This window comes from Carcharodon carcharias, chromosome 19 (assembly GCF_017639515.1).
Source record: "Carcharodon carcharias isolate sCarCar2 chromosome 19, sCarCar2.pri, whole genome shotgun sequence".
In the NCBI taxonomy this organism is placed as follows: domain Eukaryota; kingdom Metazoa; phylum Chordata; class Chondrichthyes; order Lamniformes; family Lamnidae; genus Carcharodon; species Carcharodon carcharias.
This window is the reverse complement of record NC_054485.1, coordinates 100,902,354-100,973,619: the sequence shown is the minus strand read 5'-3', so window position 1 is coordinate 100,973,619 and position 71,266 is coordinate 100,902,354. Positions and strand designations below refer to the sequence as shown.

Below are 71,266 nucleotides of genomic sequence, written 5' to 3'. Positions count from 1 at the left end.
GACAAGCTCTCTCTCTCTTTCTCTCTCTTTCGCTCTGTCATGTTCATATGCAGAAAGTTTCCATAGCAGCTTTTTGGGCTGACAAAAAGCCTAGGCCCACAGAACAGGCTCTGAAACAAGATATTCATGAAACCTGATAAGGTTGAATCTCATGACCCATCCCCACACACAAGTAAACCAAGTTTCTGAGTAAACAGGCTTTCGGGAGCCATTGATGGACCATGCCTGCCTATCTTGGAAGGTGATGCAGGAGCTAGGAGGTTGTTTGACATGCAGAAACATTGAATTCCATTGGCATTTAAAATATATACGGCAAATGTGAGAATATAGCCTTTAAGAGTGCTGTCGGAATGGAGTGAGGCAAATCCAGGGAGAGATTGTGTTTTTTTATTGGTTCATGGGATGTGGACATCGCTGGCTAGGCCAGCATTTATTGCCCATTCCTAATTGCCCTTGAGAAGGCAGTGGTGAGCTGCCTTCTTGAGCCACTGTGGAATAGGTACACCTACAGTGCTGTTAAGAAGGGAGATCCAGGAGTTTGACCCAGTGACGGTGAAGGAACGGGCGCTGTAGTTCCAGGTCAGGATGCTGAGTGGCTTGGGGGGGCACTTGGCAGGTGGTGGTGCTCCCACTCATTGGCTGCCCTTGTCCTTCTAGATGGTAGAGGTTGCAGGTTTGGAATGTACTGTCAAAGGAGGATTGAAGAGTTGCTGCAGTACATCTTGTACATGGTGCTCACTGCTGCCACTGTGCGTCAGTGATGTAGGCAATGATTGTCTAACGTGGTGGATGGGGTGCCGATCAAGCGGGCTACATTGTCCTGGATGGTGTTGAGCTTTTTGAGTGTTGTTGGAGCTGCACTCATCCTGGCAATTGGAAAGTATTCCATCACACTCCTGACTTGTGCTTTGAAAATGTTGGACAGGCTTTGGGGAGGCGGGAGGCAAGTTATTCGCCACAGAATTCCCAGCCTCCGACCTGCCCTTGTAGCCACAATGTTTATATGGCTGGTCCAGTTAAGTTTCTGGTCAACGGTAGCCCCCAGACATTGATAGTGGGAGTTTCAGCGATGGTAATCCCATTGAATGTCCAGGGGAGATAATTAGATTCTCTCTTGTTGGAGATGGTCACTGTCTGGCACTTGTGTGGCGTGAATGTTACTTGTCACTTATCAGCCCAAGCCTGGATATTGCCCAGGTCTTACAAGAACTGAATGATCATTTATATATTAAAAATATCCCTTCTTGAATGATGGTGTATAAGTTGACTAATTCTTGATCAAATATGTTTGGATCCCTGGTGCAGAGATAACATCTTGTATTTATATAGTGCCTCTAAAGGAGTAAAATGCCTCAAGGTGCTTCGTGGGAGGGAAATCTGACAAAACTTTTAACACTTGAGTGGGTAAGACATATTTGGCTAGATGACCAAAAATTTGGTCAAAAGAGGTACTGTAGCTTTTACGGAGTCGTCTGAGGGAAGAGATGTAGTGAGACGGAGCGTTCTGGGGGAGGAACTTAAGAACATAAGAAATAGGAACAGGAGTAGACCATTTGGCCCCTCGAGCCTGCTCCGCCATTCAATAAGATCATGGCTGATCTTCTTATGTTTCAATTTCCACATTCCCATCTAACCCCGATAACCTTTGATTCCATTGCCTGAAAAGAATCTATCTACCTCTGCCTTAAAAATATTCAGTGACCCCCTCCTCCACCACCTTCTGAGACAGAGTTCCAAAGTTGCACAAGCTTCAGAGAAGAACTTTCTCCTCATCTCTGTCCTAAAAGGGTGACCCCTAATTTTAAAACAGTGCCCCCTAGTTCTGGGCTCACCCACAAGAGGAAACATCCTTTCGACATCCACCTTGTCAAGACCGTCCAGGATCTTATATACTTCAATCATATCACCCCTCACTCTTCTAAACTCCAGTGGAAACAAGCCCAGTCTGTCCAATCTGTCGTCATAAGACAACCCGCTCATTCCATTTAACAATCTAGTAAACCTCCTTTGAACCGCCTCTAATGTATTTACATCCTTCCTGAAATAAGGAGACCAGAACTGCACACAGGATTCAGGGTGCGGTCTCACCAATGCCCTGTGTAACTGAAGCATAACATCCTTATTTTTATGTTCAATCCCTCTCATGATAAAGGCCATTCCGTTAGCCTTCTTAATGACTTGCTGTAACCTGCATACCTGGAAGGTCCACAGCTTATACCTGGCTGGTTGAAAACATGACCACCAGTGGCAGAGCAAAGAAAATTGTGGAATCACAAAAGGCCAGAATTAGAGGAACGCAGGGTTGTGGGACTGGAGATTACAGAGATAGAGGGAGACATGAGGACATGGAGGGATTTGAATACAAGGAGGAGGATCTCAAAATGGAGTCATTCAAGGACCCAGGAGCCACTGGAGGTCAGCGAGCACAGGCGCGAGGGGTGAATGGGACATGGTCCAAGCTTAAGGAAACGGAAGCAAAGTTGTCAAATAGTCTCTCTACCATCGCTTCCTTACTGGATATGTCGCCGGGAGACCGTTTGGAGTTCGTTTAACCGCTATTTTAAAAGGTGTTTACAAGTCTTAATAAGCTTAAGCTATTAATATTTCCAAAGGGAAACATGTGGAAGGTTAAGTGTGACTACATGATAACCCATTCATCGTGGCCCCTTAAAGCAGGAGTTCTCAATCAGTGGGGGTGGAGGTGGCGGGGGGGGGGGGGGGGGTGGGGTGGGGGGGGGTGGGAGTTGTGGTGGGGGGGGAGTTGGGGAGGGGGGGGTGGGAGTTGGGGGGGGGGTGGGAGTTGGGGGGGGGGGGGAAGGGTGGAGCCGTGAGAAGGTCACAAGGGCTCCTCCAAATCGGACTCCGAACAGCAGAGTGGCCGACTGAGTAACTGAAAACCACCCGCGAGGCAAGGTGACTGGCGGCCCTGATCCCTGCGATTTTAACAGCTCCAGCTCGATAGGTTTTGGGGAGTGACACCTGGCTTCCCGGTGGCTAACTGGCTCGGTCTCTGTACCACCGGATGCCACTTTGCCCTGGCTAGACCAAGTGGCACACTCAAGATGGTTGGTCAGGTGCCAGTGGATCCATCAGTCAGAAGAGACTCAAACTAGGAGACACCGGTTAAAAATAAGGGATCTCCCATTTAAGATGGAGATGAGGAGACTTCCTTTTTCCTTGTTTTTAAGCCAGAGGTAGATAGATTCTTGACTAACAAGGGAGTCAAAGGTTACATGGGGAGGCAGGATAGTGGAGTTGGGGCCACGATCAGATCAGCCAAGATCTTATTGAATGTTGGAGTAGGCCCGAGGGGCCGAATGGCCTACTGCTACTCCTAATTCGTATGTTCGTATAAGGCAGTCTGTCCCTTTACACCTGCCACTCTTTATGGCAAAGGCACAGCCACATAGGCTCAATACTGCCCCCCACCCCCTTCAACTCAGCAAACCAGCAATTGCCCCAAAGGAGATCTGATGTTCCAACTCAAAGTGATTGACAGAAAACTAACTTGGCACGCCTGTCCAGGCAGGAGGAGTCGTCGTTTCACCCTCTTCCCTTGCTCGACCGTGACCAGCGCAGCCCAATAGCACACAGAAACGCCAGCACTTCCCAATGTGATGCACCCGGAGGAAATCGGGCTTGTAACTCCAGAACAAAACGCATCCCCTCATGGCTACAGGCATGGAGAGAAATGGGAAACGGGAAATCATGGACCCAAGGTAATTGCAGACCTCCACCCGCAGAGGGCAGCACCTTCTAATCAGGGAAACACTTGGTCATCCACTTGCTCCTGCAGACTGCGGGGAATTAGTTTTGGCTTTTGGTTAACCATTTCCTATTTCGGACCCAGTGTCTGTGGGGAATTATGTCATGCCACTTCTTAATTTTGCAACTGATGCTTTGCCATCTCCCTGCTTTTGGGTTAACCATTTCCCCTTTACGAAATTGGAGCTGTGCATGTAATTTTTTTTTTTAAAAAAAAAAACCTTTTGCTTAAGCGTTAACTCACTATTGTCAGTGACGTCTGCCCCTTTGCAGATTCGTTGCCCAGCACTAACAACGCAGCATTGTGCACTTGAAGCACCGTAACCAACGAGGCTACAGACTAAGAACTGGAAAGTGGGATTAGGCTGGATGACTACTTATCAACTGGAACGCACACGATGAGCCCGAATTACCCGCTTCTGCACTTTAACTTTCTAGGATTCTGCGATTCTTTCTCTAAAATGATTCAACAAGTTTCACAGGCAGTAAGCGAGACAAGAATAGCAGTAGATTGTACTAACTTTTATCCAGAAAAAAAAGTCCTTGTGTTGAGGGGCCAGGGAATGGTTGGGTGGGGGTGGGGGGTGGGGGGTGGGGGGAGGTGTCGGGGATTTGTGGAATTTTTTGACTGTGGGAGGGGGTTAACATGGCGTGGAACCCCCGCCTCTGTAGCACTGAGTCTAAGGGACAAGTACCGACAAGCAGAAGTTATCATGTTGACGGGCAATCCAGTTTCACATTGTGAAGCTTTACAGCAAACATGTTCGTTTGTGCAGGGTGGGAAAACATGACCTACAGCAACACCTTTCACAGCTCGAAGCCCCCCCCCCCAAAGGGGTTGCTAAACAATTTGTTTCGGTGTGAAGACTGTCATCGTGTGCTCGAAGGTGGCCATTGCTTTGTCCCCCAGCGAGGACCCACAGGTGGGATCAGTGACCAGCTCATGTTCTTGAGGTAGGCTAGGACCTTGAGTGAAGCCCTGATGAGCTTCTCTGACTCGTGTCAGAGGATCCTTGACACCCGCCTGAACAGGTAAACGGGGCCAAAGGATGACGATGGCTCCACCAACATGGCGCCATTTGGTTTTTGTCCTGGAGTTGGAAGTTGAACCTTTGATCTTCTAACTTCAAGCTTTGGTTAATGGATTTTTGTTGGGTAAGGGGCATTAAAAGTGAATTTAAAATATGGATCAGCCACAATCGCATTGAACAACAGAACAGGCTCAAGGGGCTAAATGGCCCAGGGCTTATCAAGTGGTACTTGCTCAGCAGTAACGTGCTACTGACCTGTTTAGTTTGGGTTCTGCTAGGGCCACTCAGCTCCTGACCTCATTACAGCCTTGGTCCAAACATGGGCAAAAGAGCTGAACTCCCAAGGTGAAGGGAGAGTGACTGCCAATTAACATCAAAGCTGCATTTGACCAAGTGTGGTATCAAGGAGCCCTAGCAAAACTGGAGTCAATGGGAATGACAGGGAAAACTCTCCGCTGGTTGGAGTCATACCTGGTAGGAAGATGGTTATGATTGTTGAAGGTTGCTGCAGGAGTTCTTCAGGGTAGTGTGCTAGGCCCAACTATCTTCAGCTGCTTTATCAATGATCTTCCCTCCATTGTAAGGTCAGAAGTGGGGATGTTTGCTGATGACTGCACAATGTTCAGCACCATTTGTGAATCCTCAGATACCGAAGCAGTCCTTAGCTGTATTCAACAAGACCTGGACAACATTCAGGCTGGGGCTGCTAAGTGAGGCATGAATTCACAGGAGTTTACTGATGAACATTTAGCATGTTTAATAACCGTTTTAAACATGAACTATATTACACAAGACAAAAAGAGGTTGGCACGATCTCAATACAAGCACCAGAAAATGATTCAAACTCATACTATTCCTTTTATCCCAGCAATTTCCTTACAGACACAAAAGGCCAATGAAGATTTATCACTATCTTAACACCAAGGCTTTTTGCTTGTGCTAGCCCAGTTACAAATGGTTTTCTTCCCACAGATATCTAAGCATTCACTAGATGCTTTTTCCTGAGCTCATATCTCTCTCTGAGAAACCCACAACCACACTCTAAACTCAGTATTACTTCAACCACAGAGCAAACACGAGTTCCCTAAACTCAGTCCCCCAGCAGCCTTGGAGTATTTCTTATCAGAGAGCTTAGAACTCCTGCCTTCCCTCTCTGAAATACACACTCTGAACTTCTTTTTTGTCTTTCCATGTGTCTCACTGGATCCCTGTTGCTAGGCAACAGCACAGTTTTTTCTCCTTTGTGTTTTTCCTTTCCCCCACAATCACTAAACTGCTCACCCTTTTGTAACCCATCTCTTCACTTTAATGGTTGTAAAACCTCATTAAAAATGCAGGTATGCAAACAAATCCAGAAAACCTTACCTTTGTGTTCTGAAGCCCTCCAGACTTCCCGGCATCAAGTTCAGAAAAAAAAACTAAATAAAACTGAAACCATTTTCCACCTTTCTTAACACAAATATAAATATAAATTAAACTGAAAAGCTATACATTATTCCTAACAGTAATTACAGTTGTAATGTGGGAAACATGACAGCCAATTTATGCACAGCAAACTCCCACAAACAGCAATGTGATAATGACCAGATAATCTGTTTTACTGGTGTTAAATTGAAGGATAAATATTGACCCAGGATACTGAGGTTAACTTTTTTTTTGCCCTTTCACAGGATGTGGGTATCGCTGGCAAGGCCAGCATTTATTGCCCATCTCTAATTGTCTTTGAAAAGGTGCTGATGAACTGCCTTCTTGAGCAGCTGCAGTCTATCTGATGTAGGTACACCCACAGTGCTGCTAGGGAAGTTCCAGGATTTTGAACCAGCGACAGTGAAGGAACGGCAATATTGTTCAGGTTGGGGTGTAGCTTGAAAGAGAACTTGTGGATGATGCTGTTCCCATATGTCTGCTACTCTTGTTCTCCTAGGTGGTAGAGGTCGTGCGTTTGGAAGGTGCTGTTGAAGGAGTCTTGACAAGTTGATGCAGTGCATGTTGTAGATGGTACACACTTCTGCCACTGTGCATTGCTGATAGAGGGAGTGAATGTTTAAGGTGGTAGATGGGGTGCCAATCAAGCAGTCTGCATTGTCCTGGATGGTGTCAAGCTTCTCGAGTGTTGTGGACTCATCCAGGCAAGTGGGGAGTATTCCATCGTACTCCTGACCTCTGCCTTGTAGATGGTGAACAGGCTTTGGGGAGTCAGGTAGCACAGACTATGATGAGGTTCTGCCAATGTGGGAGAAATCCAGAAGAAACTGCTGACTGCTGCAGCCAGCGGCAATACAGAACGTGCTTCACAGTGTTGACATTGGAGAGGAGCAGAGAGGGGGAGGGTGGGGATTTGAACCGATAGGGAGCAAGAGTAAGGGGCGAGGGAGGGAAAGGGGATGGAGGTGAGGAACGTTGCTCAACAACAAGCTGGGATGAAAGGTTTTGAGGGGGCTATGAAAATGTGGTCGGGAATGCGGATAATGTCACAAGGTCAAGGGAGTTTCATGTTCAGGGCTCAGACTTAACAGTAGCAATAATGACCACATAGATTGCCAACAATCTACTTAAAAACAATCAGCTTGAAGAATTACTTTCTATATCGTGTTGTTGCCTGCTCAGCATAGTTCACATTTTATTCCAATAGCTAAGGACATCTTTGAAACAAAGAAAATCATTGTGGAATTTGCAAAGGGAGTGACACAATGAAAATTTGGCAATTAAATATACTGATGGTAACAGGTCAACATACCTAATCTTTAAATATTTAACGTCTGAGGGAGCTCATCCGTAAAGCTAGAGTATTAACTCTGGCATAACATGAGCTCTGGCGTCTTCTCAAAGATTTATTTGAGCATACGTGGAGTGTGTTACTTGCACGTATGTATTTTAGACAATTGTATTAACGCAAGAATTGTTAATAAAACGAGTTTAACAGTCTGTATGAAGCTTGCCTGTCTCATGCTTTGCCAAAGACCTGCCTGTGATATTGTAACATTTCTCGATCAATAGATTTTACTTCTCTTAGAATCACACCACGTTTAGGGACTTTAACCTAATAAAATGCCCCAAAGCGCTTCACAGAAGCATTATAAAACAAAATATCAACAGGAGGCGATATTAACACATTTGACCAAAAGCTTGATCAAAGGGGTTGGTGTTAAGAAGTGTCTTAAAGGAGGAAAGTGAGGTGAAGACGTTTAGGGAGGATTTTAAAAAAAATATATTATTCATTAATGGGATGTGGGCTTTGCTGGCTGGGCCAGCATTTGTTATCCATCCCTGGTTGCCTTTGAGAAGGTGGTGGTGAACTGCCTTCTTGAGCTGCTGCAGCCCATGTGGTGTAGGTACACCCACCATGCTGTTAGGGGGTTGATGCAGCAATCCAAATTCCAGAGCTTAAGACAAGGGCACCAGTGGTGGAGCCATTAAAACTAGGAATGCACAAGAGGCCAGGATTAGAGGAGTGCAGGTATCTCAGAGGGGTGTAGGTCTGGATGAAATTACAGACATAGGGAGGGGCGAGGACATGGAGGGGTGGTGGGATTTGAAAACCAGGATGAGAATTTAAAAATCAAATGTTGCTTGACCAGGAGCCTATGCAGGTCAGTGAGAACAGGGGTGATAGGGGGATGGGACATGGTACGAGTCAAGACATGGGCAGCAGCACAGAAGGAAGGCCATTCAACCTATCAAGTCTGTGCTGGCTCTCTGTAGAGAGATTAGGATGTATCACTACTTTTACTCTTTCTCTGTTCAACTTTATGCCCCATTAAAGTCCGTGGTGATTAATATGGGGTGGACGGTAAACCTAGCGTTCCACCTGACCCCTGTGGTCTCGTGCCCAGCAAATTAGATTAAAATTACCCCCTTTTTGAGTCCCACTCCACTGTTTCTGTCTGCCCTCTCCACTGAGGGAGAGCTGCACTGTCCAATGTGCTGTCTTTCAGGTAAGGTGTCTTAAATCAAGGACTCACCTGCCCTCTCAGTTGGAAGTAAACAACCCCACAACACTATTTTGAAGACGAGCAGGGGAGTCCTCCCCAATTTTCCCCAACTAGGTGCTTAACCTAGTAAACCTTCCGGGCGTCTTCCCTAAGCTTTACATGACATGCAGACCAGAATCCTGAACAATTTAACTAGCTAACGTTCCTGGGCGAGCCGGGAGGTGTGGAGGCAGAGGATTGATTCGGCAACTGAACTAGCGAGCAAAGTGTTAACTTTCATTGACGCTCCACTGCCTATCGCTGCAACTTGTAGGAGTTCCCAGCTGATAGGAGAGGTGATCTTGCTGTTGAACTGCAGTCTACAACACTTCAGAAACACATCTTCAGTTCCTCAGTATCCTCTCAGCATGGCCATAGGTCCTGCTCTGACCTGCAGTCTTCTTATCACAATTTATGCTCATGTTGCCTCTCTCCAAGGTAAGTCCTCCACTGTCTCTTTATCCTTTCTCAGAGAAAGGTGGATCTTATTTATTCTGGGGTTCTTAAACTCCTAGGATTAGGGGTTATGTACAGGGATAGGGCTGGGATCAGGGTTACGGGTTAGGAATAGCATTAGATTTATGGTTAGGATTAGACATAGTTTTACGCTATGGTTAAAGTTAGCATTATGGTTAGGGTTATGGCTAGAGTTAAGGATAGGGGTTGGTGCATGAGGGGACCTGTTTTAATAAGTTTTTACTTCATTCCAGTTTTTAAATATCAAACTGATCTCCCTGCGGCAGATTTCTGCACTCTTCCCCGCCCATGTACGAAAGAGCACCGGCCCTGACTCAGGGAATCTCCCCTCCCCTGCCCCCACACCCCCCCTTCCTCCCGCACAGGGAGCGCTCAGCGCTTCCAGGCACACGTCACGCTGAGCAGGCCTTAATTGGCCCGCCCACGTAAAATGGCGGCACGGCCCCCTTCGGGGGCACCAATCGGGTTTGCACCCACCCCCATCGACCCCTGCACAAACCCCTAACAGGTGGGGGGGGGGGGGGGGGGGGGGGGGGGGGGGGTAGGGGCGGGGTGGGATTTTTCCCCAGGTATTGGTTAAGGTTAGAGTTATGGTTGGGCTTAGGGAAAAGGGACAGGGTTAGAGTTAATGTTTGTGTTATGGCTGGTTCAGGACAGGGTTAGAGATAATGTTTGTGTTATGGCTGGTTCAGGACAGGGTTAGAGTTAATGTTTGTGTTATGGCTGGTTCAGGACAGGGTTAGAGTTAATGACCAGGATGTTATGGCCCCACCGCGGCATGAATCCCTCCTGTCCCCCACCCCCCATCCCCCGCCCCCGGTGGATGCAGCGAGACACTTAAACCTCCATTGAGTTCAGCAGGACCAATAATATCCCACCGAGCGGGAGAGGTGGTGAAATCCTGGCCAATGTTTCGGGTTAGGGCTCATGCTGGGTTTGGAGTTGGGATTCAGCTTGTGGTTAGGGTTTGAGTTATGGCTAAAGGTGAAATTAGGAATAGGGTTAGGGTTGAAGCTGTGGTTTAGGAGTCAGATTATGGTCATCGTCAGGGTCATGGTTAGAGATAGGCTCAGAGTTGGGATTAGGGTTTGGCTTTTGGTTATGGCCAGGTTTGGGATTGGGGTTAGGATTTGGGTGGCTTCCTTTTTGAAAACCTGTGAGAACATGTTCCTTACATGCGTAGCCTTGTCAATGCCTGACAGGATTTAAATTTTGATAGCTTGTCTGAAGGGCACAACTTCCAAATGACAAAGTGCCTTTTAATTGATGCATCATCATCTCGTGTGTCCTAAATGGATCTGAAAACGCTTCTAACATTCAGGCCTTTTGTGACCTTCTGATTAGTATCTTCGTTCATGTTCCCCACCCAGCATGTGCACAACCTGGGTTTCAATTTCCCCACACAGAGTGACAGATGACTCACAACTACCCCCTTGTCACACGATCTATGCTCCCAAGCTGTTGGCTGGAGTTGATGAGTGAGCTGGTGTTTTGCACAGAATCTGTAATGCCATCCCCACCCTCACACCCCCACCCACCCCCATTCACCACCCCCCCCCCCCACCCCCCCTCCCCCCCCCCCCCCCCCCCCCCCCCCCCCCCACCCTCCTCCTCCTGGCACCCCCTGTCCACCTTCTGTGACACATCAAGGGGATTTCAACTTTGCCACACAGCGTGAAGAGGCACCACCACCACCACTAAGAGCTGAGGAGACAGAGCTGCATGAGCTGAAAGCTAATCAAATAGCAAGTCAGGAGGAAAGAGGCGGATGACAGGAACAGATGAAAAAAGTCTGTTAGAGTATGACAGGAGGCAGATGAAATCCGCTCAGTGTTCGGTACAGCGCCAGCCATGTTTCAGCGGAGATCACTGGCAACCCTCCAAAGTCAGAAGGTTGTGGTTTCGAGTCCCACTTCAGAGACTGGAGTGCAAGAAGAAGGCTGGCACTCCCTGCGCGACAATGAGGGAGTGCGGCACTGTCAAAGGATCAGTACTGAGGGAGTGCTGCACAGTCAGAGGGTCAGTACTGAGGGAGTGTTGCACTGTTGGAGTGGCAGTACTGAGGGAGTGCTGCACTGTCAGAGGGTCAGTACTGAGGGAGTGCTGCACTGCCAGAGGGTCAGTATTGAGGGAGTGTTGCACTGTTGGAGTGGCAGTACTGAGGGAGTGCTGCACTGTCAGAGGGTCAGTACTGAGGGAGTGCTGCACTGCCAGAGGGTCAGTATTGAGGGAGTGTTGCACTGTTGGAGTGGCAGTACTGAGGAAGAGCAGCACTATCGGAGGGGCCGTGCTGAGTGAGTTCTGCACTATAAGAGGGTCAGTATTGAGGGAATGATGCACTGTCAGAGGGTTAGTACTGAGGGAGTGCTGCACTATTGGAGGATCAGTACTGAGGGAATGCTGCACTATTGGAGAGTCAGTACTGAGGGAATGCTGCACTATCAGAGAGTCAGTACTGAGGGAGTGCTGCAATGTCAGAGGGTCAGTACTGAAGGAGTGTTACACAGTCAGAGGGTCAGTACTGAGGGGAGTGCTGCACTGTCGGAGGAGCAGTGCTGAGGGAGTGCTGCATTGTTAGAGGGTGAGTGCTGAGGGATTGCTGCACTGTCCGCCGGTCAGTACTGAGGCAGTGCTGCACTGTCAGAGGTACCAGTTCTCAGATGAGACCGTGGCACTGTTTGTCTCCAGAGATGAATTATAAGATTCCCATCTCATTATTTTGAGGTAGAGCACGGGAGCTTGGCAATTCTCCCAGGTCTTTTGGCCAATATTTATCTCTCAGCCATCATGGCGGGGGAAGATCAGGTTGTCTAGTCATTAGCACATTGCTGTTTGTGAGAGCTTCCTGGGTGTGAATTGGCTGCTGCATCTCCTGCATTACACTTCATGAAAGCACTTCATCGTGCTCAGTTCTCTGGAGTGAAACCGGAACCCATGACTCCGAACTGAGTGCCTTACCCTCTGAGCTCACAATGTTGGCCTTTATCGGGTTAACAGCAGCCAGGTGTTGGAGAGGAAGGAGCTCTTTTGAGTGTGTTTTTCCCAGATAACCAGTTCCGTTGATAACGATGAGACAGGAATCAGTAGGTGTGCGGTAAACACAACAGCACCCCCTCTGAAGCAGAGCGCTGCAGATGTGGGACGGCGCCTGTCTGGCACTTGTGAGCAACCAAGAGGGGTCAGGGCTGTTATGACTGACCGTGAGTCAGGCACGATCTCCTTTGATCAGCCTGAAAGAGAAATTCGAACAAGCAACGTCTCAGGACAAGGCACAGATTGTGCGGTGATATCTCCCACAGCTGTCCTCCTACACCGCAGAGTGAAACATTTCAGAAACATTCCAGAAAGTTTGCACTACGCCTTTTGTGTCAGTCCTGAAAGACTTACTGGTATCAGTAATCCAATCTGCTGCTTAAGTGCATGTCGGTGCTTCACTGCTTCTCTGACTCACCTCCAGTGCCCTTTCATCCAAATGTTTTTCACTGGGAACTGGGGTAGACTGGGAACAGTTACTTGTGGGGAAATCTACAGAGGAGCAGTGGGGGGCATTCAAAAAGGAAATGGGGAGGGTACAGGCTCAACATGTTCCCTCTAGGGTGATAGGAAGGACTAACAAGCCCAGAGAACCATGGATGACCAGAGATATTCAGGTTACGATGAGAAGGAAAAGAGAGGCTTTTAGCAGATACAAGGAAAGCAAATCAGTGGAGGCATTAGTAGAGTACAGAAAGTGCAGGGTGGAGCTTAAGAAAGCAATTGGGAGAGCAAAGAGGGGATATGAGAAAGCTCTGGCTGGTAAAAGTAAGGAAAATCCCAAGATATTCTATAAGTATATCAATGGGAAGAGGATAACCAGGGAAAGAGTAGGACCCAAAAGGGACCAAGGGGGCAATCTATGGGTGGGGCCAAAGGTCATTGCTAGAGTGTCGAATGAATACTTTACATCCGTCTTCACCCAAGAGAATGAGGATGAAGGTATGGAACTCGGGGAGAAACACTGTGAGGTTCTTAAGAAAATTGATATAGGGAGTGACAAAGTATTGGAGGTGTTGGCAGGCTTAAAAGTGGACAAATCTCCAGGTCCAGACGATTTGTGTCCCAGACTGCTGAGGGAGGCAAGGGAGGAGATCACAGGGGCTCTGGCCCAAATTTTTAATTCCTCTCTGGCCACGGGGGAGGTGCCAGAGGACTGGAGAACAGCTAATGTGGTTCCGCTATTTAAGATGGGTTGTAGAGATAAGCCAGGGAACTACAGACCAGTGAGTCTCATGTCAGTGGTAGGGAAACTATTGGGGAAAGTTCTGAAGGAGAGTATCTATTTCCATTTGGAGAGGCCAGGTTTGATCAGGGATAGTCAGCATGGCTTTGTCAGAGGGAAGTCATGCCTAACAAATTTGAGTGAATTTTTTAAGGAGGTGACCAGGTGTGTAGATGAGGGTAATGCAGTTGATGTAGTTTATATGGATTTCAGCAAAGCCTTTGACAAGGTCCCACTTGGGAGACTTATAAAGAAGGTAAATGCACATGGGATACAGGATAATTTGATAAGGTGGATTCAAAATTGGCTTAGTTGTAGGAGACAGAGGGTGATGACAGAAGGATGGTTTCATGACTGGAAGCCAGTGTCCAGTGGCGTACCACAGGGATCTGTGCTGGGTCCCCTATTATTTGTCATTTATATAAATGACATAGATGACTATGTGGGGGTGGGGGGGGGGGGGGGGGGGGGGGGGGGGGTAGGATTAGTAAGTTTGCGGATGACACAAAGATTGGCCGGGTGGTTAAAAGGGAGGTTGAATGTCTTGGGCTACAGGAAGGTATAGACAGGATGGTCAAATGGGCAGATAAGTGGCAGATGGAATTTAACCCTGAAAAGTGTGAGGTGATACACTTTGGAAGGAGTAATTTAGACAAGGAAGTATTCAATAAATGGCATAACACTAGGATGTTCTGAGGAACAAAGGGACCTTGGCGTGTGTGTCCATAGATCTCTGAAGGTGGAGGGGCATGTTAGTGGGGTGGTGAAAAAGGCATATGGGACACTTGCCTTTATCAATCGAGGCATAGATTACAAAAGTAGAGAGGTCATGTTGGAGTTGTATAGAACCTTGGTGAGGCCACAGCTGGAGAACTGTGTGCAGTTCTGGTCGCCACATTATAGGAAGGATGTGATTGCACTGGAGGGGGTGCAGAGGAGATTCACCAGGATGTTGCCTGGGATGAAACATTTAAGTTATGAAGAGAGGTTGGATAGACTTGCGTTGTTTTCATTGGAGCAGAGAAGACTGAGGGCAACCTGATCGAGGTGCACAAATTCTGAGGGGCATGGACAGGGTGGATGGGGATCAGCTGTTCCCCTTAGTTGAAGGGTCAGTCACAAGGGGACATAAGTTCAAGGTGAGGGGAAGGAGGTTTAGGGGGGATGTAAGGAAAAACTTTTTTACCCAGAGGGTGGTGACAGTCTGGAATGCACTGCCTGGGAGGGTGGTGGAGGCGGGTTGCCTCACATCCTTTAAAAAGTACCTGGATGAGCACTTGGCACATCATAACATTCAAGGCGATGGACCAAGTGTTGGTAAATGGGGTTAGGTAGGTAGGTCAGGTGTTTTTCACGTGTCGGTGCAGACTCGATGGGCCGAAGGGCCTCTTCTGCACTGTGTGATTCTGTGATTCAGTGATTTATCTTTCCTGGGATTTGGGCCAGGCTGGTGAGGAGTAGCATTTACTGTCTGTCCCTTAGTTGCCCTGGGACGGGACAGACAGTCATTTTGGAGGTAAATTAAGAGTCAACTATGTCACAAGAGTGCACGGCAGACAGGGTATGGATGGCAGGTTTCCTTCCTTAATGGACAACAGTAAGCATGTTGGGATTTTACAAGGATACAATAGTTTCATGGTCACCTGTACTTAGCTGTACTGCTGTACCAAATATCTGTCCATATCTCTGTACCAAATATTTGTACGAAATCTCTGTACCACATCTCTGTACCAAATATCTGTACCACATCTCTGTACCATATCTCTGTACCAAATATTTGTACCACATCTCTGTATCATATTTCTGTACCACATCTCTGTACCATATTTCTGTACCACATCTCTGTACCTCATCTCTGTACCACATCTCTGTACCACAATTCTGTACCACAATTCTGTATCATATCTCTGTACCAAATATCTGTACCATATCTCTGTATCATATTTCTATATCATATCTCTGTATCAAATATCTGTACCATATCTCTGTGCCAAATATTTGTACCACATCTCTGTACCATATTTCTGTACCACATCCCTGTATCATATTTCTGTACCACATCTCTGTACCTCATCTCTGTACCACATCTCTGTACCACAATTCTGTATCATATCTCTGTACCAAATATCTGTACCATATCTCTGTATCATATCTCTGTATCATATCTCTGTACCAAATATCTGTATCATATCTCTGTACCACATCTCTGTGCCACATCTTTGTACCATATCTCTGTATTAAATATCTGTACCAAATATCTATATCATATCTCTGTACCACATCTCTGTACCATATCTCTGTATGAAATATCTGCACCACATCTCTGTACCAAATATCTGTACCGTATCTCTGTACCCAAATATCTGTACCGTATCTCTGTACCATATCTCTGTATCATATCTTATCATATCTCTGTACCATATCTATATACTGTATCTCTGTAACATAATTCTGCACTGTATGTCCGCACCGTATCATTACACTGTACCTCTGCACTGTATTGTTACACCATACCTCTTCAATTTAGTTCTGCACATGCCACTATGAAGCATTGGTTATTCCCTCTCAACCTGTGTGTGTTGCCCATGTGCTGACTCCAAATCACAAATGCTGTAAGATGCCAGCCAGAGTGAGTCTTTCCTTTTACCTGCTATGTACTGTATATGGACAGGAGCTGACACTGAGACACACACAGGCCGTACAGTACCAGGCAGGAGTGAAGCATTCCCTTTTTACCTGAGCGTACATCTATAGAAAGTGGCACTAAGAAACACACAAAAAACACTAAACAAAATCTAGAAGGCTTTAAGTCAATGGGCTGTGATTGGAACTCAAACTATTAATTTTTTTAACATGATGTTGTTATCAAACAGGAGATAGTGCACATATATCCCGAACCATCTCTGCCATATATGGGAAGGAACTTCGGCTGCCCTGTCCTGTATCCCATCAAAAGAATGCACAGATCATACGATGGCTTCTGGTAAGTGTCTTTCTAGGTGCTTCTGGCTATTAGCTGTTGGGCACTGATAGTGTTCTGGGGCTAACACAATGACACTCTTTCTTTACTTTAAGCCTTCGCTCAGTCGATTATACACTCTTGCCTCTGAATAAGGTCATGGGTTCAAGTCTCACTCCAGAGACTGCAGCGCAAAATCTAAGCTGATACCCCTGCATAGCGCCGAGGGAGTGCTGCACTGTCAGAGGTGCCATCTTTCGCATGAGACATTGAACAGAGGCCCCATCAGGCCTCTCAGGTGGGCGTGGAAGATCGCATGGCACTATTTCAAAAATGAGCTGCGGAGCCCTCCCTCGTGTGCCAGCCAATATTTACCCCTCAACCGGTAACCCCAGAGACAAATTATTTAGTCACTGTCAATGCTGCTTGCGGGATCTTGCTCTGCAGAAATGCTGTGCTTCCTGTGCTACAGCACTGATTACACTTTCAGAAGCACTGCATCCGCTGTAAGGTGCTTTGGGATGCCCAAAGGTTGCGTAAAGGTTGCTATATCAATGCAAGTCTTTCTTCCAGAACCTGGCTGCAAGCGCTGACTGTAAAACCAGAAATATTCTCGGGACCCACCCTCCAACAGGCTGCCCCACCCCTGTTTCTGGGTTTATGCCAATGGTTTGCTGTATTCCTAGTTGGTGGAGTGGGCAATCTGCTCTCACTGCTGCTCTGCGATTCCTTCTCTAAGCTGGCTCGCCTCTTTCTCCCCCTTTAAGGCACTCCTTAAAGCCTGCCTCTTTGACCTACCCTAATATCCCCTCGTGCGGCTCCGTGTCAAGTTCTGTTTGACAACATCTCCCGCGTAACGTGCCTGTGGAAGGTCTTGCTATGTTAAGGGCGCTATATAAATGCAAGCCGTCGTTGCTTTGTTGCATGGCAGCCCTTCGCATCCCAGGGATGGAAGGACGTTCAGCAGCCTTAACCTCTCCTGGCCTGTGTCTTTTTCTACCAGAAAACCAGCTCGGTGGAGGAGTGGAAGCCGATCGCTGTGGCAAAAAGAGTCAGGGCATCGACAGAGGAGGGTCAGTTTGAGACGCTGCAGAACGGGACGCTGCTGGTCCGATCCATGACCATTGAGGATGAGGGGCTGTTCAAATGCCAAGTAATGAAGAATGGGTTGGAGGGATTCTCTGTGACTGGCGTCTCGGTCTTCAGTGAGTACTGCTCCTCACTCACAATGAGGGAAGGTGGACCCCATTGATTCAGCGTCCAACCTTTGCCACTCTTGGAGTGCTGATCCCATATCCAGGAAGCTCCCTTAATGTAACCCTCTCTCCCCAAAAGCTGTTGCAGCTGAGGGGTAAATTGGAAATGTTGAGACTGAGGTCGATACATTTTCTTTGTCCGAAGGGGGCAATCAAACAGTTACAAAACCAAGGCAAGCGGATGGGCTTAAGGTGCAGATCATTTGTGATCTAATTGAATAGAGGAAGAGGTTCTGTAAGGCTCCTGTTCTATTATCCTACATTGCCCTGTTCCTCTCAAACTACAGGCAGAACGTAAGAACATTTATGTTATGAGAATATGAAAAATAGGAACAGGAGTGGACCATTCGGCTCTTGAGTCAGTCCTTACAATCATAGCTGATCTTCTGCCTCAGCTCCACCTTTCCTGCCCATATCCTTGATTCCTGGAGGGATCAAAGATCAGTCTATCCCAGCCTTAAATATATCCAACGAAGGAGCATCCACAACCTACTGCAGTAGAGAATTCCAAAGATTCACAACCCAATGAGTGAAGAAATTTCTCCTCATCTCAGTCCTAAATGATCGGCCCCTTATCCTGAGACTGTGCTCCCCCTGTTCTAGATACCCCGTCTGATGGGTGTGCGGTGTTGGGGGTGGGAGGCAAACAATCTCTCAGTGCCAACCCTGTCAAACCCCTTCAGAATCTTATATGTTTCAATGAGCTGAGGGGTGAATTTCTCTCTCATCTCCACTCACTATATTCCCTCCACTGCAACTTTCCTGTCTCTCTCTCTGCCTGTTTTATTCATGCAATTATTGTTATTATTCCTCTAAGCTTTGTTCCCTTGTTCCAAACAGGAACATAGGAGATGGGAATTAGAATATAAAAGCAGGCATCTTTTGCTACAGTTGTACAGGGCAGTGGTGAGGCCACATCCAGAGTACTCTGTACAGTTTTGGTCTCCTTATTTAAGAAAGGGCACAATTGCTTTAGAGGAAGTTCAGAGAAGGTCGATAGACAGATTCCTGGGATGAGGGGAGTTGTCCTATGAGGAAAGGTTGGGCAGGTTGGGCCTGTAACCATACGAGTTTAGAAGAATGAGAGGTGATCTTATTGAGACGTCTAAATTCCAGAGGGAACTTGACAGGGTGGATGCTGAAAGGATGTTTTCCCTCATGGGAGAGACTAGAACCAGGGGACACAGTTTAAAAATAAGGGGTCTCTCATTTAAGACAGAGATGAGGACAAATCTTTTCTCTCAGAGGGTCATGAGTCTGTGGAATTCTCTTCCCCAGAGAATGGTGGAGGCGGGGTCATTGAATACTTTTAAGGCAGAGGTAGATAGATTCTTGACTAACAAAGGGGGGGAAGGCAGGAAAGTGGCATTGAGGCCACAATCAAATCAGCAATGGCCTTATTAATGGCACAGCAGGCTCAAGGGGCAGAATGGCCTACTCCTGCTACTAATTTGTATGTCCATAAGAATAGGAGGATGGCATTCAGCCCTTCGAGCCAGTTCTCCACTGGATCAGGACTGCTCAGCTCCACTTGCCTACATTTGATCTATTTCAATTCAAGCTTACCGACATTCCTCCCCACACCAACCCCGCCAAGTGCAGCTCACAGCCTTGCAATCCTCCAATCAGCCGTGATCTCATTGAATGGCGCAACCGGCTCCAGGGGCTGAATGGCCTCCTGCGGTTCCAAAGTTGCTTGCAAGCTTTCCTTTCTGTTCTAAATCTCTCACATTCAATCTTAAATCTAAAGCCCCCTCGCTCTTGCTCCCTGAATCACTGCGAACAGTCTGTTTCTATCTACACTGTCCCATCCTGTCACAATTTGACACACATCTATCAAATCACTCCATGATCTTTGATCCTCCAGCTAACAGTCCCTAATTTTTCAAGCCTTCCTTCGAGTTTGGTATCTCCTTGAATCTGTGCTATTCCCTGTCTCCCCCTTCCTATAAAATGGAGACCTAAACTACACCAAGTAGCCCAAATGTGAATCTTACTCAAGCTTTTACACTGATGAAAAAGCGATCACATCTCCACTTTTATATTCTACAACCCTTGCCTATATTAGATTAGATTTTTCTATATCCTTATCCACTTCAGGAGCAGCTTCTAATGTGCCATGAACCTGAATCTCCAAGTTCCATGCTTTTTCCATGTCACTCACCATTCTGCCATTCAGAGTATAATTACTACTTTTACGTAAATAATGATATATCACTTTACACTTTCTGCACTGAATTCCAGCAACATTTTTGACCATTCTACTAGCTTATCACTGATCCTTTAAGGTTTGCTTTCACCTTCATAGGTACCATGATAGATTTTAGGGTTTGTAAGGGGTAATGTGTGGGACCTCCCATGATGATGATGTAAAAGAACATGTGACTAGGAGGGGCGAGGAGAATGTTCATGGCTTCAGCTGTGTGACACCTAGTCATGGATTGCTGTACATAGTTCAGTTGTATAAAATAAACCAGCTGTTGTTTGAACATACCAGCGTCTCAGTAATCATTCTGAAGCTAGACTAACCAGCATACAACAGATAGATAGCTAGATGGATAAAAGAAACAGAGCATTCAATATAATGATGATTGGATCGATTGATTGATTGATTGATTGATTGATTGATGGAATGAATAGACAGACAGATGGATAACAGATAGATAGATAGATAGACAGATAAACAGATAGATAACTAGACAGACAGAGAAACAGGCAGAGCATTAGATAAAATTATTAATTGATGGATAAGTCGACCAACTGATAGTGTTGGAATGAAAGAAAGATGGATAGGTAGATAGATAGATAGATGGATAGATAGATATAAATAACACCTGCTATAATGTTCTGTTATCTATAACATATAGGAAAGTTGTGGAGGTGCTGTGGGTAACTGTGACAGACCTTGTGCTGCCGAAAGCTGACATGATTATGTTCATTTGCAGAGCCACCTGCCAAACCAGAGTTTATAGAAAGTTACCCGACGTTTACAGCTGGAACACATTCTGAGGTAATGATATTTTCAGACTGGCTGCTTTGGGATTCTGTTTGCCCTGGTGAACCGCAATCTGTTGGGTTTGTGAATTCCTGGCCTAGCGTAGGCCGATGTTTGCAATCAAACCCACCTGTGTTCTGCTGTCATATCAGACGGGTGGGAGCATCTTTCTGGAGGAGGGAAGGAACCTCAGGAGGGTGGAGACAGGCTCCCTGGGGAAAACAGTGCATGAAGTTGGTGTTTCATTCAAAAGTAAATTAGGGAGATCTCTTTCAGGGAAAGTAACATTTTTGGGTATAATGTGTGAGTGGTTTGAGATATGACATATGGTAAGTGTAGCAATGCTTGGGTGCAACAGATGACTTTGGACCAAAGCTCTTCACTACTTGGGTTTTCCTCATCTCCTCTGGGTCTATTGTAGACTAACTGATGAAGATTGACATCCCAGGCATGTTACCTTGGGCCAGAGGCACTGACTGCTCAATGAGTAGTTTGACTACTGTGGCTCCCATAGTGGTGCATGCACCTGCCAACTGAATGCAAATGGCTTGACCTCGCCATGACACAACACGCCAGGGCGGAGGTCAGGAGCCAAGGTCACTGGCGGACAACCCTGGGCGCTTACTGCAGCCAAACATTCCCTCCTATTGCCAGACCCAGGAGGCCTATGGAGGAGGGATACAGTTCAACTTAGTGAGGAGGAAAAGTGGGCAGTAACGGATTGAACACCTGTTGTACTTTCCCTTAAAGTCAAACATCTGCTCCCTCTACCCCGGCGCAGTGTTCGTTACAAACAAAAGGCCCTGTAGCAACTCACCGAGTCTCCTTCAACAGCGCCTTTCAAATCCGTGACCTCGACTACTTACCTCGACAAGGGCAGCAGATGCATGGGAACACCACCACCTGCATGTTCCCCTCCAAGTCACACACCATCCTGACTTGGAAATATACTGTCATTCCTTCACTGTCACTGGGTCAAAATCCTGGAACTCCCTCCCTGGACTGCAGTGGTTCAAGGAAGCAGCTCACCACCACCGTCAAGGGCAATCAGAGATGGACAACAAATCGATCCAACCCCACTGATTTTGCATCCACGCCATGCTGAATGAAAGTTCTCCATTCTCTTTGGCCAACGACCTTCACTTAATGAGCCCAAAGTGAACCCAAAGACCATTCTTTCTCCTTGTTACTGAGGTTGCCTTCAATTTTGTGTCTCTCTTTCTGGCAGATTGGAAAGTGTATCGCGAAGGACGGATATCCCGTTGGTAACATCACCTGGTATAAGAATGGCAAAGTGCTACTTCATAATGGAAATGGTGAGAAACTTGCTGACCCAATGCTACCTTTCACTTTCAAATCCCTTCAAGGCCTCACCCCTCCCTACCTCTGCAACCTTCTCCAGCCCCAAAACCTCCGAGGTATCTGCGCTCCTCCGAATCTGGCGTCTCGAGCACCCCTGATTTTAAACGCTCCGCCATTGGTGACCCCACCACCCCCCCCCACCTCAAGCTCTGGAATTCCCTCTCCACAGCTCTCCACCTCTCTTTCCTCCTCTACTTTGTTGCTTAAACCTGTTCACTTCCAGAATTGTTTTGCCTTAAACTCAATTCCCAAGTTGCCGCGGGTGGGATTTGAGCTCATATTCTTGGTCCGGTAACCCAACCACCGCGTCCTCAAGGTGGTAGCTGAGTTACTGCAATTCCCCTCAAAGCCGGATGAAGGGAATACCAAGAGAGCTTCACAGCGTGGATGCAGAGACCCCCCTGGAGAGTCTTCGAACGATGGATCATAGTCTGACAATGGGGTGTGGGCCATTCAGGGCTAAGATGAGGAGAAATTTCTTCACTCAGAGGATTGTGAATCGTTGCAATTCTCCACCCCTGATGGTTGAGGGATGCTCAGTTGTTGAGGACATTCAAGGCTGAGATTGATAGGTTTTTGGAGGCTAAGGGAGTGAATGAAGTGATATGGGGATTGGGCAGGAAAGTGGAGCTGGAATAAGGATCAGCCATGATCTTATTGGAGGGTGGATTAAGCTTGAGGGGCCGAGTGACCAACTCCTGCTTCTATTTCTTATGCTCTAAGAGGCTGCTAATTGTCATCGAGTGACCACACCCCCCCCCTCCCCCACCAACCCCGCAACCCCCTCACCCACACGGGCCTCTTGATTTCAACCAGGTAGGTGAGGTTGTGATGCTACTCATGGCACAATAGCCTAACGATGTTCACCGGGGCAGATGTTCTTGTGGTGATTGGATGGCTTGGGCACAAGGAGGAGAGGGCACCCAGCAGGGAGGGTTCACACTGCGGCCAACACCAGCCCCCTGGACTTCCTTAGACTTGCGTCGTAAACTCTCCAATACACTTCCGGCCAAGTAATGGCAGTTCAATTGCAGATGGAGATCAAGGTGCTGCAACCACATACTCGGTTTCAATTCCCCAGTAATTATATCTGGTTGCAATGCAAGAGCAGGCCTGTTATCTCTGGAGTGTGTTGTGTGTACCTGCTTCGCACCCACGTAAGAGGAACTCTGCAATGACTCACTATCTGCGTATTTCATATCAATACAAGTGTTATCTTCCTGTACAAGCTTTATCTCTGCATCCTTAATGTTTATAGGTTCCAGTTAAAAGGGAGCACCAGTGTCTGCTTCTGCTTGGCTGGATTTAAGGAATGCACCTTAGACACCGCGACAGGCCAGAGTGTAACAACTTGCATTTATGTAGCACTTTTCATGAGAAATTTGTACAGCACCTTTCATGACCTCAGTAAGTACTCCTAAAGCGCTCTCCAGCCAACTCTTGGAAGTATAGGCACTGCTGCAATTTAGGAAATGTGGCAGCCGATTTGGGCAAAGCAAGCTCCCACAGACAGTGATGGCCAAGGAGGTCTGCTTCACACAAGAGTGTAATCAAACAACGTTTGACAGCGCTGCCAAAGCAAAAAAACTGAGGGTGCTGGGAACCTGAAAGGAAAGCAGAAAGTTCTGGAAATACTCGTCCAGGCAGCTCCCTGTGGAGAGGGGAACATAGAGGCAGGAGAAGGCCATTCAGCCCATTGAGCCTGCTCTGCCGTTCAATATGATCGTGGCTCATCGTCCACTTCAATGCATTTTTCCTCCACACTATCCCCATATCCCTTTACACCAATGATATTTTAAAATCTGTCAATCTCCACCCTAAACGTACCCAATAATTGAACTTCCACGACCCTCTGGGGTAGAGAATTCCAAAGATTCGCCACCCTCTGAGTGAGAAAATTTCTCCTCATCTCGGTCCTAAGCGGCTTCCCCTAAATTCCGGAGTTAATGTTCCAGGTCAGTGACCTTTCATCAGAAACCTACTGAGTATTTCCAGCATTTTCAGTTTTTATTTAACCCTTGACAGCAAGCTTTTTAAGGAAATACTGGGGCAAGGTTAAAAAGTTAGGTCCTAAGGGGACGCTAATGTCACTGGACTAGTAATCCAGAGGCCCAGATTAAGGATCTGGGTACAGGGGGTTTAAATCTTACCGTGGCAGCTGGTGGAATTTAAACAACATTTAATAAACCTCGAAATAAAAGGTGGCCTCAGTAATGGCACCGTTAAACTATCATCAATTGTAGCTCACCGCCACTTTCTCAAGCTGTGCATAAAAGGCTGGCCTTGGATCGCGTTCCACGAGAGGGTTTAAAAAAAAAATCTGCCAGGAGGTTTAGAGAGGGAATTCCAGAATGTGGAGCCCAGGCAGCCGAAGGCATGGCGATTAGGATTGGGCCTTCTCAAGAGGCTAGAATTGGGGAAGCGCAGACCTCTTGGAGGGTAATGGGGGTTGGAGGAGATTACAGAGGGGACCGGGAGGGGGAGGGGGTTGGGGGGTGTGGAGAGGGGGGTGCGGGGTGAGGCAATGGGGTGATTTGATGAGAATTTTAAATTGGAGGCGTTGGTGGATTGGGAGGCACCGTGGTCAGCGAGCACAGGGGGTGAGGTGCGAACGGGAGTTAAGCGCGAGTTAAAATAAAGGCAGCGGCAGAGCTTTCAATGAGCTATGGGGGTCAACAGACAGGACGGAGCGTTACCAGCAAGGCTGGTGGTAAATCAGCTGAGGGATCGTATGGAGGCAAGTGTGTTGCGTTTGGCCTAAGAATTCCTGGGCCACAGGAGGGAGGCAGGGTGCGGGTGTGAGCGAGGAATGGGTCCGCCGGCTAATTGCAAAGTGAGCACTGTGAACAAGATATCGGGTGCTCTGGGTTTTTAAGCGCGCCCTCTCTCCCCGTCATGATGGATCAGCCAGCGGGATCCTGGCTGTCAAGGCTGTTGCTTACAGAACCGCAACCCGGCAAGGCCCAGCCTCTTTATGATTAATTCATTCTGGGGCACGTGGGCCTCATTGACAAGGCTGGCAGCTACCTGGGGTTGGCCCGAGGAGCAGCTGGCGGGGTGGGTTCTTCTGGAACCAAGCTCCCACAGCGCTGACACTCTCTGCGTGTCCGTTTGCCACAAGCGAGGGCCCTGGCTTTGGCCGTGTTCCCTCTTTCACAGTTTGTGCGGCCGTTCAGCAGCCTTAGAGGGGACTGCATGCAGTGCAACACACGGGGCGGGCAAACCTCAAAGGAGAATTAGAGGGAACGCTGACCAAAAAGGCCACTTCAGAGGACAGGAAAGAGTCAGCCACATCGGAGCGGAAGCGGAGTCACATACAGGCCAGACTGGGTAAGGCTGGCAAACTAGAATTGCAGAACAAAGCAGCAGAGAAGAAGGCCATTCAGCACATCATGCATGTGACAGCTCATTGAGAGAGCCGCTCAGTTGGCCCCACTCCCTGAATAAAGGACAAGAGCGAACCAGCTGGATTTTTAACAACAATTCAACAACACTGATACTGATCTCAGATCTTTATTCCAGAATTATTATTTTTTTTAAAATTCTCAAACTGACAACTCATGTCCTCCTGTATATTTTGTTCCTGCTTCTGGGTGATTAGAAACGTAACCACCATACAATACCCTAGGGTAGGCAGGCAAACAGAGGGTACGTTTAAGAAAAGTAAACCAATTCATGCTGTAGTATGGCTTGTGTATTATATTTCCAATAGCGGGCCACACCTTCCCTGAACTATATGGGGAATGTTGGTTAGAATTTACTTGTGGGATTGCAGTATCAGGTAACCCAAATCCCTTTGATTTGAGTCTGCATAATTTAAACACTGAATGCCAAAAGTTAGTGATTAATATGATTACCACCGGGTACCAACCCAAGGTGTCAGTTATCCCTTAATTCAGCTAGGAATCCGGTGGTAGTTGTATTACTAGCCATTGAATTTGGACACATCCAAGTCACAGCCTGCTGACCCATGCAAAGCCCTCCTGGTTAAAATTGGGAGAACTGTTCCACAGATGAGTCACACAGCAGCCTGACATAGTCATCCTCATCGAATCATACCCTACAGCCATTGTCAATGAGTGAACTGACTGAGAGTGTGTGTGGTGGAGGCAGATTCAGTCATGGCTTTGGGAATTGGATAATTAGACTTCACAGTATCACAGAATCACAGAATCACAGTGCAGAAGAGGCCCTTTGGCCCATCGAGTCTGCACGGACAGGTCAGAGACACCTGACCTACCAACCTAATCCCATTTACCAGCACTTGGCCCATAGCCTTGAATGTTATGACGTGCCAAGTGCTTATCCAGGTACTTTTTAAAGGACGTGAGGCAACCCGCCTCCACCACCCTCCCAGGCAGCGCATTCCAGACTGTCACCACCCTCTGGATAAAAAAGTTTTTCCTCAAATCCCCCCTAAACCTCCTGCCCCTCACCTTGAACTTATGTCCCCTCGTGATTGACCCTTCAACCAAGGGGAACAGCTGGCCCCTATCCACCCTGTTCATGCCCCTCATAATCTTGTACACCTCGATCAGGTCGCCCCTCAGTCTTCTCTGCTCCAACGAAAGCAACCCAAGTCTATCCAACCTCTCTTCATAACTTAAATGTTTCATCCCAGGTGAATCTCCTCTGCACCCCCTCCAGTGCAATCACACCCTCCCTTGGAAGACCTCCCCCCTCCAGAGGCACATGAGGCAGACAAAGCGCGTGCTTAGGCCTGTTTTCCGTAGTTTGTTTTTCCCGGAATAGGCAGCTGGATTGAAGCCAGAGGCTGGCTTGAGAGGTGCCGCTCTGCATCGAGCGTGGCTGACCAGGGTCACCCCCTGCTCCTGCTGCCCGCCATGGGGGTGTGGGGAGGATGTGAAGGCTGACCGTCAAGCTGCTTGACCCCGGGTGTAACCTCCCATTCTCGGCGGGCTCGCTGCCCGTGGGACACCCGTGTTGCCTCTGAGGGGGGAGACCCACCGTATCTTCCGCCCATCGGGCAGTTGGGCGGACAGCGACGGGCGTCCCTCCAGCCTGAAGACCCCCGGCAGGTGACCTCCCGCCAAGCGAGGACTGCCGGATGACCGGAGGCCGGCAGGATCCGGTGCTCGGCAGTGCCACAGGGGCGACCGTGGCTTTTGCTGGGACAGCACCAACTGGCCTGGAGGCCCAGGATCGTGGACTGACCCGGGAAAGAAGTGCTGGTGTGAGGGGGTGGGGTGGGGTGGGGTGGGGTGGGGTGAAGTCTAGTGGTGGGTGGGTTGTGGGGAGAGAGTTGGGGGGGGGGGCGGCGGCCGTGCCATGGGGGTCAGCAGCAAGGCAGGGGTTTGGCTGTTAGCGGCCACCCCCCCACCACCCCCCCCGCCTCACAGCCATGCCCTCAGTCAAGCGCTAATTAGCACAGATCAAGAGACCCTCCGCAACGCCCCCCCCCCGCCACCCCGGCTCCTCCAGTTGACATGCACAGCTTTAGTGGGCCATGCAGGCTGACTGTCCCACTCAGAGCTGGGAGGATTGAAGCAGAGGAGGGAAGAGGCCTTTAGGCGGTTGTGAATTGGCCACATAAGGGGCTTGTGAAAGCTGGTGGGGTGGGGGGAGCGGGGAGGGGGGCGTCGGGAAGTGGACCATGGGCCTTCCCATCCAGAACCTACCTCCCCTTGGAGGCAGGAAGGCGGTCGGGTATCAGTCCCGATCGTTAGGGACTGCCCTCCTCCTGAGGCGTTTTGGTGGGGGGGGGGGTGCGCAGAAGATTCCGGCACCCGCTATGAACGCACCTTCCATGGCGGCCAAGCCCAGGAGCAGGACTCAAACCCGGATCCCCCGGCCGGGGGTCTCTCGGCCCCGCCCATCGCTGGGATCGTCTGGTCCTGCCCAAAGTCAATGGCGTGCGGGGGAGGGGGGAGGTTTGGGAGGGTCGGGGGGGGGTTGTGGGGGGGGTGCTGTGTGTGTGTGTGCGGGAGAGTGGGAGGGGTAGAGGGGGGCCGGTGCAGTTCCCACATGACATGGCCGGAAAATCCCGGCCTCTGTCTCAGAAGCAGGGACGCTGCCCACTGCAGCAGAAGATCTCCACTGAAGTGGGGATATTTGCAGGGCGGATGGGGAAGAGGCAGGAGTGGGACCAGCTGAGTTGTTCCCGCCAGTACAGACGCGATGGACCGAATGACCATCCTTCTGTGCTGTAACCAGCCTGTGAGCCCATGTTCCAGGGTGGCCCCATTCCCCACCCAAAAGCCAAATTCTGCAGATGCTGGAAATCTGAAATGAAAACAGAAAATGCTGGAAGTACTCAGCAGGAGTGGCAGCAAATGCAGAGAGAGGAAGAGAGTTGACGTTTCAATTCTTTAATGGGCATCGCTGGCATGGCCAGTATTTGGTGCCCATCACCTAATTGCCCTTGAGAAGGTGGTGGTGAACTGCCTTCTTGCACTGTGTGGTGTAGGTACAGCCACAAGTCGATGACTAGTTGCTGTTCAAATGCAAACAGAGAGATAGAGAGAGAGAGACAAGAGAGTAAAACCAAAACCCACAAAGAAAGGGGGGAAGAAAATGGGGGCAGAGGTTATGATCTGAAATTGGTGAACTCAGTGTTGAGTACGGAACACTGTAAAGCACCTAATCGAAAGATGAGGTGCTGTTTCCCGAGCTTGTGTTGAGCTTCATTGCAACATTTCAGTGGGCCAAGGACAGAAAGGTCAGCGCATGAGAGCAAGGTGGAGAATTGAAATGACAGGTGACTGGGAGTTCGGTTTCATACACACATACAAATAGCAGCAGAAGCAGGCCATTTGGCCCCTCGAGCCTGCTCCACCAATCAATGAGATCATGGCCGATCTGTTTGTGTTTTGAATTCCAAATTCCCATCAGCCCCCGATGGCCTTTGATTCCTTTGCCTAACAAGAATCTGTGGGCTTTGCTGGCTGGGCCAACATTTATTGTCCATCCCTAGCTGCCCTTGAGAAGGTGGTGGTGAGCTGCCTTCTTGAGCCACTGCAGTCCGTGTGGTGTAGGCACACACACAGTGCTGTTAGGGAGGGAGTTCTAGGATTTTGACCCAGTGACAGTGAAGGAACGGCGATATATTTCCAAGTCAGGATGGTGAGTGATTTGGAGGGGGAGTTCCAGTGGTGGTGTTCCCATCTATCTGCTGCCCCTGTCCTTCTAGATGGTAGTGGTCATGGGTTTGGAAGGTGCTGTCTAAGGAGGCTCAGTGAATTTCTGCTGTGCGTCTTGTAGATGGTGCACACTGCTGCTACTGTACATCGGTGGTGGAGGGAGTGAATGTTTGCGGATGTGGTGCCAATTCAAGTGGGCTGCTTTGTCCTGGATGGTGTCAAGCTTTCTGAGTGTTGTGGGAGCTGCACTCATCCAGGCAAGTGGAGAGTATTCCATCACATTCCTAACTTGTGCCTTGTAGATGGTGGACAGGCTTTGGGGAGTCAGGAGGTGAGTTACTCATCGCAGGATCCCTAGCCTCTGGCCTGCTCTTGTAGCCACAGTATTTACATGGCTAGTCCAATTCAGTTTCTGGTCAATGGTAACCCCCAGGATGTTGATAGTGGGGGATTCAGTGATGGTGATGCCATTGAGCATCAAGGGGCAACGGTTGGATCCTGTCTTGTTGGAGATGGTCATTGCCTGGCACTTATGTGGCATGAATGTTACTTGCCACTTGTCAGCATAAGCCTGGATATTGTCCAGGTCTTGCTGCATTTGGACACGGACTGCCTCAGTATCTGAGAAACCATGGATGGTGCTGAACATTGTGCAATCCCCACTTCTGACCTTATGATGGAAGGAAGGTCATTTATGAAGCAGCTGAAGATGGTTGGGCCTGGGACACTACCCTGAGGAACTCCTGCAGTGATGTCCTGGCGCTGAGATGATTGACCTTCAACAACCGCAACCATCCTCCTTTGTGCTGGGTATGACTCCAACCAGTGGAGAGTTTTCCCCCTGATTCCCATTGACTCCAGTTTCGCTAGGGCTCCTTGATGCCACACTCAGTAAAATCTACCTTCACCTTAAAAATATTCAGTGACCCTGCTTCCACTGTCTTCTGGGGCAGGAAGTTCCAAAGTCGCACAACCCTCAGAGAGAAAATATTTCTCTTCATTTTCGTCTTATAAGGGGGACACCTAATTTTAAAACAGTGCCCCCTTGTTTTGGACTCACCCACAAGAGGAAACTGCTTTCCCACATTCACCTTGTCAATACCGTTCAGGATCTTATATATTTCAATCAAGTCACCCCTCACTCTTCTAAACTCCAGTGGAAACAAGCCCAGCCTGTGCAACCTATCCTCATACGACAAACTATTCATGCCAGGTATCAATCTAGTAAACCTTCTCTGAACTACCTCCAATACATTTACATCCTTCCTTAAATAAGGAGACCAAAACTGTACACAGTGTTTGAGATGTGGTTTCACCAATGCCCTGTATAACTGAAGCATAACATCCTTACTTTTACATTCAATTCCTCTTGTAACAAAGGATAGCATTCTACTGGCTCTCTTGCTGTACCTGCATGCTAACTTTTTGTGACTCATGCACGAGAACACCTAGATCCCTCTGCACCTTGAAATTCTGCAGTTGTTCTCCATTTAAGTAAAACTCTGCAATTTTATCCTTCCTGCCAAAGCGGACAACTTCACATTTTCTCTCCATCTGCCAGATTTTTGCCCACTTGCTCAACCTATCAATATCCATCTGCAAACTCTTTATGTCTTCTTCACAACATACTTTCCTACCTATCTTTGTGTCATCTGCAAATTTAGCTACCATGCCTAGTCTCCTCTCACCTAAGTCATTGGTGTAAATCTTAACAAGTTGAGGCCCCTGTGGGACTCCACTAGTCACATCCTGCCAATCAGACAAGGACCCATTTATGCATACTGTTTTCTGCCAGCCAGCCAATCTTCTATCCAGGCTAATATGTTACACCCTCCACCATGAGCTTTCATTTTATGCAATAACCTTGATGTGGCATCTTATCAAATGCCTTCTGGAAATCCAAGTACACTACGTCTACAGGCTCCCCTTTATCCATGGCACATGTTACTCCTTCAAAGAACTTCAAAGTGTCCAGCTATAACCTCCTTAATGATTGATTCTAACACCTTCCCCACGACAGACATCAGGCTAACTGGCCTATAGTTTCCTGTTTACTGCTCCCCCCGTCCTTCTTGAAAAGGGGAGTGATATTTGTTACTTTCCGGTCTGATGGAACCTTTCCAGAATCCAGGAAAATTTGGAAAATTAACACCAATGCATCTACTACCTCATTAGCCACCTCTGTTAAGACACTAGGGTGAAGTCCATTTGGACCCGGAGATTTGTCAGCCCACAGCTCCATCAGTTTTCTCAGAACTGCTTCACTGGTGATTGTAATTTCAACAAGTTCCTCTCTCCCCTCCACCTCCGATTTAGAGCTATCCATGGATTTTTTTTAATCCTCTATAGTGAAGACAGAAGCAAAATATTTTTTTCAATTCGTCCGCCATTTCCTTATTATCTAATATTAACTTCCCATTCTCAATCTCTAGAGGACCAACATAACCTACTCTTTTCCTGTTTAAATACCTGAAGAATTCACTAACGCACTACAGCTGGTCTAGATTATGGAATGAAGAGCTCACTATCACACTGAAGAATTTAGAGCTGGTATAGATTATAGAATGAAGAATTTACTAACACATGACAGGATATAGAGATGGTCTAGATTATAGAGTCTAGATTATAGAATGAAGATCTCACTAATACACTGCAGAATGTAGAGCTGGTCTGGATTATAGAATGAAGATCTCACTAACACACTATGGAATATAGAACTGGTCTAGATATAGAATGAAGATCTCACTAACAGACTACAGAATATAGAACTGTTACAGATTGTAGGATGAAGGACTCACTAACACAATACAGAATACAGAGCTATTACAGATTATAGAATGAAGAGCTCACTATCACACTACAGAATATAGAACTAGTCTAGATTATAGAATGAAGAGCTCAATAACCCTTTACAGATTAAAGAGCTGGTCTAGATTATAAAATGAAGAAATCACTACAGAATATAGGGCTTGTCTAGATTATAGAATGAAGAACTCACTAGCACACTACAGAATGTAGCGCTTGTCTAGATTATAGAATGAAGAACTCACTAACCCACTACAGAATATAGAGTTGGCCTAGATTATAGAATGAAGAACTTACTAACACACTACAGAATGTAGAGCTGGTCTGGATTATAGAATGGAGAACTCACTAACACAACACAGAATATAGAACTGGTCTAGATTATAGAATGAAGAGCTCACTAATACACTACAGAATATAGAGCTGTCTAGATTATAGAATGGAGAACTCACTAACACACTACAGAATATAAAGTTGGCCTAAGTACTAAATTGCATTGTCACTGACATTCTCTGTAATGTAAAGCTGAGATAGTTTCTTGAATACTGCAGTACTAACAGTATACAGAATGTAAAACTGAGCTGTCATCTGTTTCCACCTCACAAAGCATTATTTTACAGAGTGGCCCAAATCAGTACCCTACAGGGTATTCTCAAAGCTAAGCCATCTGCATATTGTGAAGAGAGTTGCTGAGTCTAAAATGTAAACTAGCTCTTTATTCAGTGACAGTGGTGAGCACCAACATTCCATCCATTTCTGTTATATGGATATTACAATTGCTGTATATAGTGCACACTATTCAAGAAAGGAGGAAGACAGATATTAGGGAACAATAGGTTAGTTAGCCTGACATCAGTCTTCAGAAAAGTGTTAGAATCTATATTAAGTAAGTCTTGAAATGTACTTCAAAAATCATAGTGCAGTCAGACAAAGTCAGCATGGTTTCTTGAAAGGCAAATCCTGTTTGACAAATTTATTGGAGTTTTTTTGAGTATGTAACTTGTAGGGTAGATAAGGGGGAACCAGTAGATGTAGGATACTTGGTTTTCTAAATGACATTCAATAAGATGCTACACAAAAGGCTAATACACAAAGATAAGGGCTCATGAAGTCGGGGGTAATATGTTAGCCTCAATGGAAGATTGGTTAATGGATTGGAAGCAGAGAGTAGGGATAAATGGGACAGTTTCAAGTTGGCAGCTGTGACTAGTGGAGTGCCAGAAAGAACAGTACTGTTCAGCTATTTATGATTTATATTAATGACTTAGATGAAGAAACCTAGAGCAATGTACCTAAATTTTCTGGTGATGCAAAGTTAGGTGGGAGTGTAAACTGTGAGGAGGACACAAAAGCTGCAAAGTGACATAGACAGATTAAGTGAATGGGCAAGAAGTTAGCTGATGGAGTATAATGTGGGGAATTGTGAGATTATTCACTTTGGTAGTAAGAATAAAAGGGAAGAATTTTTTAAAAAGGCATGAAACTTGTCAATGTGGATGTTCAGAAGGAATTGGGTATACTTGTACAAGTAACACAGAAAATTACCATGCAGGGACAGGAAAGAAGTAGGACAGTGAATGGCATGTTGGCCTTAACTGCAAGGGAATTGGAGTACAAGAGTAAGGAGGTCTTGCTACACTTCTACAGGGATTTAGTGAGACCACACCTGCAGTACTGTATGTAGTTTTGATCTTCATATTTAAGGAAGGATATACTTGAATTGGAGGGAGTACAGTGAAGAGTTACCAGATTGGTCCCTGGGATGAGAAGGTTGTCCTATGACGCAAGCTGTGTAAAATGAGGTTAGAAGAACGAGAGGTGGTCTCAATGAAACATACAAGATTCTAAAGCGGTTTGACGGGGTGGACACTGAGAGGTTGTTTCCCCTGACTGGGGAATCTAGAACACAGGGGCACAGTCTCAGGATATGGGATCGATCATTTAGGACTGAGATGAGGAGGGATTTCTTCACTTAAAAGGGTTGCAAATCTTTGAAATTCTCTACCCCAGAGGGTTGTAGATTGTGCATTGTTGAATATACTTAATGCTGGGATAGACAGATCTTTGGTTTCTCAGGGAGTCAGTAGTTTTTGGGAGTAGAGTTGAAGCAGAAAATCATGGCCATATTTATTGGCAGAACAGGTTCTGCCAGCCATACGGTTAACTCCTGCTCCTATTTCTTATGTTCTTAAACTTAATCCAGACTGTACAAAATGAAGAATGAACTAATTCTCTATGGAATATGGACTCAGAGCCTGGTCGATAAACAGTCTGGTTTAAGTTTATGTTTGAGAATTGACTGTGCTTTTCATGACACAAAGATATCCCAGCTCTTTCTGCTTTTCACTGGTGGTTTCTTTATACTTTCCTAGTTTTTTAACCGTTTGCACCTCTATATTTCCAGAGACACAAGTAAAAGTGCGTATCATGAAGAACCAGAACACCGGGCTTTACACAATAGAGTCAACGTTATATTATACACTAAGCAAAAATGACATGAATGCCAAGTTCCTTTGTGAAGTGGTTTATCCTTCCCAAGAGGGGAGTGACACGCAGAGCTCTGAACCCATGAAGATAGATGTGTATTGTAAGTATTGACTTTTAACTGTTTGTGAAGACTTGAATGCAGCTCCTGTATGTGGGGAGGTTATTCTGTACAACACCCCTCCCACTTCCTCCTCTCCCCCCCCAAAATTCCCCCTCTCCCCACAACTTCCCCCTGCCCCCCCAACTACCTCCTCTCCCCCCAACTTTCCCCTCTCCCCGCCCACTTTGCCCTCTCCCACCTACTTCACCCTCTAGCCCCTCTACTTCGCCCTCTCCCCCCCAACTGCCCCCTCTCCCCCTCAACTTCCCCCTCTCCCCCCCACTTCCCCCTCTTCCCCCCCACTTCCACCTCTCCCCCCACACTTCCTCCTCTCCCCCACTACTTCCCCTACTCCCCCCTCTCCCCCTACTTCCCCCACCCGCTACTTGCCATTCCCCCTCTTTCCCCCCCCCCCTACCCCTCCCCTCCCCCAACATGCCATTGGACAATGTTGTCTAACAGGTGACTGTCCTTCCACACACTCCGAACAGTGCACCTGCCTTGAATACAGGTGGGAAGTGTGGGGGGGTTGGTGGGGGGAAGGTGATCATGCATAGTATTTACCTAAAACACAGGAAGGAACAGGAGACACTGTGTACGGGTTGAAGTAGCATAAGGGAGCGGCAAAATGGTTTCAGAGCAGGTATTTCCCACTCCTGAGCAGACTGGCCCATCTGTTAAGATGTTTGGTTATTGATTGGTCCATTGTCTCTATGGGGGTGTTTGGTTGTTGATTGGTCCATTGCCTCTATAGGGTGTTTGGTTGTTGATTGGTCCATTGCCTCTATAGGGTGTTTGTTGATTGGTTTATTGCCTCTATAGGGTTTTTGGTTGTTGATTGGTCCATTGCCTCTATAGGGTGTTTGGTTGTTGATTGGTCCATTGCCTCTATAGGGTGTTTGGTTGTTGATTGGTCCATTGCCCCTATAGGGTGTTTGTTGATTGGTTTATTGCCTCTATAGGGTGTTTGTTGATTGGTCCATTGCCTCTATAGGGTATTTGGTTGTTGATTGGTCCATTGCCTCTATAGGGTGTTTGGTTGTTGATTGGTCCATTGCCCCTATAGGGTGTTTGTTGATTGGTTTATTGCCTCTATAGGGTGTTTGTTGATTGGTCCATTGCCTCTATAGGGTGTTTGTTGATTGGTTTATTGCCTCTCTACAGTGTTTGGTTGTTGATTAGTCCATTGCCTCTATAGGGTGTTTGGTTGTTGATTGGTCCATTGCCTCTATAGGGTATTTGGTTGTTGATTGGTCCATTGCCTCTATAGGGTGTTTGGTTGTTGATTGGTCCATTGCCCCTATAGGGTGTTTGTTGATTGGTTTATTGCCTCTATAGGGTGTTTGTTGATTGGTCCATTGCCTCTATAGGGTATTTGGTTGTTGATTGGTCCATTGCCTCTATAGGGTATTTGGTTGTTGATTAGTCCATTGCCTCTATAGGGTGTTTGGTTGTTGATTAGTCCATTGCCTCTATAGGGTGTGTGGTTGTTGATTAGTCCATTGCCTCTATAGGGTGTTTGGTTGTTGATTAGTCCATTGCCTCTATAGGGTGTTTGGTTGTTGATTAGTCCATTGCCTCTATAGGGTGTTTGGTTGTAGATTGGTCCATTGCATCTATAGGGTGTTTGGTTGTTGATTGGTCTATTGCCTCTATAGGGTGTTTGGTTGTTGATTAGTCCATTGCCTCTATAGGGTGTTTGGTTGTTGATTGGTCCATTGCCTCTATAGGGTGTTTGGTTGTTGATTGGTCTATTGCCTCTGTAGGGTATTTGGTTGTTGATTGGTTCATTGCCTCTACAGGGTGTTTGGTTGTGAATTGACTTAAGAGAAAAAGCTAACAGAGGGAATATTTGCGACCAATTAGATATTAAACACAGAATGTTGAATAAATGAAGTGAAACATAAAGATTTTTTTAAAAAACGGGTGGAGGCTGATTTCTTGGGGGTCTCATACCTGGTTTCACCCTCTCAATGTTTCTACCATCACTACTCCTCAGGTCACCCACCCATTTATTCCTCTAAATTTTCACATATACCAGTGTTCTTCTGCCAGTGGCGGTTCCCAAAGACATTAAGTGTGGGTCCCCGACCATTGGTGTAGTGCACTCTGGCACCTCCAACCAGGGCCCGGACAGCAGAGTGCGGCAGAGCAGAGTGCTGGGGTCCCGTGGAGGAGTGATGGCTGCAAGGTCCGGGGCCTTGGGAAGGAGAGACTGGCTGCGAGGTCTGGGAGTGAGCTGCTGTGGAGCGGAGCCCCAGGTCGTGGAGTGTGGGAGAGAGAGGAAGAGGGTGACTGCTGAGTGTGTCTGTGTGTTTGTGTGTGTGTGCGTGTGTGGGAGTTAGAGTGATGGGAGTGAGTGAGTGTGTATGTGTATGGGAATGAGAGAGTGAGTGAGTGTGTGGGAGTGAGAGGGTGAATATGTATGTGTGTGGGAGTGAGAGAAAGAGGAAATTGTGTGAGTTTGTGTGTATGGGAGTGAGAGAAAATGAGGAGAGTGAGTGAGTGTGTATTTGTGTGTGGGACTGAGAGACTGTCTGTATGTATGTGCATGTGACAGAGTAAGTGTGTGTGTGTACGTATGTGACAGAGAGTGAGTGTGACAGAGAATGAGTGTGTGAGTGTGTGTGTGGAAGTGAGAGAGTGAGTGTATGTGTGTGTGTATGTGAGTATGTGACAGAGAGTGAATGTGTGTTTTTGGGAGACAGACAGTGAGCGTGTGTTTGTGGGCAACAGAGAGTGTATGTGTTTGTGGGAGAGAGATAGACAGAGAGTGAGTGTGTGTGGGAGACAGAGAGTGAGTGTGTGTTTGTGACAGAGAGTGAGCATGTGTGGGAGAACCGTGAGTGTGTGTTTGTGACAGACAGTGAGTATGTATTTGTGGGAGACAGAGAGTGAGTGTGTGTTTGTGACAGAGAGTGAGCATGTGTGGGAGAACCGTGAGTGTGTGTTTGTGACAGAGAGTGAGTGTGTGTTTGTGACAGAGAGTGAGTGTGTGTTTATGGGAGACAGAGAGTGAGTGTGTGTTTATGGGAGACAGACAGTGAGTATGTTTGTGACAGAGAGTGAGTGTGTGTTTATGGGAGACAGAGAGTGAGTGTGTGATGGGGGATACAGAGAGTGAGTGTGTGTTTGTGGGAGACAGAGAGTGAGTGTGTGTTTGTGACAGAGAGTGAGTGTGTGTTTGTGGGAGACAGAGTGAGTGTGTGTTTGTGATAGAGAGTGAGTATGTGTTTATGGGAGACAGAGAGTGAGTGTGTGTTTATGGGAGACAGAGAGTGAGTGTGTGTTTGTGGGAGACAGAGACTGAGTGTGTGTTTGTGACAGAGAGTGAGTGTGTGTTTGTGGGAGACAGAGAGTGAGTGTGTGTTTGTGACAGAGAGTGAGTATGTGTTTATGGGAGACAGAGAGTGAGTGTGTGTTTGTGACAGAGAGTGAGTGTGTGTTTGTGACAAAGAGTGAGTGTGTGTTTATGGGAGACAGAGAGTGAGTGTGTGTTTGTGACAGAGAGTGAGTATGTGTTTATGGGAGACAGAGAGTGAGTGTGTGTTTGTGATAGAGAGTGAGTATGTGTTTATGGGAGACAGAGAGTGAGTGTGTGTTTGTGACAGAGAGCGAGTATATGTTTATGAGAGACAGAGAGTGAGTGTGTATTTGTGGGTGACCCGTTTGTATGCAGGAAATGGGTCCCCTCCTTCAGGAGTGTGGTGATCCTGACAGCATCCTCCACCTGAGGAGGTGCCACCTGGGATTGCGATGTAGCTGGGCCACTCGAAGTGTTCAAGGGGCAGTCACCATCACAGTGGGATGTGATATACAGGAGGGCGCCACCAGCTCACAGGGAGAGAGAAGCACATTCTGCAGGCAAATCCCTCACCCTGGCACCGAGGTGGGGCCAAGTCAGTCTGCTTCAAGCCTGCATTCCCCCAGAAAGAACAACGTATCCTGCTTTTCGATGAACGTCCTTTCTTCCTTTATGTCATTGCAAGCCGTGTGAACCACGCAGTGGCCTCTATTAGAGCAGTCGACGCAGCCCTCACATTGCAGGTTTGTTGCTAAAGTGGCCCTTGTGTGAAAAGTAGTGAAGATCACTGCTGTAGACCATCCCTCTTCTCTCTGCACGTTCAGTGCGTTGAAATCAAGACTCACTGATGGAATCCTAATCGAATTCATTCTCCGTTCCTACGGCTTCAGTTCCTCACCATCTCCAGGCTGGGGAAATATCTTCGCACAGGGTGATCAACACACGGTTTGGGCATTGTGTCGAGTGGCCGAGGTAGTAGACTGCTGGGACCATTTAACAAACAGCTTGGATGCTGCTAACAGAGGCATTTCAGAATGGATGGGCCTGCAACCTTGGGTTGCGTATTAGTCTCGTGTGACCTTTATACTGACAGGCAATCCCTTCCCTTGCCTGCAGTACTCCTTTCTAACCAACTGATGGCGGTGTCGCATTATCTCAAAGTAAACGAGCCTGAAATCTGACCTAGTCCGAAGACTGGGATTTCGATAACAGGTTTAAGGTGGGTCAATTTGCTGCCAAAGGTAAAACGCTTTAAAATAAAAAGTGTCTGAGCTGATTTGGAGATACGCTGAAAGCCCGACAATTCACACCACATCAGGCAAAAGAGGAGTGCCGCATGTTAAAGGGCGCGTTACTTCAATGCTCAGTCTCCATGTGGCAGTTCAGGAAACATGGTTCCGGACTGGTGAATGGATTCACCTCTGGTCTTGTTGGATTGGAGGGGGTGAGAATCACAAGACCACGTGTCCCTCACACGCAGGAGGGTTCGGATTTCTTCCCCATTGAAAAGAATATGCATGGATGTGTTTAAGGGGAATCCTGTTAAATACCTGAGGGACAAAGGAATGGAAGGCTATGATGGCAGGGAGACATGAAATGGGGTGGGAGGAGGTTCATGTGGAGCTTGAACACCAGCTGGGCTGAACGGTCTATATCTGTGTTGACAATTCGATGGAATTCTATGTAAATCCCTTTGTTGTTTAATATCCCCACCTTATTAAACCCCATTGTCTCATTACCATCAGTTCACTGGCCTCATTCTCTCTCTCTCTCTCTCCCACTTCTACCACACTCAACATGATGGGCTTGGATTTCTCAATAAAAAGGAAGAATTTGCAGCTCTTGTCACTGCCTCAGTATATTCCCCAAGTGCTTTACAGCCAGTGGACTGCTTCTGAAATGGTGCCACAGCCCTTGCAAGCAAAGATAGCAACTAAAGCACCTGCGACAGCGTCATCTTCTGCATGAGACACTGAACCGAAGCCCTGCCCTGTCAGCTTATGAGCCAGAAGGCCCTGGGTTCAAGTCCCGCTCCCGAGACTTGAGTGCAAAACCAAGGCTGGCATTCCCAGTGCCATACTGAGGGGAGCGCTGCACCGTCAGAGGTGCCATCTTTCGGATGAAGCGTTAAACCGGGGGATCTGCCTACCCTCCCAGGCGGGGGGGGGGAGGGGTGGTGTGGTGGTGAAATAAGATCCAGAAGGATCTAAAAGACCCCACGGTCATTATTTCAGGGTAGTTCTCCCTGGCGTGCTGGCCAACGTTCGTCCCTCAATGAATATCCCTTTTAAAAAAAAAACAGGCAACCTGGCTATTATCACATCGTTGTTTGTGGGGACCTTCCTGTGAGTAAATTGATACTACGTCACAAGAGTGACAGTGCTTCAAAAAGTACTTCAGTTGGCTTTGGGGCGTCATGAGGTCCCAAAAGGCGCTATGCAAATGCAAACCTGTCTTTCTCCAGATGCCTAAGCAATACTTGTCTTCCCCTTTCCTGTGTACAGATCCAATAGAACATGTGAGGATAGAAGTGGACCCGTCCAACCACGTGATCAGAGAAGGTGACACCATCACCCTGAGCTGTTTGGCTGACACCAACCCTTCACCAGCAGAATACATCTGGGAGAAAGATGTAAGTTTTGCAACATGATGCTGAGCATCTAAATCTGATTCTTGCACATCATCACGCACCTCGCCATTTCAAACTCCAGGAATTTAGCTTTTCGCAAACGTTTGGGAAGTAACCTCCTGTCGGACTGTTGCTTTTGTGTTTAATTAGAGTTGAAGTACTTGCGATATCTGGATTGCTTTTTTAGAATGATCCCCAATGGCCAGGTAATATTGAGCACTGCCAAATGAAGTTGATTAATTTTTCTTCAAGGGTCTGGGCAGAATTTTTGCTTTTCAGGTAACGAAGCGAGCTAACTGCTCTCTCAGTCCTGGCAGAATACGTTTAGGGAGAATCTGACTAAAAGCGGCTCCACTACAATCCCACAGGCGGCACCACTGGCTCCTCAGGCAACTGCATGTACCCAATGCCCGCACAGCTGTGGAGTCACAAAATGGTAGAGTCTTCACAGTACAGGAGGAGGTCATTCAGACCATCAAGTCCCTACCGGGTCTCTACAGGACAATCCAGTCAGCCCCATTACCCCACATCCCCCCACCACCATCACCACCACCACCACCACCACCACCACCCCACTAGCTCTATCCCCGTGGCTCTGAAAGTTTATCTTCCGCAAGCGCCCAACCAATTTCCTTTCAAAATCACAGGATTACTATTTCAACAGCAGGTCATCTGTGAGGCAGCAGTAACGTATTGCTCAACTGTTGGTCTTGTAGCGTAGGTGGTGGGGTCACTGGTAATTTTCTCATACTGCCCAGAATGAAAAACAGGAGTAAAAACTGGGAAATAAGAGTTCTGGTCCCAACTGGTCTTGTATACCCTAGAATAGAACAACAGTAAAACTGGGAAATAAGAGTACTGGTCCCAACTGGTCTTGTATACCCTAGAATGGGACACCAATAAAACTGAGAAGTAAGAGTACTGGTCCCAACTGGTCTTGTATACCCTAGAATGGAACACCAGTAAAACTGGGAAATAAGAGTACTGGTCCCAACTGGTCTTGCATACCCTAGAATGGAACACCAGTAAAACTGGGAAATAAGAGTACTGATCCCAACTGGTCTTGTATACCCTAGAATGGAACACCAGTAAAACTGGGAAATAAGGGTACTGGTCCCAACTGGTTTTTAGCTTCTGGGTGGTGTCAATCCGCCAGATTAACCCTTGGTTTGCTGGTAGGTTCAAGGAGAGCCTGGTAGGATTTTTGACTCAAGTACCGAAGGCCTGATTGAATCTCAACCCGCCCAATGGGAACACGGCGTACACTGGTCTTACACCCCAACATCAGCCGCCGGAGCTTACTCTCCGTCAAACGGGTGTCAAATTGGGCGGGGTGTAAAACGGACATCTGAACTGAACTCATGCCGCCCTGGCCGGAGTTAGCTGATTGATTCTGAATCCCCTCCATGACCCCCCCACCCCCCCACCAACTAGGTGAGCAGTGTGGGAGCAGTGACAGGTGCGGTCTTACTTTTAACTTAAGCCGCCCGGGACCCTGCAGGACTGGGGGCGTGTTTGGGTTCGGGCCCGGGTCATGTGCTATTCTCATAACGCCCGCCCCTCCCCTCCATCCCACCCCCACCAACCCAACCCGCACATCCCCTCCTCCCCCCCGCCCCCACCACCACCACCCCTCCGACTTGACACTTACACTGAAGCCCATTTCGCTCTGTTCCCACTGGGAGAGTTAGGTTAACCTTATCCTTCCCCCCCTCCTCCCACACACACACACACACACACACACACTGTTCAAAGCGACGTGCTGCCTGCACTGTACTGACTGTTGGATTTGCATGTCAGGGGAAACAGCTCGGGGGCCTGGCCCAGCACATGTTGCCGGTGGTGACGAAGAGGGATGAAGGAGAGTACCGGTGCACTGTCTTCGACTTCGACTTCAACACCAAATCGGCCGTCATGGCAATTCAAGTCAAAGGTAGGCCCTTACCCTCCTGGGCACCAAAGATTGACATTTACGGGGTCGGGGGGAAAGACGTGGCGGAGTGACGGCCACTGTCGCTGGACTAGTCGTCCGCCTGATGCTCTGGGGTCACGGGTCCAAATCCCACCCCGGCAGCTGGTGGAATTTGCAGCGGTCCAAGGAGGCAGCTCACCGCTCACATGGGGCAACTAGGGATGGGCGATAAATGCTGGCCCAGCCAGCGAAGCCCACATCCCATGAATGAATTTTTTAAAAATAATTAAATTCAGTTAATAAATCCTGGAATTATAAAGCTAGTCTCAGGAACGGTGACCATGAAACTACCATCGATTGTTGTAAAACCCTATCTGGTTCACTGATGCCCTTTAGGGAGGGAAATCAGCCGTCCTTACCTGGTCTGACCTACACGTGACTCCAGGCCCACAGCAATGTGGTCGTCTCTTAACTGCCCTCCGGAATGGCCGAGCAAGACCATTCAGTTCTCGTAGGCAATTAGGGACGGGCAACAAATGCTGGCCTTGCCAGCGACGCTCACATTCCATGGAAGAACAAATGAAAAAAACCTCTGGATATCCCAAGTGCTTTCCAGCCAGTGAAGCGCGGTGTGCAAAGTAGGAAAGGCAACAGCCAAATTGTGCACAGCAAGCTCCCGCAAACCGCCATGAGATGCATCACCAGAGGGTCTGTTTCACTGAAACCGGTTGGTGACTAAATATTGACCAACTCCCAGTTTAGGGGTTTGCCAACCCTCCAGGATTGGCATGGAGCCTCCAGGAATTGAAGGTCGATCTCCAGGACACCGCTGTGTGCAACCCTGGAGAATAACCATCGGGACATTGAATAAGATTGTATTTTTTTTTGCTGTTTTGTTTGAAATTTCTCTTTACCAGATACAAGAATAATGAAAATGGAAAAAGGGCTGTTTGGCTGACAGTCAAACACCATCCAATTGGGTAATGAGCCTTTTTGCTTTCCAATTGGCATAGCAAGGCAATGCATCACGAGTATGGATGTGTTGGCTGGAGCATGGGGACAAGTCATGTGATGGAACCTCCAGGAATACATTTAGTCACAGTTGGCAACCCTATCCCTATTCTTCTGAGGAAAGTGGGATCCTTTACAGCCACCTGAAAGGGTCTTAGTTGAACAGCTTACCTGAAAGGCAGCACCTCCAACAGTGCAGCAGCCCCTAAGCGCTGCTTTGGGAATGTCGGCCCTGGATTTTATGCAAAGCACTTGAACCTTCAGCCTTCTGATTCTGAGAACCATTGAGGAACTTGATCACTTTTACCATAACCTCTGCGCTGCTATTTTAAGGGTGAGCCTGCCCAGTTATCGCTGGGGCAGGGGAGTTAAAACCCCACCTCCAGCCACGGCATCACCAAACTAACAGAATGGCTAAAACACAGCAACCTCCAGTTGACATTGCACATTGGCCTTTACTGCCAGTGGATTGGAGTACAGGATTAAAGAAGTCTTGCTACAATTGTAGAAGGTTTTGGTGAGATCACACCTGTGTGCAGTTTTGGTCTCCGCACTTAAGGAAGGACATACTTGCATTGGAGGGGGTACAGCGAACGTTCACTAGATTGTTCCCTGGGATGAGGGGGTTGTCCTATGATGAGAGGCTGGGTAAATCGAGCTTACATTCTCTGGAGTTTAGAAGGATGAGAGGCGATCTCACTGAAACATGCAACAGTCTGAAAGGGCTCGACAGGGTAGGCACTGAAAGATTGTTTCCGCTGGTCGAGGGATCCAAAACACAGGGGCACGGTTTCAGATTAAGGGGCCGATAATTCGGACTGAGATGAGGAGAATGAAAGGGTTGTGAATCTTTGGATTTCTCTACCCCTGTGGATGCTCCATCGTTGAATATATTTAAGGCTGGGATAGACAGATCTTTGGTCTCTCTGGGAATCAAGGGATTTGGGGAGCGGGCAGGAAAGTGGAGTTGACCGTATTGAATGGTGGAGCAGGCTTGATGGGCCGAATGGTCTCCTATTTCTTGTGTTCGTGTAGTAAAACATCGCAAGGTGCTTCGCAGGAGAGTTATCGAGCAAAATTTGACAGCGAACCACGTAAGGTGATAGTAGGGCAGATGACCAATAGCTTTGTCAAAGGGGTAGGTTTTAAGGAGACAATTAAGAAGGAGAGGAAGAGGCAGAGAGATTGGCAAAGAGAATTCCAGAGCTTAGGACCCAGGCAACTGAAAAGCACAGCTGCCAATGGTGGAATGTATCAAATTGTGCGCGTCCAAGAGGCCAGAGTTGGAGGAGCGATACCTCGAAGGGTTGTGGGGGTTGGAAGAGGAACAGACGAAACCATGGAGGGATTTGAAGACAAGGATGAGAGTTTTAAAAACAAGCTATTGCTGGACTGCCAGCCAATGTAACAGGTATATTGTTATAGTTTTCTGATTTAACTGGTTTCTTTGTGTGCTTTATTGCAGCAAGAGAAGATAACAATGAGTTAGACAGATTCGGAGGTAAGACGTCCAGTGATTTATTGAAGAACTGCTTGAAGCTTCACCCAGCATTGAGTCAGGAATAATCTGCCAGTGTTACATTGAGATCAGCCCAGATCAGAACAAGTGTAAATTCGATGGTCCTGTGCTCTGGGTGTGGCTTGGGGCCCGGGGGTGGGGACATAATGCTAAAAGCCAGAGTACTGCATGATCATTACTTCCTCTGCCACTTCTATGTAGTTCAACATCCTGTTGGCATTGCTGACTGCTAGTTGGAGATATGTAACGCTGTGTTTACTAAGACTCCTTGCAGCTCCATCCTCAGCTATTTCTGAGAATGATGCAGCACAGAAGGAGGCCATTCAGCCCATTCATCCTGTGCCAGCTCTTTGAAAATACCTTCCAATTTAGTCCCACGCCCCCGGTTCTTTCACCATAGCCCTGAAATTATTTTCCTGTCCAAGGAATCATCCAATTCCCTTTTGAAAGTCATTAGTGAATCTGCTCCCACCGCCCTTTCACACAGTGCATTTCCGATCATAGCTCACCGTGTAACAAAAAATTCTCCTCATAACCCAATTCCAAACTATTTTAAACCTGTGTCCTTGGGTTACCAACCCCATGTCCCACTGGTAACAGATTCTCCCTCTTCACCGTGTCAAAACCATTTGAGATTTTGAAAGCCTCTATTAAATAAATGCTCAACCTTCCCCACTCCAAGAAGGATAATCTCATCTTTTCTAGCCTCTCCACATAACCAAGGTCTTTTATCCCTAGTACCATTCAAGCAAATCTCTTACATCCCCATCTCCAGATCCTTGACATCCTTCCTTATGTGTCGTGTCCAGAACTGGACACAGTACTCCAGTTGAGATTTAATCAGTGATTTATAAAGTGTTTGGCAATCATTTGCTTTCTTTGGCACACTACGGTCCAACTTTGGCCTGACCCACTCAATACTGGCTTACAGCTCACCGAGCGGCTTAAGTGTGGAAGTGGACTGTCAGGTACTGTAGGATTTTGGTAATTTCAGCTGAGCCCACCATTAAGGCACTAGAATGCCTCTGAGTTGTAGGAGAGGGTGGGGGGATGTTGGTGGGGTTCGAGAGGGGAGATTACTGACCAGGATTTCCTGTGTGGTGAGTCCGGTTGGAACTTTGGCATGTGTTTGGGTGTGGGGGGGTGGGCTGGGCCATGATACCCACTTGGTTGAATAGCCTGCCGGTGTTCACACCGCGACGAACAGCCAATTGCGTGAGGCACAAGCCAGTACCCTTGGGAGTGGTACCCGCCAGAGACAGCTCCTTCAGGAGGCAAGGGCAAACCGGGGACAAATAAAACAAAGAGCTCGCATTTCTATATCCCCTTTCACAACCCCAGAAACGTCCCAAAGCACTGTAGAGCCAATGAAGGATCTTTTTTGGAGTGTAGCCACTGTTGCAGTCTAAGATGAACAACAGCCGACCGGTGCACAGCAAGATCCCACAAGCTGCAACAAATTTAAGGAACAGGTCATGCTTCAATAGGGTTGGTCAAGGGACAAACATTGGCCAGGACATCGGGTCAAACAGCCCTGACCCTTGCTCTTCTTCAGGATAATGCTATGAGACCATTTGCAGCCACGCGAGAGGGCAGATCAGGCCTCAGTTTAATGTCACTTCCAAAGGTCAGCAGCTCTGACAGTGCAGCACTCCCTCCCTGCGGCAAGGTCTAGGGTGCTGAAGTCGGATTTGAAACCGCAGGCTTTCCTGACTCACGAGACAAGAGTGCTACCCACTGAGCCACAGCTCTCACCGTGGTAAGGCTGGAGGAAGGACAGTGGGTTAGATTTTCCAACATCAGTGCTCCCTGGTCACTGTGGAATTTCCTGCCCAGATGTTACCCAGAACACAAGAGCTAAGGTGAAGCAGCTTCTAATGGTGGCGGGGGGAGGGGAGGGGAGGGGAGGGGATGGGAAGAGGGGGGTGGAGAATGTGAGAAAGGATTTTTGCTGTAACATTTTCTCTTTTCTTTCCCCCTCCCCTTAACATTTATTCCAGTGATTGCCGAAGAAAGTCATTCTGCAGGTATGAAACTCGTCAGGAGCTCAGCGCTGGACGTCCACAGTCCGAATAAATCTTACCTGGGCTTTAATTGGTCAATCGGAGTGAGATGGGCGGATGGGCAGGCCATGTGACATCCCTCCCTCTGCCATTTTAACAGGGACATTAAACCTGACGGCAAGCAGAGGGCTGGCAAACAACTACCACTTGACACTGCTTGTCCGGGATTATCCACAGGATCTTGCAGCCCATAATTTCTGCGACATGATCTTTATTAAGGCCACACTGGATATGCAGCTAAATAAACTTAAGTGACGCATTGTGGTGTAGGGGTGGTGCGGGGAGCTCACACTTAAAAACAGTGGAAATGAAAATTGTATGTTTCGATAATGGGCGATATTGTAATGCTAGAGGTGAAATGTTCACCCCACTGTCCCACCAGCTCTTCAACATAAAAAAATGAGACCAATGTTTGTATGTCTGCTTTACACTTCATCTTGTTTTACCCCACTCGGTATCCTCTATAGCCCATTAACTCTATGTTGTTTCCTCTCTGACTCTATTCCATTGTGTAGTCTCCATATCCCATTGCAGCCCACTTTGTGCCCCATGTATCCCATTCTATTACTCTACTTGGTATCCTCTATATCCCACAGAACCCTACTTTGTGCTTTCTCTATCCCACTCTATCCAATTTGATATCCTCTGTACCCCACTGCACCGCACCTTGAACCCGCTCTACCCCATTCTAACACATTCTGTATCCTCTATACCCCACTTTGTACTCTCTCAACCCCACCCTACCACATTCTGTATCCTCTACATCCCACTGTACCCCACTTTGTTGTTAATAGAATCCAGACTATATGAAGCCGAAACCAAGACACAGAGTTTTTCTTAATTGAGTTTATTGACTTGTTCAGTCTCATAATTCTCCTCCCACTCAATCCAGTGTCCCAGCTATCCCCTATTTATATGTGCTCAAAGACAATTAACACCCATCACCTGTTTCTCTTAACTTTAACAATTCAGTTGAAAAGACATTAACATTTATACCCTTTCTATCCAACTCTACCATAGTCTGCATGTTCTGTATCCCAATGAATGCCACCTTGTTCCATCTCTAAGCCACTCTCTCATGTTCTGTATGCTCCATAAATGACCATATCCTATTACTAGTCTTCCATTGCATATCTGTCATCCATTTATCATCTATTGTCACCTTTTGTGTCCTGTTGTTACTCAATGTCTACCTCCTATATCCAAGTGTGTCCCAGTTATATTCTCTGTCTCTTGTCATTATCTATTACGCATCTTCTATGCCCAGGTGTAGCCCATTGTGTCCACTCTGAAGCCTCTTGCCACTCAATAACGTGCATTTAGCCAAGACCTTTAATGTCAGGAAAGATCACAAAATACTGGCAAGTAACAGATACCAAGACAAGCAGAGAGAGCTCATGAGACATACAAAAAGCTTGGGGAAAGGAGTGCGTTTTAATAAGGGGTCTTATAGGACAGGATGGGATTGGGGTGATGGATGGGTTTTGGCAGGGAGCACCACAGCATGGGGTCTCAGCTCTTGACCACCAATGGGGAGAGGTTTGGGGGGGGAGGTGACAAGGGAGAGAAGGAAAATACAAAGAGTTGGGAAGGGGTGTAAGACTGGAGGAGTTCACAGGGACAGGGAGGGAGCAAGGCTATGGAGTGATTTAATGGCAAAGGGAAAGGATTTTATCAGTGGTGTTATTTCTCACTGGCCAGTTTTTCACAGCTCGATATTATTGTTTGCAGATCATCATGGAAAGCCCAAACCCCTGAACAAGGCTGGCATGGTCATTGGGATCATCGTGACATTAATGCTCGTGGCTTTCTTCACCATCATAACCTACTACATGTGTTACTACAGGAAGAAGACAGAGAAGTGAGTCAACCTTTCACATTTACCCAGCAAAAAATACATCGCTCCCACATCCTGAGTCTGATGTGGTATTACAGAGAGCTTACAGCACCGAAACAGGTCGTTCATCCCAACCGTCCCATGTTTGTGCTCAGCACCAAGCTTCTTTCCAGCTTTCCTCATCTAACCCTTTCAGCCCATCCTTTGACTCCTTTCTCCCTCACACGCAGACTTATCTAGCTTCCTCTTGATTCAATCTAGGCCAAACTGCTCAACCACTCTCCCCATGGTAGTTTGAGGGTTTAAAATTCCTTTTATTCATTCTCGAGATGTGACGAGGCCAGCATTATATACCGCTCATCCCAAAAGGCTTTCTAGGCCTCTCAGAGGGTCAATGACATTGTAGTGGGTCTGGAGTCACATGTCAAACAGACCAGGTAAGGATGGCAGATTCCCCCCCTCTGTGGGACATTAGTGAACCCATCTGGTTTTTAACAACAATCTAGCAACTGAGACTAACATTTTAATTCCAGATTTATTTATTAGTTATATTATAAATTCCCTCATCAGCTGTGGTAGGATTTGAACTCATGTCTCCAGACCATTAGGTCAGGCCTCAGGATTACTAGTCCAGTAACATTACCACTAGGCCACTGTTTCCCTCCTGGAGAACATGTTGTAAGATTGAGCACTCCAAGCTTGGTACTGCCTCCATTTTGGAGCTGACATTTATTGAAATGTTTTAGCCCAATTTACTGACAAGGCAACTGACCGAAAATACCTGCCCAAGGCAGCATCATTGCTGCTTTGAAGTTCTTAACCTGGTCTTCAAAGCCCTCCGTGCCCTGACCCCATCCCTGTCTCTGTAACCTCCTCTGAGCCCTACAACTCTCTGAGACATCTGCGCTCCTCCAATTCTGGCCTCTTGCGCATCCCCAATTTTCATGGCATGACTCCAGCATTGGAGGGTGTTCCTTCAGCTGCCTAGGCCCTGAGCCCTGGAATTCTGCTTTGCTATCTCTTTTCCCTCCCTTAAAACCTCCACATCTGGAGTGCTGCATACAGTTTTGGTCTCCATATTTAAGAAGGAATATAGCTGCATTAGAAGCAGTGCAGAGAAGGTTCACTCGACTCATTCCCCGGATGAAGGGGTTTTCTTATGAGGAAAGGTTGGACTGGTTGGGCCTGTGTCCATTGGAGTTCAGAAGAATGAAAGGTGATCTTACTGAAACATATAAGATCCCGAGGGGACTTGACAGGATGGTTGCCGAGAGGATGCTTCCCCTTGTGGGAGAGACTAGATTTAGGGGACATGGTTTAAAAAATAAGGTGTCTCCCATTTAAGATGTAAATGAGGAGAATTTTTTTCTCTCAGATGGTCGTCAGTCTGTGGAATTTCTCTTCCGCAGAGAGTGGTGGAGGCTGGGTCATTGAATATTCTTAAGGCTGAGTTGGATAGATTTTTGACTGACAATGGAGTCAAAGGTTATGGGGGAAGTGAGGATAGTAGAGGCCACAATCAGGTCAGCCATGATCTTATCAAATGGCAGTGCAAGCTCAAGGGGCCAAATGGCCTACTCCAGCTCTTAATTTGTATGTTAGTACTGAACCTCGGACAATGCAGCACTCCCTCACTACTGACCCTCTAACATTTCAGCACTCCCTCAGTACTGACCCTCGGACAGTGCAGCACTCCCTCAGTACTGACCCTCTAACAGTTCAGCACTCCCTCAGTACTGACCCTCTGACAGTGCAGCACTCCCTCACTACTGACCCTCGGACAATGCAGCACTCCCTCAGTACTGACCCTCAGACAGTGCAGCACTCCCTCAGTGCTGATCCTCAGACAGTGCAACACTCCCTCAGTACTGACCCTCAGACAGTGCAGCACTCCCTCAGTGCTGATCCTCAGACAGTGCAGCACTCCGTCAGTACTGACCCTCAGACAGTGCAGCACTCTCTCAGTACTGACTCTCAGACAGTGCAGCACTCCCTCATTACTGACCCTCAGACAGTGCAGCACTCCCTCAGTGCTGACCCTCAGACAGTGCAGCACTCCCTCAGTGCTGATCCTCAGACAGTGCAGCACTCCCTCAGGACTGACCCTCAGACAGTGCAGCACTCCCTCAGTACTGACCCTCTGACAGTGCAGCACTCGCTCAGTGCTGATCCTCTGACAGTGCAGCACTCGCTCAGTACTGACCCTCTGACGGTGCAGCCCTCCCTCAGTACTGACCCTCAGACAATGCAGCACTCCCTCAGTGCTGATCCTCAGACAGTGCAGCACTCCCTCAGCACTGACCCTCAGACAGTGCAGCACTCCCTCAGTACTGACCCTCTGACAGTGCAGCACTCCCTCAGTACTGACCCTCAGACAGTGCAGCACTCCCTCAGTACTGACCCTCTGACAGTGCAGCACTCCCTCAGTACTGACCCTCTGACAGTGCAGCACTCCCTCAGTACTGATACTCAGGCAGTGGAGCAATCTCTCAGTATTGTCCCTCCCCCAGTACTGACCCTCTGACAGTGCAGCACTCCCTCAGTACTGATACTCAGGCAGTGGAGCAATCTCTCAGTATTGTCCCTCCCCCAGTACTGACCCTCAGACAGTGCAGCACTCCCTCAGTACTGATACTCAGGCAGTGGAGCAATCTCTCAGTATTGTCCCTCCCCCAGTACTGACCCTCTGATGGTGCAACACTGCCTCAGTATTGCCCCTTTGACAGTGCAGCACTCCCTCAGTGTTGCCACTCCGATAGTGCAGCGCTTCCTCAGTACTGCACACGGGGTGGGGGCTGGTAGGTATGCTGACCTGGGCGTCCTGCAATGGTGGCATGGTGGTTAGTTTTCTGGCCTGATAATCCAGACAACCGGACTAATAAAGCCAGCTGGACAATGGGTTCAAATCCCACGGCAGCATATCCTGGGACTGGGTAAAAGGAAAATGAATCGGCAAGTTCAGCGACGTGATGAAGCTGGGAGGTGTCCTGTTGCCCAGTGGGGTGCAGTCCTGCTGAGTGCTCTGTCGTACCCTGTCCAGCTCGCCCGTTGAGTGTCAACAGGCTGTTTGACTTTGAGAGCATCACAGTTACGTCTGAACCTGCCCTCACCTGCCAGTCATACATTCCCAATGAGGGCGCTGGGAATTGCCGGGAGAGCTGGTGAACGGGAGCAAGGCGCCAGCGCGATGTTTTCCTCCTTCACAGCTGCCAACTTAACTCCTCGTGGAGTAGGGATGGAAACCAGTGTGAAAGAATTGCCTTAGTTCCATCCCAGTATGAGATCCAGCCTTTAACACTGTTGCAGGTTAGCAAATGTCAGGCCTCCTCCCACAGCTGGCAGGACAAATTAGTCATCAGCATCAGGGGTGAAGACTGTGTAGTGGGAGTGCCACAGGATTAGTAATCGAGAGGCCCGGCTAATGCTCTGGAGACACGGGTTCAAATCCCACCATGGCAGCTGGTGGAATTTAAATTCAATTAATAAATCTGCAATATATTAAGCTAGTCTTAGTCAAGGTGACTGTGGCAACTATCATCAATTGTCATAAAAACCCATCCGGTTCATTAACGCCCTTCAGGGGTGGAAATCTGCTGCCCTTTATCTGGTCTGGCCTACGTGTGACTCCAGACCTACAGCAATGTGGTTGACTCTTAACTGCCCTCAGCAAGTTCAAGGGCAATCAGGGGTGGGTAATAAATGCTGGCCTTGCCAGACACACCCATGTCCCGTGAAAGAATAAAGAAAAAAATGTCATTTTCCCTTACCCCCGTCTGCTTGATCGACTGAGATTAGCTGAACCAGGATGGAGCCTGAGGCCTTTTGTGTAACTCAGCACAGACTCAGTAGGAAGCCTGAGGCCTTGTTGTGTGTAACTCAGCACAGACTCAGGAGGGAGCCTAAGGCCTTGTTGTGTGTAGCACACACTCAGGATGGAGCCTGAGGCCTTGTTGTGTGTAGCACAGACTCAGTAGGAAGTCTGAGGCCTTGTTGTGTGTAACTCAGCACAGACTCAGGATAGAGCCTGAGGCCTTGTTGTGTGTAGCACAGACTCAGTAGGAAGCCTGAGGCCTTGTTGTGTGTAACTCAGCACAGACTCAGGAAGGAGCCTAAGGCCTTGTTGGGTGTAGCACAGACTCAGGATGGAGCCTGAGGCCTTGTTGTGTGTAGCACAGACTCAGGATGGAGCCTGAGGCCTTGTGTGTAACTCAGCACAGACTCAGGAGGGAGCCTGAGGCCTTGTTGTGTGTAGCACAGACTCAGGATGGAGCCTGAGGCCTTGTGTGTAACTCAGCACAGACTCAGGAGGGAGCCTGAGGCCTTGTTGTGTGTAGCACAGACTCAGGATGGAGCCTGAGGCCTTACGTGTCACCGATCAGGATGGAGCCTGATGAGACCTTGTGTGTAACTCAATACAGGTAGAGCCTGGTGTAACTCAACTGCTTGCTGCCTAGACCAGTCGGTAATGAAGTATTATTTTAGCTAATATCTGTTTGTTAAGGAAACCGCTGGAGGATTTAGAGGAGAGGAATGCTATGGATCCAGGAAATGTTTCTCTCACAGTGGAAAAGGTCGTCACAAAGGTGGGTTCTTTTCATTCACAACAGGATCATTGAATATTTTATTTCTTTTCTATTTCCCTCTGCATTTTTTTCCCACTGATATGGTTGCAGCCTCCTTGCTCACAGTAGGCCCTTCATTTAGAGTCCTTGGCCTTGCATTCCTGGTCTCTGCCCAGAATATTTATGGGCCATGACCCACTGTTCACGGTCCCTGGATTATGAGTGAGTTGAATGTCTCCACTGTTCCACTTCCCTCTCTCAATCTCAACACCCAGGATTTTCCGATGGGTGTGAAGCCTACATGTGCCTCAGAAACCTCCATCTGTTGTGTTGTTCCATGGGTGTACGTGTACCAGCCGATACCAACTGGTATCAGCCGAGGTTACGCGGTTGAACATGTCATTAGCGTCACACGATGAATATTTGATGGCAAGGATGGCCTCCATTCAGCTCTGTGGCACCGAGCCACCAATGGATACCATTCTTCAACCCAGTCACTCCCATCTCGCCTCTGTTTTATTAAGTCATCCGTGGCTCAGTGGGTTGCACTCTCACCTCTGAGTTCAGAAAGTTATGTCTTCAAGTCCTCCCTCAGGGCTTTGAGTACATGAGAAAGATAAGGTGATAAACCGAGACCCGCTCGGCTGGATGTAAAAGATCCCATGCCGCTATTTCGAAGGGGGGAGATTTCACCCTCACACAAAAACAGAAAATGCCGGGAAAAACTCAGCAGGCCTGACAGCATCTGTGGAGAGAAAGTCAGATTTAACGTTTTGAGTCCCTATGACTCTGAGTCATTTCTCCCTGGTGTCCTGGCCAATATTTATCCCTCAACCAACATCAAAAAAACGCATTATCTGCTCATTATCACATTGCTGTTTGTGGGAGCTTGCTGTGCACAAATTGGCTGCCGAGTTTCCTGCACCACAACCGTGGCTGCACTTCAAAAAGTTCTTGATTGGCTGCAAAGTGTGGTTGGACTTCTTGTGGCTGTGAAAGGTGCTAAATAAATTCAAGCTCTTTCTTTATTTCCTTCATGTCAGGAGCAATGAACGTGGACGCCAAAGATCCAGCCTTGCGTAGTCTCCTCCAGTAAGAGTCCAGGACGTCATTCAGGCATAAAGAAGCCAACGATCGATCAAAAGCTTAGGCCTTTGTTGCGAATGTTTTATTTTGGCTCTTCAACGCAATTTAAGAAGAAGTCCTCCAATATCTTCAACCTTGCCACAATGGTTATCTGCCAAGCCTTCGCGGGAAACATTGACCCGCTCTTTGCACTATTAATGTCGGGTCTCCTCTTAAAACCTATTTGCCTTGTCGGACGAAATGCACAATGCTTATTTAGTTACCCGGTCCTGTTACCCTCTTCGTTCCGCGTCACGTGCGTTGCTTGTGAGTGTCCGTGTTTCATATTATAAGGGGACGTTCCCTGTAGGGTCGCTGCCTTCGGACGCTCCAGCCAGTTCACATGGTCCTGATGCAAGGGCTGGGTGGACCTTCGGAGGCAGCGGCCCAGTTGACTGCTTTGTGTAACGTTTTAAACCGCAATAAAGTCACTCCTTTTCTCGAGCCATCAAGAGTCACAGAGAACCATGACAGTGCAGGAGGAGGCCATTCGGCCCATCGAGTCCATGCTGGCTCTCCCTAGAGCAGCCCAGTCAGTTCCCCCCACCCCCCCCACCCCCACTCCCCCACCCCCACCACCGGCTTCGCCGCTCTATCCCTTATACCCCCTGCATGTTTATTTCCCTCAAGTGCCCATCCAATTCATCGTCTCTGTTTCCAACACCTTGAGGGGCAGGGCGGGGGGCAGCGAGGTCCAGGTCACTACCACTCGCTGCGATTAAATACAAAAAAATAAAGGCAAAGTAGTGCGGAGACTGCAATTCTGAATAAAGGCCGGGAAAAACTCAGCATCTGTGGAAGGAGAAACAGGGTTAACATTTCCGGTCTGCATGACCCTTCCTCACAGCTGAAGAGAGGTGGAAATGTGATGTTTGAAGAGAGGATGGAGCTCAGGAGAGACTCGACAACGGCGCTGTTCCTGGGTTCGGTCCTCCGGCCCCCCGGCGGCGCTGTTCCCGGGTTCGGTGCTCCGGCCCCCTGGTGGCGCTGTTCCCGGGTTCGGTCCTCCGGCCCCCTGGGGGCGCTGTTCACGGGTTCGGTCCTCCGGCCTCCTGGCGGCGCTGGTCCCGGGTTCGGTCCTCCGGCCCCCTGGTGGCGCTGTTCCCGGGTTCGGTGCTCCGGCCCCCTGGTGGCGCTGTTCCCGGGTTCGGTCCTCCGGCCCCCTGGTGGCGCTGTTCCCGGGTTCGGTCCTCCGGCCCCCTGGCGGCGCTGTTCCCGGGTTCGGTCCTCCGGCCCCCTGGTGGCGCTGTTCCCGGGTTCGGTCCTCCGGCCCCCTGGGGGCGCTGTTCACGGGTTCGGTCCTCCGGCCTCCTGGCGGCGCTGTTCCCGGGTTCGGTCCTCCGGCCCCCTGGTGGCGCTGATCCCCGATTCGGTCCTCTGGCCCCCTGGCGGCGCTGTACCCGACTCGGTCCTCCCGCCTCCTGATGGCGCTGGTCCCGGGTTCGGTCTTCCGGCCCCCTGGCGGCGCTGTTCCCGGCTTTGGTCTTCCGGCCTCCTGGCGGCGCTGTTCCCAGGTTCGGTCCTCCAGCCTCCTGGTGGCGCTGTTCCGGCGTTCGGTCCTCTGGCCTCTTGGCGGCGCTGGTACCGTGTCCGGTCCTCCGGCCTCCTGGAGGCGCTGGTCCCGGGTTCGGTCCTCCGACTTCCTGGCGGAACTGGCACAAGGTTCGGGCTCGGTCCGGCGGCCTCCTGGCGGCGCTGTTACCGGGTTCGGTCCTCCGGCCTCCTGGCGGCGCTGGTCCCGGGTTCGGTCCTCCGGCCTCGTGGCGGCGCTGGTCCCGGGTTCGGTCCTCCGGCCCCCTGGCGGCGCTGTTCCCAGGTTCGGTCCTCCGGCTTCCTGGTGACGCCGTTCCCCGCTTCGGTCCTCCGGCCTCCTGGCGGCGCTGTTACCGGGTTCGGTCCTCCGGCTTCCTGGTGACGCCGTTCCCCGCTTCGGTCCTCCGGCCTCCTGGCGGCGCTGTTACCGGGTTCGGTCCTCCGGCTTCCTGGTGACGCCGTTCCCCGCTTCGGTCCTCCGGCCTCCTGGCGGCGCTGGTCCCAGTTCGGGTTCGGGCTCGGTCCTCCGGCCTGTCCTCCCGGGTTGGTCCCGGTCTCTATTGCTCAGAGTTTGAGGCCCAGGCGGTGGCTGGATTTGTCCCGGGCACCGAGACAGTGAAATGGCAGCGGCGGCGGCGCAACAACCGCCGGCCGGCCTGAGCCTGGAGCAGGCGAAAGGTGAGGGAGGAGAGGCCGGGGGTTATCCTGGGATCGGGATTGGGGATCAATCTGGGATTGGGGATTGGTCCGGGATTGGGGATCATTCCGGGATTGGGGATTGGTCTGGGTTTAGGGATTATTCCGGGATTGGGGATCGGTCCGGGATTGGGGATCATTCCAAGATTATTGATCTGTCCAAGATTGGGGATTATTCTGGGTTTGGGGGATCAATCCGGGATTGGGGATCAGTCTGGGACTGGGGATTGGTCTGGGATTGGGAATTATTCCAGGGTTGGGGGTTACTCTGGGATTATGGATCTACTTTGACCCAGGGGCTGTGCCAGAGTGCGATGTAGAAGAATCTGAAGCTCATGCTCTGCACCATTTCCAGTGTCTTTTCCCTCAGTCTGACCTGCTCCCTTACTCACTGTCTCTGTGACACTCTGACTGATTCTCTCTCTCTCTCTCCTTCGCTCAGTGGTTTTGGCTGAAGTGATTAAGGCCTTCAGTTCCCCCGAGAATGCCATCAGGATGGAGGAGGCTCGCGACAACGCCTGCAACGACATGGGCAAGATGCTGCAGTTTGTACTGCCTGTGGCAACCCAGATCCAGCAGGATGTTATCAAATCGTATGGCTTCAGTAATGACGGAGAAGGCAAGTGTGTGGCCTGTTGGAATTAAGCTGGAGCCCCTCCCCACTGGAGACTGCCCCCTTCCCTACTAGAGCACCCTCCCCTCCTCCCAGGAGCTCCTTCCTCAACCTCCCCATCACCCCCCCCCCCCCCTTCCCCACCCCCACCCCTCCCGCCCCACCTTCAGACTGGAGTAAACTCCCCGACTCCGACATCAACCAACCACCTGCTACTTAACATGTTCCCGTCTTGAACCATGGAAACAGAGAAAAGTTACCGCGCAGAAAGAAGCCATTCAGCCCATCGTGTCTGTTCTGGCCAAAAAGAGAAAACAGAAACTAGCCGCTCATTCTTAATCCCACTTCCCAGCTCCCGGTCCGTACACTGGCAGGTTACAGCACTTCAGACGCAGATCGGGGTGCCTTTTAAATGAGTCGAGCGTTTCAGCCTCAACCACCGATTCAGGCAGTGAATTCCAGACACCCACCACCCTTTGTGTGAAAACATTTTTCCTCATGTCCCCTCTAATCCTCCTAAAAATCACCTTTAACCTATCACCTCCAGTAATTGACCCCTCAGCTAGTGGAAACAAGTTTTCTCTGTCTGTTCTATCTAGGCCCCTCATAATTTTGGACACCTCAATCAGGTCATCCCTCAGCCTCCTCTGTTCTAAGGAAAACAACCCGAGCCTATCAAATCTCTCCTCATAGCTGCAATTTTCAAGCCATGGCAACATTCTTGTGAATCTTCTCTGTACTCCCTCCAGAGCAATTATGTCCTTAGATAATATGGTGACCAGAACTGTACACAAAAAGGCTTGGGTGGAAATATCTGAGTCAAAGACATTTATTTAAATTCTTTCGCAGAATGTGGGCATGGCTGGCTATCCCTAATTGCCCTTGAGAAGGTGGTGGTGAACTGCCTTCTTGATCCTCTGCAGCCCATGTGGTGTAGGTACACCCACAGTGCTGTTAGGGAGGAAGTTCCAGGATTTTGATCCAGCAACAGTGAAGGAACGGCGATATATTTCCAAGTCAGGATGGTGAGTGGCTTGGAGGGGATCTTGCAGGCAGTGGTGTTCTCATGCATGTGCTGCCCTTGTCCTCTAGGTGGTAGAGGTTGCTGGTTTGGAAGGTGCTATTCTAAGAGCCTTAGTGAGTTGCTGCAGTGCATCTTGCAGATGGTACAGACTGTGCCATTGTGAGTCAGTGGTGGGGGGAGTGAACATTTAAGGTGGTGGATGGGATGCCAATCAAGTGGGCTGCTTTGTCCGGGACAATGTTGAGCTTCTCGAGTGTTATGGGAGCTGCACTCATCTAGGCAAGTGGGGAGTATTCCAATCACACGCCTTGTAGATGGTGAACAGGCTTTGGGGAGTCAGGCGGTGAGTTACTCACCTCATAATTCCCAGCCTCTGACCTCCTCTTGTAGCCACAGTATTTACATGGCTGGTTCAGCTCAGTTCCTGGTCAATGGTAACCCCCAGGATGATGATAGTGGGAGAATTCAGCAATGATAATGCCATTGAACATCAGGGGAGGCCATAGTTAGATTCTCTCTTGCAATGAAGTTGTAAACTCAGCAACCGAGGAAGCAAAGCAGCAATCATCACGGTTCTGTCTGAACTGTGTAGCATATTGTCACTGGTTGTCCTTGGCGTCCAGGGACCCAGGAACAGGAGGATCCCGCTTAGCCCCTGGAGCCTGTTTCACTATTCATTCGGATCACGGCTGATCTCTGCCTCAGATCCATCTTTGGTCCCTATCCCTTCATAGCCATTGCTCAGCTGAAATCTGTTCTGAAAATCTCTCTTGTTTCCCCCTTGCATTCACAGCCTTTTGCTGCTGAGAAGGTTCCAGATTTCCCTGATCTTTTGTGTGAAGAAGTGCTCCTCCCCCTGACATCACCCCGAAGCCGCCCAGCTCCTAATTTTAAGGAGATGCCTCCTTGTTCAGGAATTCCCTTCATCGGAGGAAATAATTCCTCTCGATCGAGACTGTGGAATCCTTTCACGGTGCTTAAATCCAAATCCAAAGGAGCTTGGGCAGCCTACCCTAGTGATTTAACCCTTCAAGCTGCTCTGAAGAGACAGACCTGCGTGAAACATGCGAATTGCAGGTTGTCAAGTGTCAGGATGTAAAATGGCGGGGGGGGGGTGGGGTGTAACTAAGGGCAGGATAGGAACGTAACAGGGGCAGGATTGGACCGTGTGGCTCCGCCAGTCAGTCAGGTCGTGGCCGGTCATCGGCCTTAACTCCACTTTTCCTGCACACTCCCCTCTTTCCCTTGATCCGCTGAGAGGCCAAACATCTGTCCATCCCAGCCTTCAAGGTGTTCAACGACGGAGCGTCCACAACACTTTGCAGTAGAGAATTCCAAAGATTCACCACCCTCAGAGTGAAGGGATTTCTCCGAATCTCTGTCCTAAATGACCGGCCCCCGAGACTGTGGCCATGTGCTCTAGGTTCCCCAGTGAGTGGAAACAACCTCTCCCTGTTCACCCTGCCAAACCCCGTTATATTTTTGTATGTTTCGTTGAGATCGCCTCTCATTCTCCAAATTCCAGAGAGTAGAGGCCCAATTTACCCAGCCTCTCGTCACAGTCCAACCCTCTCATCCCAGGGACCAATCCAGTGAGCCTTAGCTGAACTGCCTCCAACGCAAGTGTAACCTTCCTTTAATATAGAGACCAAAACTGCGCGCACAGTTCCAGGTGTGGCCTCACCAAAGCCCTGTACAGTTGTAGCGAGACTTCCTTCTTCCTGTACTCCAATTCCCCGCGCACTAATGGCCAAACGCCATTTGCCTTCCTCGCTGTACCCTGCATGCTAACTCTGCATCCCCTGTAGGAGTGCACCCGAGTAAACACCGACATTTATTTTACCCCCCAACCCCCCGCTTCTCCTTTTCGTCTTTTGAAGGTGTGCTGAAGTTTGCGCGGATCGTCAAGACCTACGAAGGACAGGACCCCGAGATAGCAGCCATGTCCGCCAAGCTCAAGTCCATGTTTCTGCCCCCGATGATGGTGCCTCCCCACAGCGCAGGAATCTCCGCGTCGTGACTGCTCCGGAGAGGCGGGGAGCTGGGGTCTCTCGACGGAGGTGGCATCCGCGGCCGTGACCTTATCCTTCAATCGCTTCTCTCCAGCGCCACTTGGACTGCAGACGCTATTTCTGACCACACCCGCCCCCTGGCGCTGTTCAGCCTGTTCCCACCCCAACACCTCCCCCACCACCACCATTTGGTATCGACGGGGCTGTCCGGGTTGCCCGCGATTCGAATCTCCGCCCAGAGCACTTCCGCTCGAACAACTGAGCGAGCGGGAGGGCCGCGCGGCTCCAGCAGGTGAAGAGGCCGCCAGGTGTGTGCCACCGTGCTGTGCCGGCCCCTCACCAGCCAAGGCGCCCCCTTCCCAGGTTTGGCTCCTCCGGGCTGGGCAGGCCGAGCTGAAGGTGGGTGGGGTGGGGGGGGCATTCCTGCCGGCGCCGACCCCTCCCCCACCTCACCCTCCCCCGCTCGGATTTCTCGTGTGTAAGTAAGGACGTGGCTCGGCCGTGACATGGCCTGTGGTCGTCTAGTGGCCGACACACTCCGGGGCCCCTCGGGAAGGGGAGGGCTGCCGGCTTTACAATCCCCCCCCCCCGATATTGACTTCGGCCAAGAGAGTGAAATTCGTATCAAAGCAGCCTGGCACCTGATTGCCACCAGCGTTGGGGCGAGACATCACCCGCAAGGATGCAGCTTTTTCCTGCTACCCTCACCTAAGGACCCTGCCTGCTTCCAGGATCGCCCGCTTGCGATTAGCTGCAAGGGGGAGGAGATGCGTGAAGGAACTTTTGAATGTTCTGCCATTCACCTCACCGCAGCCTCTTCCCCCCCCCCCCCCCCCCCCCCCCCCCCCACCCGCCTCTCCCCCTCCCCCCGCCACCACCTGTCCCTTATGGTTTGGCGTACAGTTTCCATTCACCACACACTCTCGATATGACAGGCTTGGCTGCAGATTCACCGCCAGTGGAGGAGAGGGGGAGGGGCAGTGTGGTTGAATTGAAACTGGGCCGCGTCTATTTACAGTGCTCAGGTTTTTTATTTACAGTTAGCATTTCAAAGAATGCACAAAAATAGAGAAAAAAAACACCACCCCCTCTCCCCGAGCGGCCACTGGAAGCAGCGTTTCTCCCTCTGCCTGTCTGAAGGCGGGTTTCCCCTCCATCACAGCCACCAGCCACTGACAGACTTCCTGTCTCCCATCCTCTGCTGTGAGACCAGGAACCTAATTGTGGTACCAGGGCTGGCATGAAAACCAAAAGCGCTGCCCTCTCTCTCTCTCTCTCTCTCTCTCTCGAGGAACAGCTAACAGGAGTTGAGTGCATCCTTCCGTAATGGGGTCTCTTGCAAGGGACAGCGCCTTAAACAGCTGCACAGGTCAAAGAGAGAAAGAGTTGACATGGCCTCAGGAAGCCTCCAGGTGCTTTGCAACCAACGGAAGTTTTTTTTTACTGAAGTGCAATCACTTTTGTAATGCAGCAACCAATTGCCATACAGCAAGTCCCCACAATCAGATAAAGGATCAGGTGGTTTCTGTTTTGAACTGATGTTCACGTAGGGATGAATATTTGGCCAGGGCACAGGGAGAACTTTGGAACTGTGGGATCTTTTACATTCAACTTGAGCGGGCAGGTGGGGGCTTCAGTTCAGCGTCTGATCCAAAATGCAGCACTCCCTCAGTAAGGCAGCCGGAGTGTTGCCCTGGATTTTGAGCTTCTGATGGTCTCAAACCCACAGCCTTCTGACTAGGAGTTAGTTATGACCCATGTGGAGGGGTGGTCTGACACCTGATTGGAAATGGAGCAGACATCCCTGAGACTGACTGTAAGCAGAACAGTGTCCGACAGTCACACAAAACACTAGAAAAGGGTTCATAGTAAAATACATCACACTTTAAAAAGAGAGGCAGACCAGCATTCAAAGAAAGGGAACAATGCTACTGGATTAATGAAGTCTCTTGTCTTTATTACTTAAACAGCATCAGGGGGCGAATTTTAACCTAACTTGCCCGACAACGGGCTGGGCAAGGAGGCGTTGAAAGTTGACAGGATTGGGAATGGCACTGGTTTTACACCCCACCCTGAATTTGTTCTTCCTGCTTTAATTGTGGATGAAACCGGGCAACTCCTCTTCAGTGACCGAGGGGTTAATTTAGCTGTTCTGTTTGACCCCCATCAACTAGCAGGTGCTGGGGCAAATTCCTTCAAATTGCTGTGCATTGAATTTACATAGGATATCTGGTCATTTGACCCAACTGGTCCATGCCGGTCTTTATGCTGCATCTGAGCCTCCTCCCATCTTTTCCCATCTAAATGTACCAACGTAACATTCTCCCTTGCTCCCTGAAATGCTTGTCTAGCATCCCTTTATTTGCATTTATACTGTTAACTTCAACTACTCCCTGCAGTAGTGAGTTCCACGTTATTACCACTCTTGGCCCCCCTTTTTTTTTGTTCACTCTAGTCTGGTACTTGAGTGGCCCACATGTCTCTCAGTGTCATCTTGGATCATAGGAGCTCGTTCAGCCCCTCGAGCCGGTACTGTAATTCAGTGAGATTGTGGCTGATCCCTGATCAGGAGAGGAGAATGTTCCAGCCGCATTTAAAATGGAAGGCAGTATTCCTCCTCGTTTAAACTGGAGCAAGAAAATGAGGTGCTTCTTAACTCGATCTAGTGAACAGACAACATAGAACAGGAGGCTACTAATCACAAAGGCTGGGTTGAAATGTGGGTGTGATGTGACTTGCTTTGATTATGTGCTCCTGCGATTGATGGTACCTTTCTACAGCTTATTACTTCCACCTCTTGACACATAGCACTCTGCCTTCTCTTTTTTTAATGTAAGCTTTTTTTTAAATATACTGTCACGTGCTTCACAGTTCCATATCATGTACAATAAAATGGGATAAATGCCACGGCTGTGCTTGATGCCAATCTTAGAAGTTGCTTTGCTCTTGTCTGTGCCCTTTAGTCAGTTCTTAAAAAAAAATCATTCATAAGATGTGTGTTGCTAACAGGGTCATCATCCCTTATTGTCCTTGAGCCGATGTCTTGAACTCTTCTGGTGTACGTAGACCCACAATGATTTTAAGGAGGGAGTTCTATGATTTTGACCCAGCAATGATGATATAGTTCCACGTCAGGGTGCTATGTCACCTGGAGGAGAACTTGCAGGTGGTATTGTTACCCGGTGTCTGCTGCCCTTGACTTCCCAGGTGGTAGAGGTCATGGGTTTGAAAGGTGCGGTAAGTGGCTGCAGTGCACCTTGTAGGTATCACACATAGCTGCCACTCAGTGTTGGTGACGGATCGATTGAGCGGGCTGCTTTGTCCTGGATGGCGTTGAGCTCCTGAGTTTTGCTGGATCCGCACACTTCCAGGCAAGTGGGGAGTATTCCATCACACTCCTGACTTGTGCCTTGTAGATGGTGGACAGGCTTTGGGGAGTCAGGAGCTGTTGCTAAGCAATTGTTTCAGGAGCGATCTGCCATGAGGCTCAGCATTACACTCCAAGGCTCCATCCCTCTCCAGGACTTGCAAACCCTACCCCTGCCCCAAGTCCTCTACACCCATCCCCGGTCCCCTTCCTACTTTGAGCACTCTCAAGCTCGTGTACATCCTGAGGGAATCCCCATCCCAATTCTTCCCCGTTCTACCACCCCCCCTTCAGCCATATAAGAACCCTATTCACCAGTGTAAATGGCCACACTAGAGTTGCCGACCCTCCAGGATTGTCCTGGAGTCTCCAGAAATTAAAGATTAATCTCCGGGATGCTGATTTGAGCTGTGCATAAATCATAGGTCGGTTAAAAAATATGGCATGCTTGTCTCGTTTTCTTTTGAGTACGTTCATTTATCCATCGTAAAAATGTTGGAGATGGAACAAATTATCTCTTTGGCAGTCAAGAATCATCCACTTGAGTAACAAGTAGTCTTGTTCCCTTTACACTTGCCGTGGGGAGGGGCTGTGTATCAGGTCACTGATTATGGGAGTGTGTGGGTTGAGGAGGAGAGATCATGTGATGAAACCTCCAGGGGTACCCAGGCCTGTGTTGAGAGCCCCTCAGCTGCCTGTATTCTCTGTCACTTTGCCTCTTGACTGAGAGGATCAATTGTGCTAAATAAGACAAAATTTTTGTTACATAATGATAGGGCTGGCACAGACTGGTTGCCCACTGAACTTGATTTGCTCAGTATAAAGCTCTGGAACTCCCTCCTTAAAGTTCTCTTCCTCCTCCTCCTCTGCTCCTCCCCCTCCTCCGTCGCTTAAAGATGCCCTTGGAAGCCTGTCTATGAGCACCAGTCCTACTTTCTTATGTGCTCGTTTTGTTGGCTAGCACTCCTGTGGAGCATCTCCGGGCATATTGCTGTGCTAAAGGTGGGTTATCTAAGTCAAGTTCTCAATAATGGAAACTTTACAAATAGTGGAAATGAGAGAGAGAGAGACACACAGTCAGTGTCAGTGTAAGTCGACCTTTGAAGCCTGGAAAAATCCCTCTAAAAGCAGGGGGCTGAGTGTAAAAGTGAGTGTGGATGGTCGCCATTTTGAAATGTCGCTGCCATCCGATGCAGTGTGCCTCAAACCCCCACACGTCTTTGCAACCTAACCTGTGTCACCTGCTTGATCCCTTGCACCCACTTATAAGCTACTGTAAGGTAAGTAAAATACCTATTTGTGGAGTGAAAAATCGAGGCTGACTACTAATGTGAGTATAGTATGTCGGTGGCTGAAAAGCCGTGAACTTCTTCGCCAGGTAGATGCAAAAGTGAGTGTTTTTTTGGGGGCAGGAAGAGTTGAGTGGTCTTATACACCAGGTCGATCCAAACAGCGTGACTTAGTTTGCATTGTCAAAGAAGAAAACACATTCTCAAGTGGCTGATGTATGTACTCATTGGCGATAGGTTTGCCACAAAGATTGAGATTCACTTAAAGGGATTCCTGACACAATGTCAAAGGGACTTTCCCTAGCTTCTGCTGTAGCCCCACCTGAAGATTCTCACTTGAACACTGCACCAGGACCCCCTTCAACCGAAGGATGCAAGGCATGACCCAGGCTGGTGCAATGGAAGTCTTCCTCATTGGACCAGCTGGAATAATAGCAGCGGTTCTGATGGTGATGAAGTGGCCTAAATCTGGAAAAAGACGTGAGGGAGGAGAAATAGGAACATCAGATCCGGTGGGAGGGAAAATCTTCAGATCAGATGAGCCATCATATATTAATTTATATCAAAAGGCAGTCTCTTCACATCAGATGGGGACCTGTTCAATAAACTGAGGCACATTTGAGTTGAAATTGGACTGTGAGATAAAGGTAGCAAATGGATTAACACATTTGTATGAAGCACTGTTTTGAAGGGTGGGTTCTGTTGTAATGTAGAAAATGCAGCAGCCAAGTTGCACACAGTAAACTCCCATGAATAGCAATGAGATGACCAGGCAATCAATTTTAATGATGGTGGTTGGGGGTTATGTGTTGGGCAGGAATCCAGGGAGATATTCCTTACTCTTATTCAAAATAGTACCATGGGATCTTTTACACTCTCCTTAGCAGACAGATGGGACCTTGCTGTATTATTTCATCTGAAAGAAAGCACCTTCGACGGTGCAGCACTCCCTCCACATTACATTGAAGTGTCTGTTTGGATCTTGCATTCAGGTTTTGACTGATGCGATTCAAGAGAGAGTGCTGCCACAGATTAAAGTTCTAACTCTGTATGCAGAACAAAAAATTTGCAAGGGATCTAAGTTCTTAGAGGAATATCTTTCAGCTTCCTTGATGGCTTCAATTGGTTAAAACATCTCATGTCGGAGCTATACAGAACAAAAAGGTCCCAGGTTGTCAAGGTCCCCACTCAGGGCTGCATATGAGTGATACTACCAGCCATGGTGCTGCTGAACTGTTCTTGGTTGTTATATAACAATCAGGCCCCCCCCCCCCCCCCCCCCCCCCCCCCCCGGCAACCACTGGTTTAAATATGGACTACCTCTACCATTGGTGCACAGTCAATGCAGTGTGTACCATCGACCAGTTGTACAGCACCAACTCACCAAGGCTTCTTTGACAGCGCCTTGCAAATCTGTGATTTTTATTACCTAGAAAGACATGGGAACACCACAAGCTTCTTGTTATGGATGGGAGAGATGGCGGAATAACTTTTCACCATTTTCATCACCCCCTCAGTTGTCCACAACAAGATGTGTATTTTAGAGAGAGTGTTTTAAATCTTTTTTGGTGTGACTTTCAATAATAGACATGAGACAGGCATTCAGATGAGTTTAAATCCAAAGAAATCATAAACATTTATTCGTACAATGTCCTGAAATGTAGGCGCCCTGAAAACCCGGAAATATTCACTCCCTCAAGCGCAGATGCGTGCGCACACACACATGAATTCTACAGCAATATAGTGACTTCTAAATGCCATCTGAAATGGCCTAGCAAGCCATTCAGTTGTACCAAACCACTACAAAGTCTACAAAAAGAAATGAAACTGGACGGACCACCCGGCATTGACCTAGGCTTCAGGAACAACAATGACATACCCAATCCTGTCAACCCTGCAAAGTCCTCCTGACTAATGTCTGGGGAGCTGGTGCCAAAATTGGGAGAGCTGTCCCACAGACTAGTTAAGCAACAGTCGGACATAGTCATCCCCACGGAATCATCCTTACAGATAATGTCTCAAGACACCACCATCACCATCCCTGGGTATGTCCTGTCCCACTGGAAGGACAGACCCAGCAGAGGTGGTGGCACAGTGGTATACAGTCGGTAGAAAGTTGCCCTGAGAGTCCTCAACATCGACTCCAGATCCCATGAAGTCTCATGGCATCAGGTCAAAAATGGGCAAGGAAACCTCCCACTGATTACCACCCATGGCTCATCTTAACTGATGAATCAGTGCTCCTGCATGTTGAATACCACTTGGAAGAAGCACTGAAGGCAGCAAAGGTGCAGAATGTGTTCTCGATGAGGGACATCAATGTCTATCACCAAGAGTGGCTCCATAGTACCAATACTGACCAAGCTGGATAAGTCCTAAAGGACATAGATGCTAGGCTGGGTCAGATGGCGAAGGAACCAACAAGAGGGGAAACCTTCTTCACCTCCTCCTCACTAATTGGAATGACAACCGCACAGTCCTTGTGGAGACAAAATCCCCTCTTCACATTGAGGATATCGTCCATCATGTTGTGTGGGACTAACACCATGCTAAATGGGATAGATTTCAAACATAATGTGGGCCAACAGCAGCAGCAGAATTGTACTCAACCACAATCTGCAACCTCATGGCCCAGCACATCCCCCATTCTACCATTGCCATCAAGCCATGGGATCAACACTGGTTCAATGAAGAATGTAGGAGGGCATGCCATGAGCAGCACCAGGCATTCCTAAAAATGAGGTGTCAACCTGGTGAAGCTGCATTACTTGCGTGCCAAACAGGAAACAACAAGTGATAGACAGAGCTGAGCGATTCCGCAACCAATGGATCAGGTTAAAGCTCTACCATCCTGCTACATGTGAACGGTGGTGGACAATTAATCAACTCACTGGAGAAGGAGGCTTCACGAATATCCCCACCCTCAATGCTGGGGGAGCCCAGCAAATCAGTGCAAAAGATAAGGCTGAAGCATTTGCTACAGTCTTCAGCTAGAAGTGCCAAGTGGATGATCCATCTTGGCCTCCTCCAGAGGTCCCCAGCATCACAGATGCCTGACTTCAGCCAATTCGATTCACTCCACGTGATATTGAGAAAAGGCTGAAAGCACTGAATACTGAAGCAAAGGTGATGGGCCCTGACAATATATCGGCAATAGTACTGAAGACGAGTGCTCCAGAACTTGCCTCGTCCCCAGCCAAGATATTCCATTACAGCTACAATACTGGCATCTACCCAGCAATGTGGAAAATTTCACACAAAAAGCAGCACAAATCCAATTACCACCCCATCAGTCTACTCTCGATCAGCAGCAAAATGACGGAAGGGGCTGTCAACAATGCTATCAAGCGACAATTATACAGCGATAACCTGCTCACTGATGCACAGATTGGGTTCCACCAGGGTCACTCAATTTCCAACTTCATTAAAGCCTAGGTCCAAACATAGAGAAAAAGAACTGAACTCCAGAAGTGAGGTGAGAGTGACTGCCCTTGACATCAAGGCAGAATTCAACCAACTGCAGCATCAAGGAACCATAGAAAAACAGGAGTCAATGGGAATTGGGGGGGGGGGGGGGGGGGGGGGGAGTCTCCACTGGTTGGAGTTATACCTAGCACAAAGGAAGATGGCTGCGGTTGTTGGAGGTCAATCATTTCAATCCCAAGGACATCACTGCAGGGTAGTGTCCTAGGCCCAACCATCTTCAGCTGCTTCATCAACGACTTTCTCCCCACCATAACATCAGAAGTGGGGATATTCAATGATGATTGCACAATGTTCAAATTGGCTAAAGACTCCTCAGATACTGAAGCAGTCCATGTCCAAATGCAGCAAGACCTGGACAATATCCAGGCTTGGGCTGACAAGCAGGAAGTAACATTCACGTCACACAAGTTCCAGGCAATGACCATCTCCAACAAGAGAGAATCCAACCATCGCCCCTACACATTCAATGGCATTATCACCTGAAACTCCCACTATCAACGTCCTGAGGGTTACCATTGACCAGAAACAGAACTGAACTACAAGAGCAGGTCAGAGTCTAGGAATTCTTCAGTGAGTAACTCATCTGCTGACCCCCCAAAGCCTGTCCACCATCTACCAGGCACAAGTCAGGAGTCTGATGGAATACTCTCCACTTGCCTGCATGAATGCAGTTCCAACAACTCACGATGTTTGACACCATCCAGTACAAAGCAGCCACTTGATTAACATCCCATGCACATTCACTCCTTCCACCACCGATGCACAGTGGCAGCAGTGTGTACCATTCACAAAATGTAATGCAGCAACTCTTCAAAGCTCCTTCGACAGCACCTTCCAAAGCCACAACTTCTACCACCTAGAAGGACAAGGGCAGCAGATACATTGGAACACCACCACCTGCAAGTTCCCCTTCAAACCACACATCATCCTGACTTGGAAATATACAACCCCTAATAAGACTCCCCTCCCCTAACAGCACCATGGGAATACCCCCTAACAGCACTGTGGGATATTATCCCCTAATAGCACCGTGGGAATACCCCCCTAACAGCACTGTGGGATTACCCCCCTAACAGCACTGTGGGATTACCCCCGCTAACAGCACTGTGCGATGACCCCCCCTAACAGCACTGTAGGTTTACCCCCCCACAACTGCACTGAGATTACCCCCCTAACAGCACTGTGAGATTACTCCCGCTAACAGCACTGTGAGATTACTCCCGCTAACAGCACTGTGAGATTACTCCCGCTAACAGCACTGTGAGATTACTCCCGCTAACAGCACTGTGAGATTACTCCCGCTAACAGCACTGTGAGATTACTCCCGCTAACAGCACTGTGAGATTACTCCCGCTAACAGCACTGTGAGATTACTCCCGCTAACAGCACTGTGAGATTACTCCCGCTAACAGCACTGTGAGATTACTACCGCTAACAGCACTGTGAGATTACTCCCGCTAACAGCACTGTGAGATTACTCCCGCTAACAGCACTGTGAGATTACTCCCGCTAACAGCACTGTGCGATTACCCCCCTAACAGCACTGTGGGATTACCCCCCTAACAGCACCAGAGAAATAACCCCCCTAACAGCACTGTGGGATATTACCACCTAACAGCATTGTGGATTACCCCCTTAACAGCACCGTGGGATTACCCCCTCCCCCTCCCCTAACAGCACCATGGGAATACCCCCTAACAGCACTGTGGGATATTATCCCCTAATAGCACCGTGGGAATACCCCCCTAACAGCACTGTGGGATTACCCCCCTAACAGCACTGTGGGTTTACCCCCCCCCCCCCCCCCACAACTGCACTGTGGGTTTACCCCCGCTAACAGCACTGTGCGGTTACCCCACTAACAGCACTGTGTGATTACCCCCCCCCCCCCAACAGCACTGTGGGATAACCCCCCCAACAGCACTGTGGGATAACCCCCCCGACAACTGCACTGTGGGTTTACCCCCGCTAACAGCATTGTGCGGTTACCCCCCTAACAGCACTGTGGGATTACCTCCTTAACAGCACTGTGGGATTACCTCCTTAACAGCACTGTGGGATTAACCCCCCCCCCCCCAACAGCACTGTGGGATAACCCCCCCACAACTGCACTGTGGGTTTACCCCCCCTAACTACACTGTAGGATTACCCCCCTCTGACAGCACTGTGGGAATACCCCCTCTCCTTAACATTTCTGTGGACTACCCTCCTCGCCAACAGCATGATGGATTACCCCTCCCGCCACCACTAACAGCGCTGTGGGGTTATTTACTTACCAACTCTTCCAAACTCTAAGTGGATACAAGCCTAGCCTGGCCAACCTTTCCGCAGAAAACAACCCACTCATTCATGATACTAGTCTAATGATAGTGAAGTATCGTCACAGCTGTAATGTAGAAATAGCCAACCAATCGGCGCTCTCTTCTTAACGCAGCATAAAATGTTTTTCCCCTTTACAATTGGAGTTCTTGGTGTCCCGATCAGTGCAAGACAAAAAGCTTCAAAACATATTCTTTTCAGCAATGCTCAAATTCTGTACTATCAAAGGACTATAAATAAGGAAAGGTGAAAGGGGCTGGATTTCGAGCAGAAGCCTCTGGAGCTGGGGTCTTGAAGCCGCGACCTTCTGGCTCGGAGCAGAGCTGCAACACACTGAGCCGCAGCTGCCAGCCATTAAGAATGAGTAAGGAGAGAGAATGCTCTGACATATTACACTCA

The 71,266-nt window shown here is 48.6% G+C and overlaps 2 protein-coding genes across 3 annotated transcripts; both read left to right on the top strand.

The window, feature by feature from the left end:
• Positions 1–16,475: 16,475 nt before the first annotated feature.
• On the top strand, positions 16,476–54,945 carry LOC121291293 (CD166 antigen-like). Its single transcript, XM_041212365.1, has 13 exons — positions 16,476–16,485; positions 16,909–16,967; positions 17,465–17,666; positions 20,663–20,727; positions 21,941–22,028; positions 34,384–34,566; positions 40,375–40,502; positions 42,300–42,432; positions 44,888–44,923; positions 46,942–46,968; positions 48,736–48,865; positions 53,343–53,424; positions 54,447–54,945. Exons 1-13 carry the CDS (start codon positions 16,476–16,478, stop codon positions 54,453–54,455), a joined length of 1,152 nt encoding a protein of 383 aa, XP_041068299.1. The 3' UTR covers positions 54,456–54,945.
• A 1,155-nt stretch (positions 54,946–56,100) lies between these two features.
• On the top strand, positions 56,101–61,227 carry grcc10 (gene rich cluster, C10 gene). 2 transcript variants are annotated; one of them, XM_041213200.1, is made up of 3 exons: positions 56,101–56,190; positions 57,200–57,376; positions 60,275–61,227. In XM_041213200.1, the coding sequence occupies exons 2-3, from the start codon at positions 57,253–57,255 to the stop codon at positions 60,412–60,414; spliced, it is 264 nt and encodes an 87-aa protein (XP_041069134.1). In that variant the 5' UTR covers positions 56,101–56,190; positions 57,200–57,252; the 3' UTR covers positions 60,415–61,227. The 2 variants fall into 2 exon arrangements, with proteins under 2 accessions (XP_041069134.1, XP_041069132.1); XM_041213198.1 differs by lacking the exon at positions 56,101–56,190 and adding an exon at positions 56,543–56,739 and having other exon boundaries at positions 60,275–61,225.
• The last annotated feature ends 10,039 nt before the right edge of the window (positions 61,228–71,266 follow it).

Excerpts from the sequence above, each read along its gene's own strand:
- LOC121291293 (XM_041212365.1), top strand. Across the intron at positions 22,029-34,383 it reads GCTACTTCATAATGGAAATG|AGACACAAGTAAAAGTGCGT; the intron begins GTGAGAAACTTG and ends CTATATTTCCAG. Across the intron at positions 44,924-46,941 it reads TGAGTTAGACAGATTCGGAG|TGATTGCCGAAGAAAGTCAT; the intron begins GTAAGACGTCCA and ends CATTTATTCCAG.
- grcc10 (XM_041213198.1), top strand. The coding sequence starts at position 56,682 with ATGGCAGCGGCGGCGGCGCAACAACCGCCGGCCGGCCTGAGCCTGGAG. Across the intron at positions 56,740-57,199 it reads GAGCCTGGAGCAGGCGAAAG|TGGTTTTGGCTGAAGTGATT; the intron begins GTGAGGGAGGAG and ends TCCTTCGCTCAG. Across the intron at positions 57,377-60,274 it reads CTTCAGTAATGACGGAGAAG|GTGTGCTGAAGTTTGCGCGG; the intron begins GCAAGTGTGTGG and ends CGTCTTTTGAAG.